This window comes from Metopolophium dirhodum, chromosome 3 (assembly GCF_019925205.1).
Source record: "Metopolophium dirhodum isolate CAU chromosome 3, ASM1992520v1, whole genome shotgun sequence".
NCBI classification, from domain to species: domain Eukaryota; kingdom Metazoa; phylum Arthropoda; class Insecta; order Hemiptera; family Aphididae; genus Metopolophium; species Metopolophium dirhodum.
The window spans coordinates 21986550-22058638 of record NC_083562.1 but is presented as its reverse complement, the minus strand read 5'-3'; the positions used below and the strand labels follow the sequence as shown (position 1 = coordinate 22058638).

The 72089-nt window shown below is 26.9% G+C and overlaps 1 protein-coding gene across 2 annotated transcripts; it reads right to left on the bottom strand.

Moving 5' to 3' along the window:
• Window positions 1–14952: 14952 nt before the first annotated feature.
• LOC132941889 (diuretic hormone receptor-like) lies at window positions 14953–67461 on the bottom strand. 2 transcript variants are annotated; one of them, XM_061010115.1, is made up of 12 exons: window positions 67283–67461; window positions 36709–36814; window positions 36368–36530; window positions 31901–32099; window positions 31730–31817; window positions 29803–29896; window positions 29495–29575; window positions 19322–19386; window positions 19109–19243; window positions 18775–18963; window positions 16970–17127; window positions 14953–15513 (listed from the first exon to the last, which is right to left on the bottom strand). In XM_061010115.1, the coding sequence occupies exons 2-12, from the start codon at window positions 36745–36747 to the stop codon at window positions 15315–15317; spliced, it is 1410 nt and encodes a 469-aa protein (XP_060866098.1). In that variant the 5' UTR covers window positions 36748–36814; window positions 67283–67461; the 3' UTR covers window positions 14953–15314. The 2 variants fall into 2 exon arrangements, with proteins under 2 accessions (XP_060866098.1, XP_060866097.1); XM_061010114.1 differs by having other exon boundaries at window positions 67287–67461.
• Between the last annotated feature and the right edge of the window lie 4628 nt (window positions 67462–72089).

Genomic DNA, 72089 nt, shown 5'->3' with positions numbered 1-72089 from the left:
AATAAACACTATAGTATAGTAACAACGTAGGTAGGTATTGGGAATTTTAAATGATGGCCTCTTAAAAGCACTAACTATAGATCCAATTTACTATTAGATAAATCAATTTTCAAAATCAAATAATTTTTTCTACTCTTTTTCATGTACACAGAAATAAAACAATAAAAAAATGAATAAAAAACACATATAGTTGTAAAATCAATAAATTCATCGCTCTGCTCAGAATCTAAGCCACGTTCTTTCAATACATTCATCGCTGCGATCAGAGTCTAAAAAATGTTTGTTCGTTTTGTAACAATTGTTATCAATTATTATTAATTTTAACACCTTTCCGAGTCCTAAAAAAATCAAAATAGATATGTTTTGTTAAATATTTTATCTCTAGTTAATCAATACAACTAGGAAATAATATTAAATACTGTTTGGTTGAAAATATTCGAGTAGGCAGTGAATTCGTATATTACTTTTAGTCGAGGTAAACCAACTAAAATTACAGTTTTACAATATGAATATGGAATATAGTAGGGGAGTCATTCGAGTCTTGCCTTCAAACTTCTTCGAGTATGCACAGCACTCGTATTGTATAATATCTACTGTACAAAATTATAAGCTATATATATTTATATTTTAACAGTTTTATTCCACAAAGTTCTAGAACAGCCAGTTGTTTAGCATATTTTTATTTCTGCATCTAAAATTGGTATTTTATGGAAAAATAAAAGGAAAAACTTAATTATTGGCCTAGTTGTGTTGTATTTTCCAGAGTTATTTACAAAAGTTTAACTAAACTATGATTTATTCTATAAATCTATGTATATAGGCGTCAATATTGACTGTTTTAACAAAAGTCAGTGTGACATAATAACCGAAATCCGGAACCTTTAAAAACTAAATTGAAATGTATTATATTATTTTTGGTGTATCACACGACGTATTATTTTGTAAATATTTTATAATTGCAGTAGGTACGACCTACCTATACTAGCATGTAAAATTTTTTTTAACAAAACATGTAATTAAAAATGTATTAAGTGCTTTTTAATAACTGCTCGATATTAGGCTTGTTTCAGATTACGAGTGCACTAGTATTAATGATACTTTCTAGCTTCTAATTGTTTTTACATTTTAGTTATTGAATGTTCACCTAGAATATTCGTGCATTTCGTAATACATTTTGTACATAGTATTAAATGGTTAAAATTAGTCAGTGTATTTTTGAAAATGTTAGTGAATTTGAATTTTATATTTTTATCTGAAAGTCTTTTGAAATTTCTCCCAAAAATATTTTATTTTTCAAAGCTTATATTTATATAAGATCATTCAAAAACAATTTAACTTAAAACAAATTTTAATTGTCTTTTATTTAACTATGATTCAGTGTTTTTATATGTCTAACTATTATAATTTAAACTGTATTAAAATACTAAATAGTGAAAATTTCTCACGAAAAATGTATTGAATTATATTAAATAAAACATATTTATGTTATTATAGAACCGAATTATGGTAACAATACAAATTGTACGAATATTTGCATCATTAAGTTGACGATCTGTATGGGCGTATTTACTATTTACAATATTTACATATTAAATAGAAAGCGATTGTTATCGCGTTCGAAATATGTTTTAAGCGGACAACTGAAGATCGTTTTAGCAGCATTTTTAAGAATATTTAAATGTTGTCACTTCAAAATCAAATGCAAATTTAGGTACTTGAATTGTGTAATAAATGTACAGGACGTATTTTATTAGTATTAATGTATTATATCGAAGAAGTTTTTATACCTTAAACGGATTAAACAGTGTTTCCTTAAACACTTATTTTTGAATCGTTTAATATTTGTGTCTTTATTGAAATGTACTTAATTTAAATGGAATTGTAATTCATAAAAGTTGCTTAAGTCTATAAAACATAGTACCTAATATCCTTTTTTATTCTATGAAAAAAATAATTACTTACTTAATACACATTTAAAGTAAGTATACATATCAAAAAGTTTTAAATAAACAGACATTATTTTCAGTATAGGTAATACGTAAAAATTGTTATGATGAATAGCAATCAATTACAATTATTAAGTTTTCGTTTTTATCAAATCTACCCATTACAAGTGGAAACAGAATAGTTTTCTAACTTTGTCTAAACCGCTTAAAGTTGAGATCTTTTAATTAACTTAACGTACACTTGGAAACATTATAAGTATTTAGGGACTAAAATATAGAGAGCCCAGGTCTCTTATTGTTTAGCAAACAACCAAACACAGTTAACTCAATACAGTTTTATAAACAGAATTGAATCATTTCGGCTTTATTTAGAACACACAATAACTTAATGGATGTAATTCTCTATCGTATTAATTCATACATTGTTAGACTCTAAAGACAGTATCAGTTGTACAACAAATCTATGTTTTTAAATTCTGATCGGAGTGATGAATATTTTTTTGTGTCTAAATACAAGATATTATACAGAAGAAAAAATGCAATACCATAATACTACCCATATAATATAATGTGGTCTATAGTCTCAATTACTTGTTTTTCTAACAATAAAATAATGCAAATTTCTAAATCCATCCATGAGGTGTTGTATTCGTTTCTTTTAAGTTTTTAAAAGTGGGAAAAAGAGCACCTATAGGCCTAAAACCCTCATTTATTTTTCATTACAGCTGTATAATACACACATATAATATATTATATAATTAATATCAACTGTTTACAATTTCATTATTAATTACTACAACCACAATCCAATAGTTAGTTAAGCACCCCCTAGCACCCCCGTAGTTACGCCATTGTTGTATACAACGATTTATAATTTCACATTTTCTGAAACAATTAATAATAATAAATAATTAACATAGTAATAACTGTGTACATCTATGAAATATTTGTTCAACCATAGTTACGTTAATTTGTCTGACTTTACATTTAAGTTGAACTCTTTTACAGTATATAAAGAAATTTTAGAATTATAAAATAATAATGACTCAATTCTTAACGTGCCTATTATTCAAAAATTTAGTTGTGTTTAAATAATTTAAATGGTTGTAGTTAATATTGTAAATAATATTTAAATTTGTTTTGTAAGATTTATATAATGCTTGATTTTGATGTAAACAGCATAACATAATATCACCTGCAGGTGATGCCAGAGAGTAGATACTAGAGAACACTATTAAATATTAGTTTAAAAAACCATTTTAAATAATACCTTTTGGCTTAGAACTTATGAACTGCCAACATAATTTACATAAAAGGTACACTTTTTTTTGATGGACGCAGTTGAACTTCTTAAATGAATCATTTAAAACATATAGCTTAGCCGGTTAGGTATCAAATATCAATATTTATAAGGTAGGTTTTAAAAAGTTAATCACAAAAAAAGAAACAACAAAACGTTGAACTAATTTTAGAAATTAATTTAATTATAAATAGTAATTGCATATTTAAAATCGAAGTTGGCGTTTGTGACAAGTTATATTATAATTTTGTAATGAATAAAATATTAACTGTTACACTCTGTATACATTTTTTTTTATTATTATATAAATGTCGATAAAAAATCGTTTACTTTGAAAAAAAACATAACAATTTAATACACTGTTTCTCATAAGTTAATATTATAATAGCAAATTAAAAATATTAAAAATACAAAGACACAATTTTTTTATAAACATTCGAAAAGCAAATTTTGACAAATTTCGTTAAAATTAAGAAGTGTTGAGAATTATTTCGTTGTAAAAAATCTATAAAATGTTCAATTTTCATATGTTGGACTTGATTATTTAACACAGGGTTCCTCATAAATAGCTCATACTAAAAACAAAAAAATTAAAAATATATTGGCAAGCACTTTATTTATTGAAATTTGAAACTTTTAACGTTTATTATTATATTTTATACCTACTCACAATGAGATTTGAAAATGCAATGATTTTTGAAAAATGTAATTCAATTTACCGTATTATTATAAGTAAAATAAAGTACCTACCTACATAGCAATATACATATATCATAAAATATATTATTTAGTAATATAGGTATTGACAGACCACAGACCGCTTTCGTTCAGTAGTTTTTCATATGGAATATTGCAATAATTTATCATTGAATTTAAATTTAACACAGCGACTGAATGTGAGGTACACTCGACGCCTACAGCTACTGTACAATAGAGTGGGTACTTACTTCCTCATTTTTTTGTCTTGTGTAGTGGTCCAATAACATAATAATGCCCTATGTAGATAAATCCACCTGCCAGGCATCTACATGTATATAAATAAAATCAAAATCAATTTTTTGTAGATAGCTAAATATTGTTAGTTAATGTTGATACGCAGGCCAACTTATCAGCTGTCGCCTTTCAATTATTAATTTTTGTGATAAAACGGGAATCCACATTCGCTTGTATGCACCAATCCTTAAAATCTTAGATAATCATTATAGTGAAATCAATTCACGAATATGAATTGTTTTTTTATTTGTTAAGTAAAAATTTGAGTATTTAAGTTCAAATTCAAGCCTTGCTAATTATGCGGTTATCACATAATCGTATACCTATCTAGTAGGTACCTATAGTAATCAACTATATCCCAAAATACAAAAAGATTGTTAAAAAACGTTGAGAATAGATTTTTTGTTTTACATCATGTTAAATACATCATGAATTATAATACCTAATATATATTATATAGTTATCTTCACTCGGGAAAGTTTTTGATGTGTACACCACTATCATCACTGCCCCACACCCTGTCGACGAAGCGAGACGAGTACACGCGCGTTGTAACTTTACATCGTCAGGTCTGACTTAAGTTATTTTTATTAAAAATGTCATGTTCTCGCTTTGTTATACATAACTGCAGTTTTATACAACTATTATCTATTGTTACAACCACAAAATAATAATTGCCGGTCGTAATTCTGTCACCCGGACGTTCGGATGAAAGTACTTTCAAACAGAAAATACATAGTTACTCCATATTATGCTAAAATAATTGTAACTGTAAATGTTAATTTGACTAAAATTGCTACTTGTGTACTTTTTTATCCGTGGTCTGAAAAGGAATATTGCGTTTTCCCCTATTCAGCTTCCTGAATAATGTCCGTTTAATAGTATACGATTGATCTCTATAAGTTTATGTCCTTTCAAAACTTAAATTTATACTCATTTATACTTCTTCAGAAATGCCAATGTTAATATGGTTGTGACGATTTGTCATAATAATATAATGGTTTAAAATACATTATGAACGAATATAATGATCTATAGGTATTTAGCAGTTTTTTATTATACTCAAATCATGTATTCCGGTTTGTGTTATACCAATATTTTAGTATACCTAGTATGTATATCACAGAACACCACCTACTTAATAGTGTTCAATAATAATACCAATATTAAAAAAAAACCACTGAAGCCACTCTAATTTATTGTAGATTTAAAGTGTACCTACCTACCTCGGCATTGAATAGGTCAATCGTCACTTCAATGGATTATGGATGTGTTCGAATAAATAATAAACCGTATGAAAAACAATTCAGAGTGGAAATGGTTTGTCAATTTCTATAATTTCTAAGGATATTTTATGATTTGTTTATTTTACTATTACTAATTTACCTATTTTTCTATTAGCAATACGTGTGTTGAGCTATTTTTGTCAAAAGCATCGAATATGTAGATATCATATAATAATATAATATTATAACATTATATAATAATAATTATTATAATATTATACCATCATAATAATATATTACTGTTATAATATTATTATATCATATACCTATTATAATGTCGCTAATTTATAATTTATACGTAAATACCGTACCAAGGATTGATGTGAAAAGGTCAAGAAGGTGATTATCAAATATCTTAAAGTTAGTCAACATATTTTGGAAATTTAATCTGTAAGTATAGAAAATAATAATTCAAGCAATGGTGAAAAGTTTCAAGTCCCTAAGAGGCTAAGAATAATGTATTTTAAATTACAACAAAGTAACTAAAATCTTTAGAGAAATAGTTTTTGTTTTTCGTTTAAATAGGTATCAAATTTCTTCAAAAAGACCTTCAAATGCATATAATAACAAATTCTGACTTAAAGTATATCAACAAAATCAAAATATTTGTTACCAGGAATTATCCTCTAAGTTGAAGATAGAAGTATTTTTACTTCTCAAATAGTTATAAGCAAAAACATTTTTTTTATACACATATTATTTTATAGCCAATATATTTCTCGCTCAACTGTAAACTCAGTGTTCTGTGTATTGTAGAATGTGCGCAAATTCGGTACGACATTGCCAATATTTATTTTCGTAACAGGAATATTAGAAAAAATAAAACATTATTTTAAATGAAATGGTATAATTGTATTAGCCAAAGAAACAGCTTATACATTTGAAAATAATATTAATTTGGCAGTACTCACTACTCATGTAAGTATTTCGTATCGTTAAACTGGATAATCAAATATTTTATTTTTTTTTAATTAATTAAAATATAAATGTCTTACGGCCTACGGGTTAAATTTTAGAAAGCGGAACTTAAAGATTTATAATTAATAAATCATTGAAATATAAGTTTCTGAAACAAAAAGAAGAAGAAAAAATCAAATTTTTATTTTAGATAAGATTTATTATAAATTTATAATGTTATCTAAAATCTAATACATAATAATACTATATTTTTGTTTTTTTCAATATCTAAATCATAATATTCTACTTTAAAAAGAATATATTAGACGTCTTGAGAATATAATATAATGCTTATTATATAAAACTGTTTATGTTACTATTTTTGGTTTTTCAATTTTTAAGACTATAAAACTAAAAACTGTAACTTTAAATCTAATTAGGTAGATGTTTTATATATTTTCTATTACTATTTTTGATGAAAACAAATAATAATTATGTGAACATTGTTCAACTTTAAACAATTATCTATTTGTATGTCTTTCTCAAACCAATATGCTAACCAGCTTGCAATTATTTTCAATTTCCGTACGAAAGATACGATAATAGGTATATTATCATTTAGAAAGAGAAATAAATTTAATTATTAACTATCTATTATTAAATTTGTGATTACATCTTTTATAATTATGTACTTATACTATAAACACATCATCTTCTTTTATTATCGAGTTAAATTTTTGATTGTAGACTAAAACTATGGAAGCCAAAAGGTAACCAAAGAGGAAATTGGTAAAAATTATGATCAGGCAAAAAAATATTTTAATGAATATAATTTTTTTTAAGAGCTTCACGCTAATTATAATTGATTATACCCTGACACTTCTATCTAAATGTAATAAAGAATATTTTCATACTAGTTATTATCTTAAATACTACGAATAGGGCAATATTAAAATCTTGTCTGGGTATAACGAGGATCCCACTTTAAGGCTGACGGTATTGAAAATAATTTTCGGTACTACGGTATTGATTTCAATACCGGTTTGAAACGGTATACCGAAAAACCGAACTGTTTTGGTATACCTAAATACCGATATGGTACGGTTAGGGCTGACGGTATTTTCGGTATACCGGTATTTTTAAACTATTTTGGTTATCGGTATACCGTAAAAAACCGAATGAAAGGTTTTAGTGCTGTTTTCTAGTATCAATGGCAATATTATAGATTATAATATTATATATTATAGTTTATAATAAAGTATATAATGTGAAACAATAAAAGTAAAAAATATCGATACTAGTTAGATTTTATTTATTATTTCGGTATACCGTACCATATCGGAATTTAGGTATACCGAATCATTTCGGTATACTTTGTACCCCACTTTATTCTTTTACTGAATTTTAATATTAAATCGTAGTAATTTGTTTTTGTATCATTATGTTATTTTGCATTTTATATGTAGTTAAGTTTATATTGTGATCTCTATTATAATAAAATTATCATATTTTTCTATGTCCTACTGTAATTATTATTTATTATATCGTGTGAGAGTTATTGTATTATTGGGCTTTCACCCAATTGATACCCATTTGATATATTTATCAAATGAATCAAATATATTTTTAAAATTCTATATCCACGTTTTTTATTTGTAGGTATACAGATTAATCTAGTGATGCGTTTTGAAATCAGATAACAAATTTGAATTTATCACTGTGCTAATTTGCTAAGACTTCCACGACTTCAGAAAAAAATAAAAATCACAAGTAAACTTAATTTCTGAAGAATTCATTTCAGAAGTCCTCTCTTTGAAGTACTACATTTCAAAAGTCAATGTTTAAGAAAAAAAATATAGGTACCTCAGAATTTAAATAAAATCTTTATTAAATAAAGAGTTTGATTTTCTAAAATATTATATTATATATACACAATCTGTACCAGCAGGCACAATAAGAGTATGAGCTATACACAAAAGAAAACATGAATAATTTGATTGAAGAATCAACCTAACCCGTTGATGACACTTTCGTCTTTTATTTATTTATTTTTTTTTAATTAATTAATTTTTTTTTTGTTAAGGATTGTTATCTGCACCGTTTGTACCTAAGGCGACAAGGAGGGTTTCCTGGGATGGCTAATGTAGCTAAGTTTTTAATAAGTGGATTTATGTGAGTGTAAGGCGTAGGTGGAACCGTTATAATAGTAATTCTTTGCTTTTTTATGTAGGGTGTGATTAGATACATATGGCGGCGAATTGCTAATATTCCTCAGTGTAATATTTTGGAACCTCTGTATTTATTTAGACAGGAGATTTTTGCATTGCCCCATAACTGTCAGCCGTAGGTCCAAATTAGCTTTAGGAGAGATTTATAGAGGAGTAATTTAATGTTTAATTTTGAGTGTTTTTTGTTGACGATTAGAGTTTTTAGCATTCCGTAAACGGGAGTTTAATTGTAGTCTTCAATATTTGTCTTCGATATGGTGAGCCCAAGTAAAATACGGCGGTCGAGAGTCAACCCAAGATATTTTACAGTAGGGAATGGAGGAATTTAAGTACCATAAAGTGTTACTTCTGGATAAGGTGCTAGTTTAAGTGTCAATGTAGTATGAACTGATTTAGTTTGATTTATTTTAAAACGCCATATTTTGTACCAGTCTTCCATTAATGAAAGATGGGTTATGTGTATATATATAATGCCCGTTAATTTAATTATTTTTATATGGGTAAGTATTTAACTTTGGAATTACTTGGATTAATAATTATTCAACTTTTATGTGTATATATTTTTTTTATATTAATTCTACATTCAAAAGTTGAAGAATTCTTACAAAGAGTTTTGAAACTATATCTATTACAATGTTATTGTTTAAAAGTGGATGTAATAATAATTTGATATGCAACATTATGATTCGGATAAAGTATAACTTTAAGAACGATATAAAACAATAATGACAATTAAATAAAATTATATACGGGTCTATTTAATTGTTTTTGAGCTTGACCACAAATTCTAAGAATAGGTCAGTCGATAAATTAATTTTAAACGCTTAAATATAAATAAAGGTTAGATCATGATAAAGTATTTACATTTATGTGGGTACACAATGCACAGGGTTCACTGCAGTGTAAATACTACAAATAAACACTAAATAAATACTACGAAACGAAATAATTCAGGTCCAGACTTGCTGAAAGCAGTGGTGTATTTTGGGGGAATGGATGGATCTTCAACTCCCCAAAGGGAGTTGAGACTTTGTTTTTTTCAATGATTTATATTACCTTTATATTAAGTCATAAAATAAATTGTCCTAATATTAGCGTAGAATAAAATAATAATGAAAAAAAATGAAAATTATTGTTAAAAAAAACCATGAAATCGTGGGGCTTCGAGGGGAGCCGTTCGTACCAAGAGCTGCATTAAAACATTTTTATCGCTTCCCTCCAACCTGGTTGAGCTTCAAATGCACCACAGGCCGATAGGGTACTTATAATTAGAGACCCGAGTATAGTATTATAGGTGAGTGTCATATTCATAATTTTTACCAGCTCTCTTTTTCCTGGATACGCGACAAAGTAGTGAATAATGCCATATTATGCCTCTATACACTAGTTATTACACTTAAATGTATACGAACAATATTATCACAACATTAACATTAGCAATGTATCAATCGTATAATAAAAGTACCTATATACCATCTATTATTATATTCTATTTAAAATATTCTTTGATCTTGCCAGTATCATACTATCATATTGATTGATGATGGTTGTTTATTTCGTTTCGGTTAAATTAATTAATTCGTTCTATTAGTATCGTTTGACGAAACTGAGCATTTCAATTTTAAATACCTATTCTTCGCAAAACTCACTACGGGTTTTCTGATGAACAGAATGACTATATATTACGCTGTAATGCTATATTATGATCACTATGATCATTATAATAGACTTCAGGATAACAAACAAACATTATTGATACACAAAACGTATAATATTATTATTATAACTATTATTTACGGCGAGGTGTAAACACAAAACCATATTTAAGTATACGGATATAATATTGTTTGCGCTCTCTTGGTACCTATGTTTTTCTCTTTAATAATAAATATTGTAATTTATCAGTTGAACGTTAATTTATTATTATAAAAACATTGCTCTTTTGTTGGTTATAAGGAATAAATTATAATGTAATACAGTACTTGTTACAAAAATATAGTTCTGTTACATTAAAGCGTTTCTTTCCGTTAGTACTACGAAGACAGATAATAATAATTTTTTGAAATGTTGGATAAACTAGTTAGATAAGTTTGTCAAGTTAGATTCGATAAAAAGAAAATTAAGATATTTAGTCGTTTTTGAAGAAAAAATAACGTTAGCTAAAGGTTTTAATTATGAACAATAAAGCAATAGTATTAAAACTCAGAAAATAATTGAAATAATATTATATTTATGTTATTTAATATAACATAATATAAGAGTTGAAACCTAAGGTAAAAAAAAACTATTATTTACAATCAAACGACAAAAAAATCCCTTAAATTAGCTAAATGACATGTTTCCTGTAAGGCATAAAATAAGACAATCTCGTGTATTCTAGTATCAAAGAATCTTTCCATAATAACATAAAAACTTATTTGTGCAACTTAAATGTTGCTTAACAAGCACATAACCTAATATATAGTTACTTATAAAGTTATATAGGTATATACATTATTATCTAGTATTTATTTTCATGTATTCAGGTTTTCAAAAAAGTCATATATTAACAAAAACAAAAAAAAATCCAACATTGTAAAATGTTAATATATCATAATATACATATTATAAAGAGCCGTAGACATTTAAAATACGAACCCTTATTACTATAGTCCTTAAAATATTATTAATAATACGAATGCATGCCGAATCCCGCCGGAACACGGAAAAATAACGATTTTCGGCTACTCGGGCAACTCGCTATTTTCCTATGTATTATTTATTATACCTATTATTATACTCGAATAATAAGTTGGTCACAGCAGTCAAAAAAAATTATTAATTTTTTTTAAACACTTATATTCATTCGTTATTTGTATACAATGATTTGCCGTAGACGCGATCACTGCAGTTTGTGAATAATAATAATAATAATAACAACAACAATATGTATATTATATTATAGACGACGACGACGCCGTGTGTATATTATAGTAATAATAATATGATAATAAACGACCCGTGCGGTCGCCGTGCACGTAATGGAGCGTACCGCGCGAAATACAAGGCGCTCAAACTGTGTACAAAATAATAATAATAATAATAATAATAACAATAATATATTGCGATAATATCATTTTAATCCTGTCGTGAAAACGGACACCACCGCGAATTTTATAGTCTGCTGAACAACAATAAAGCTCCGGTGGCGATTATTATTATGTACGCAAGCAAAAAACGATATAATAATAATATACGTACAACATAAATGCGTTGTGCGAGATCCGTCGCGGACGACGACACGTCGTCGTGCTATATTATTACGACCATATTATACGCTTTTTATTAAAATAATGTAAAATTATGTCGTTCAAAATTTATCGGTTAGGTTTTTTTCTCCTATCCGTCGAACTCCACTCGCGACCCTCCACGTGATAATTAACGTAATCGCTTAACAACGTACACACACGCGCACTATTGGACTAGATTTCCACCGTTCAAAAAACCGATTTAAATCAATAATATAGATATTTTGTTAATATTGCTATTGTCCGTGTAATATATTAATGCGAAAAACGAACTATACTAGTATAGTTGTATATGATGCCGTTTTATTATGCGTGCAGTTGATAGGTTTAGCCCGAAACGCCACAAATAATTATATTCAACATCCTTGTTTTCGAGCTGTTTGATATTGATATTATGTTATATTTAATGGATGAAAAAAAATGATTCTCTTTCTAAACGCACACTCGGGAGTTCATATTATAATTAAAACATGAATATAAATGCTGCAGCCAAGAGTTTTCGGTTTCAGTGCTCGTTAATAATTTACTTAACGTATGTTCTCTTAGTATTCGTGAGAAATTTAACAAGATATACAAATGAATTCATAAAAGATCATAATATGCCCTTTATAATATCAAAATATAATATGTTTAAAAGTTTAAACATAGTTAAGAGAATATTATAACTCGATGATATTATGAATTTGATATAATAAAATAAAGTATTAATATGTTTGTATAACTTTTGAGTTGAAAACAATTTTTAAAATGTTATTAAAAGATTTATTTTAGCATTTTAGTAAAAATATTTAGAAATTGAAAAGAATCAAATAGAAGGTATAGTACCTATAATAAATAAAAAAAATCACAAACAAGTATATTATTACTATTCCATCAAATTGGTGAGTGGTCACTGTAGTTTCATTTGACAATAAATAGGATGGCGTTCTACTGAGAATTACTTGTATTCCTAGAAACTTCTTCTAAGCCAATATTATTGTCTCTCAAGTTTAATTATTTGACAAAAAAATATAATTTGATATAATGAAAAAATATTTGACTTGTTAATTAATAACGTATTCATAGAACTGGCAAAGTAGATAAGTTGATGTTACGCTTTAACTGTCCTTTTACTAATGTTTGGAATACCACAGAAAAAATAATGGTAAGTACCAACTAACTCTTATTTTCATGCAGTTCTCCACTTCTCCAATTAATTAAATCGAACAATTTTACGTTTAAAAAATTATATTTTTTAAATTGTCGATAAACTAAAATTATATTGATACAACGTTATAGTAATTCAAGCCCATGAGAGATCAAACAGATGTTAAATAAATTATAGCTTTTAAGTTTATAACACAGCTTATAACGTTGCATAAAAATCACCGATGTCAATTCAACATTATTATTTCTCTCTAAATCGATTCCTAAAATATATGAGATAACCAATCATCGATTTCTAAGCATTTCGCCCGAGATTGCGTATTCGAAAATGAGTACCTAATATAATATTCAGTAATATTATAAATTAATAACTCTATAGTTTTATATTGAACATTTTATCCACTAGCTATACTGACTATTATTTTACAAAACCTAATAGCTATTTTAAAGTATTTCAATTGGCTTGTTTCATTCAAACTGAAAACATTTTTAGATAATTAGTCTAAGAACATTTTTTATATTTACTTGCCGATCACATTAAACGATAAAATTTGAATAAAAAATTATACATATCATCCTCCGGAGGCAAAATAAACAACCAATCACGGGCGAAGCTGTGACGGGTCGGCTAGTTACTTATATTACTTATTATTTTATTTTGTAAACGGATTGAATATATTTAAATAATAATAAAAAAAAAAAATACCAACAAGATCTAACTTTTTAACAGAATTCACCATGCAAGTTGAAGATCGAAACATTTTTCTACTTCATATCGTATCGTATACAGACAAAAAATAAAGCATATATAATATTGTAAAATCAATACACTGCATTCCATTACTTTGTCATAAAATAAATAATAATATACGGAGTGGTCGAGCGGACTAAGGCGTCGGTTGTGACGTACACCGGCGTTGGTTTAAACCTCGGTTCACGGGCGGCATTTTCCTTCAGGCAAGTCACGGTGTCCACAGAACAAGTGCCGCCATCCCCCCACCCGGGCATGGCAGATACCTACAGGTGCCCACTTGAAAATCTGCCAAAACTACACACACGTGTTTTACCAACCAACAGTATCCTCCCCTACAAACAAACAAAAACAGCTAATGGCCATAGTTGCCGGGCTTAATGGTCAATTAAAAAAAAAAATAAAAATAATAATAATACCAATATATAATGAAATACATAATATTATATAGTGTTCAGATGATTGAATATGTTATATTAGATACAGTTGTTATTGTTGTTGGTGGATGCTTTTACATAATACCATTGACCTTTGGTACACATCGTCATCGACAGTTAGTGAGTGTTATTACTTGGGTACTAAGGTACAAAAAAATATAACATTATATAGGCGTTTTCAATAAATATTGTTATACACGTATATACTCGTACACTCCATTTATAAATGAACATGATATATGTTTTAATATAAAAATGGTTATGCAGCTTTAAACTTTTTTAATTAATTAAAAATTACTATGAAAATATGTATAGGTACTTATCCAAAACAGAGGACCATATGGAAATGCATGGTGTATTAATAAATTATTATCGTAATAAAAATAATAAGAATGTTACAAAAACACATTTATACAATAGTAATAGGAGGACGGAGTGGCCGACCCGAGTTCGATACCTCGGTCGCGGGCGGCATTTTTCTTCGGGCAAGTCACGGTGTCCGGAGAACAAGTGCCGCCATCCCCCACCCGGGCATGGCAGATACCTACAGGTGCCCAAATTAAAAATTCTGCCAAAACAAATCACGTGTAAGACCAATCTACAGTACCCTCCCCTACAGTACCACAGGCTAATGACCTAGTAGTCGAAGCCTTAACCCTAATAAAAAAAAAAAAAACAATAGTAATAAAATTAGTATTTTATATTTCACAGAAATAGGATATCGACATTTTATTGAAACAAAATATCAGTCAAAATCAAAAAATATCGAATAAAATACCGTCTTGAATATTATAATTTTTCTGACGGGTAAAAAAAAATACATAATTATTATATATTATATTTCACTATATAGCAATAGTAATAATAATAATAATAATAACAATAATAAAAGCTCACTACAACAATATTATATTTTACGTATTACTCGTATTATAATCACAGATAATATACTATGAATATTATACGTATAATATTGATGTATTCTATGCGTTTATCATGTTATACAATTAAACCCTATATAACGACTATAATATGATTATGGTTCACGGTTCGGCTCCAACACATTTTGAATCCTCAAGTGGTTGTTGTTCTGGATCCGGTGGTATTTCTATAGTCGTATCCGGGGGCAGTCTCATGTTTGACAACGCTGAGGTAGTCGTTCCATTGCTGACGCAAGAAGGGGATCTAACGTTGTTTGCTGGTATCCATGGCATAAGTTCCTTTGGGTCCAGCTGATGATCACTGTGTATTAAATTCAATTTAATTACTACACAAATTATTATTTAGGATTGGTTTTTAATAAATATTCTGCTCGAAACCAGAAGTTGCAACATATAAGCGCCGTAGCTTCATAACATAATATTGTATAATTTATTATTTTATAGGACAAGCTACCTTTTTTATTTTTTTTTTTATTTACAATTTATACTACTATTAATAGTATATAGGTACAATGAGTAAATTTGATAAAAAAAAATATATGAGGTTCACTTGCTTGGAGAAAATATTATCCATTGGTATCATTGGTAGTCTTGAAAATATTTTTAACTTAATTTGATCTTATTTAAAAACAACATTTTTGAAAACAATATTATTTTTTATCGTTATTAAGTTTTTGAAACACAGCAAACATTTTACTCCAAAGAAGCAGAATATTTGTCCAAAAATGTTGATATATAAACTTCAAGATTTGAATTTTGAACGTAGTTATCAAATATATTTAAAATAAAAATGATCGAAGTACTTAGAAAATTAAAATTTTTCTGTACACCCCTATGCCACACTACACTATTATCAAAACATTAAATAGGTACCTACTTACAAGTCATAACTTATAACTATAACTAACTACTCGTTTAAAATTTGATTTTAATATGTTTGAATTTTCATAAAAATATTCTTCTTTAGAATATGAAAATAAAAATATACGTCATTCAAAAAGTGAAAAAAAAACATTACTATAGGTCTTCATAGCTTATACATATCGTTTTTTTTTAAGTCAGTATTTGAATAAGTCTTGATCCCTATTGGAATAGTCTTAGTGTATATATCAGATCTACTTACCCTAAATGTTGACTATTGTACACTATCGTACCTACAAGTTAGTTTACGGGTTTGTTGCTAAATAATATTACGTTAGTTAAATTTTTTAATAAGGAGTGAAATTATGGCAAATATATAAACAAGTTTTTAACCATAAAATGTATAACCATATATGACTACCTATATATTATTTTAATTAAATATAATTTTTTTCACATGTTTAAAACTTTTTACTGCAGAATCTTTATGCATTTAGAATTATTACTGGAACATTGTTTTAATTAAAACAACATCTCCCTTCTGCTTGAAGGTAATATGAATTGTTGCCTCTTGTTATGTTAAAGGCAATTAGTTGACTAGTAAAGGTTAATAGCAATGACAATGGTATTTATATATTATTATGATGTAGTATAAGGTTTTAAATTTAAATAAATACTAAACAAAAATATTTTTATAGTTTTCAGTTAATGCTGGAAATATTGTTATGGTATTACAAATAATATATATTTAATGAAGCAGTAATAAGGTAAGTAAGAGTAGTAAGGTATCTACATGCAATTATATCGACAATACATAAGAATCTTGTAATTATATAATTATACAAAAGGTATATGACAGATAGTTATTTAGTTAAATAATGTATTAATGTCCGTACCATATAATATTGTTTTGTTTTACCGACAACCAGGACCGGCCATATTTTTTTCTTGAAGCAAGGAATTTCCTTTTTGTCTGCCATCTAGTAATGTGGTATTTCAATGTGTTTTGAACTTCATTGTTAAAAAAACAATACAATAATGAGACGGTGAACCCCTAACAGATAAATTGATACACAATAATCAATAGATTGTACAGTGATGTTCAAATATGATTATTATAATTGTGTAAATATAGTAACAGATTCAAACATGATGTAGGGTAAAATACTATCACGTACAGCATAAGCGGGCATATCATTATACAATGTAAAGTGGCTATTACTATTTACATGGATATACACACAATTCGATATTGAGGGGCTATTGAAGTTTCTGGGGCATTAACCTCCAGAAGCCAATGTCCGCCATGGCGTACGGTGACCATAGATATTAAATAATGGACAGGTCATGGCTATATTAATGAAATAGAGGAAAATGTTCCGGAATGGGGAAGAGAGAAAGACTGATTTTTATCATTGGCGCTCATTCTGGCAGAGTTCATATCATACATTTTACATAATAATTATGTGATATTATAGACATATTTAACAAAAACATTTTTATTAATATGTCTATGTATAATACATATATAGTGTTAAGACCTCTATATCCTCAAAATATTTTCATGTTCGTTCCCGTATGATAAGCACAAATGGCCAATTTATTCTTTAATATGTATCTATGATGGTGACGGTGCTAATGGGTGGAACTTTTTGCATAACATATTTCCGTACGTTAAGTTAATTATATTTTAGTTCGATATTCGAAAATGTTACTATTTTAATACTAAGATAATAAAATAAATATATAGAAGAACACACCGGTCAGTTAGTTTCCAAAAAAGTGTAGGTACAGTAGCTAATTTCACAGTACTTACTTCCAAATATCCAACATAATAAGTACCTAATGAATTTTAATGAAGTTTAAATAATGACAAAAAACATGTTAAATTACAATATTTTACATTGTAAATATTTTGGTCTATCAAATGTAAAACGTATTCAAACAATCAAACGTAATTTGAAATACATAATAAATACAAATTTCACAAATTATTAGTACGAATTTGTTGATGAATGTTCCAATGAAAATATTTAACTCACCATAGTACATATTATACTTAATACTTAATCATTTACAATATTTTTTAAAAAAGATTAAATAAGATGTTAAATTATGGTATTATGGTTATAAAAATCAAAATTGTATTAAAAATCTTTAGGTATCCATTCCGTTGTTATAATTTATTTAAAACTGATAAGCATAAGTCACATTTACTTTGAATATCTTTTAATATTGTAATTATATTGTACAATAATTATAAATGTTACAATGTTGTATCCTAAAATCTAAATAGTATGCAATCGTGTTGTATTGAAGGGATTACTTTGATATTCGAGCTATGGCATATTGGCATCCATCCTCCCCCCACTCCCACCCCATAAAATCTCATCTGAATACTCGTTAAAAATATCTTTCATTATTGCTATTTAGACATATCGTTGCCATATGGGAGCGCATACAAAAATCCGAAAATATTGTGTCCAAATCATATTTCAGCCGAAAAACCCTCTGCCATATTATGCGTGATAATATAAAGTAAACACAAAATACTCAGTGTAAAAAAAAGTCCAGGGGACCCATGTTCTCATTGTCACCCCCCCCCCCCTCTCCCGTGATTTTTCTTGTCCAATATTGTGTTATATAAATATTACACGTATTGCAAATGCATGATTAAAATAGTAGTGACTTGTTAGCTTACCTGCGTACTGATAATTACAACTTTGCTGAATTTGTAAATATTAACCAGTAGTCCCGTGGAACTAGGATTGATCATATCCAAGCAAAAAGTGATGCCTAGTAACGGTATCAACACTAAAAGAGCTTTGGTGGCCTTTTTGTAGTTGTGCGTTTCTGCGGATTTGGTGGACCTTATTTTTGTTATCAGCACCTTACGAAAACAGGTGATAAAAATGAACGTCATAATAATTAATATGTTTGACTATTGCATAGCTTATACTATTATAACTTATAAGTATAAGGTCTATAATACTACTCTATAGACTACTGTTGTTTTCTGCAGCGAAATTACTTACCCGCATAATTTTTACAAGGAATATAGAGTTGATGAGCAAAACAATAACTATCGGTGACTGGTATATCCAATCGTCTACGTATGATGCCATTAAGGGACAGTATCTTTCGTATGTGATCTGGTTGTACAAATCTAACTGGATAAAAAATTTGCATAAATTATTATTTTTATCATTATTATCTGTTCTACGTGCGCGTATCCAATGATTACTTACGTCGTTTTTAGTCGGCACCAAAAGTCTTGTGACGCACCAAGTGGGAATAATGATTAACGGTATTCCTAAAATGTAAATCCATTAATATTAGGTATGTAAGATATTGAGACAATACACTGTGGTAAATGTCTGTCGACAGTATCATCTGATGGGTAGCTGATTGGGGATTTAGCTCAATAATATTATTAATATCAAATTCGACGAACTTATTATTAGGTATTTATTATTAAAACGGACCAATTTCAACGTATGTATGTATATATGACGTATGCATAATGTATGTATGTATGTATGTATGTATGTATGCATCATGTATGTATGAATGTATGTATATGTAATGTAAAAAGGTGGGTACCACCGTACTGTAGGTGTTGTGTGGCCATGTGGGTCACTGTAATGAATGTGTTAAATAATTTGAATCAATAATATAAAATATCATTGTATATGAAAAACGATTTTTAGCAAATATGGCCTGTCAGCATATATTATTATAACATTTTTAAATTACAAAAAATAAATAAAATCGTTATCCTCTGTTTAATTATATAATTTCGTTCAAATTTGAAGTTCAAATATCTAGCAACACCCCCCCCCCCACAAAAAAAAATAATAATAACTCTCTAAGCCACTAGTTGCCCCTATTGCTACGATCCATATTTTAGTAGTTAAATTTAATTCTCACTATGGTGTCTGCGTACAGTAATGCGTCGCGTGTCATAAACCACTGTAATTCAGGTAGCGATAAATCGACTGCAGAGAGTATTCTACGCAAGCAGATGTCATGCACCGGTAACGGTACGCGCTTTGGGACTCATTAATGAGTGTTCAAACAATATTACAATATACCAAGAGAAGCCAAACGGTTGTTCGTTGACGATTTAAATGTTGACTACCCCTTTGCAAGAATGTATTATTATACATTTAGTTTATGAGTCAAAATTATATTAGGTAAGTACCAACATAATATATACTTATATGTTTTTATGTAAGTCGATTCCGAACAGAAAAACATATTCTCAGTAAGTATTTCGATCTATATTAAAAAAAAGTTTAACCACTCCTAACTTATTTACAACAAGGTAAATAAATGTCTTTGGAAACCCAGAAGCAAACACGCACGGACATTTCAAAAAGGTTTTCGTGTTTTATCATTTTTTTTAACATTTTATTTGCATCGTATATTACATCCTCTGTAGGTTATTACATTATAAGGTGGAATAACCGATCGAGTACGCTATATTGCTATTTCGCTGAATATAACATTACGCATGTTACTCTGTTACCCGAGACTCCAATGTACCTAATGCACGCGTCAGTGTGACAGTGTCCTATACACCGTCGTGGGTACTGTTAGGGAATGTTTTGTCGACGGAAATTCTATTTTTTATGAGTATTGAACTACATACCAGTTAACGAAATCATCGCAAATAGATATATCGTGAAATCTGATAAGGACAATAATGTATTATATTATGTATATATGTATAATAATACATCGATGAAAATAGCTATTCAGTGCGCGTTGTAATTACAGCTTGAAAATTTGATGGCTCAAGTATGATAACCATTTAATATTGCATAATAAGGGCACTACAGACGAGAAAAATGTATAAACTAAAGTATTATACCATATATAGAACGACAAATATTATTTATTACATATTAGTTACATATTATGGACGTGTTGAACTTTACAATATACGTTTTTATCATATTATATTATAATAATATATGCATGTACGTGATCTATACTAATGAAAGGCAAAATGTTTGGGTATTGTGTGTGTAAACGATCCAAAGTCAATAGTCAATCGCACTATTATAGCTCTGAAATTTGGTACATACGCAATTAAATACCCGCGAGGGTGTGCACATTGAAGTCAATTTTTAAAATTTTACATTTTGAAGACAGGAATTTGATGACTCTAAAAAAAACGAACATTTATTTATTTGTATAGTATAATGATCGCCATTGGTTAAACAAAATAAAATAGATATTATGAATATTTATGATTGTATATAATTTTAGATCTGTATTTTATATTTGGTCAAAACCGCCCAAATTACTTAGTTAAAAATATATGTAGTTTATATTTAATATTTTAACGGAGTTATGACAGGGTAAATCCACTAGTATTAATGTATTATTTAATTTGTCACGGGCAACGCCATCCAGGATCAGCCAGTATTTTATAAAAACAAATTGCACCAAATTGTTTCTATAAGATATTAATATTTAATTAAGCACTTAAAAATATCCTGCCAGCTACAATAACACGATGACTCAGCCAAACCACTACAAATGATTTTTATATAAAAAAACAATACTGTTATTTATTGTTATTAATTTACCATCGTGTCTTACTCTTACAAGTCACAGGTGTATAATAATAAACTAATTATACTTATACAAGGTGTTTTACATTTTATGATTGGATCACTAATTAAATGTTGGTTTTACAATATAAAAAGTAACTAATAAAATATGCAGGCTTTATGCGAACCGACAAATATTTATTTTACTAATAGGTAGGTAATTTGTTGTCATTTATTACAAAAATTGAATATTAATTTTAAAGTTTAATGGATTTAATAACCCTACGACAAATATCAATACACACCCACGCCCGAAAATAAGTTAATTTTTTAAATAAAATTAAATGTACTTATTTATATATGTATATTATATTAATTTCTTTGTTCTCACAAAACCAGCTGTAAAACATTTTAAACTACAATAGTCTTTGACGCCACGGGTCACAATAAAAAATAAAATAGTAATAATAGTCTCTCGACAGAAATAAAATACAAGATAGTTTTTTTATAAATAACCCCTTTATATTTTAGAATATTAATTAAGTAGAAAGAAATTGTTTATGCTTAGAAATACAATTACATTAAAATATATTATGAATTAATTAAATAAATTAGTTTTACCCTGAATATTAGGACAATTTCAAATAGTGTTATTAAATTCTTATTATAATATATTATATTACGAACAAACTACAAAATAGAAAATGTTAAAGTTTTTCTTCATTTTACATACATATAATCTATCTATAGATATATGTATAAAGTGTAACCGCTGGATTACTACTTTTTCCGTGTAACTCATGTCATGTTTATTTTAGCACATAATATTTTTCCTGTAAATTAAGTTTTCCAGATTGTATAATGGGTTACAAAAAAATAAAATTATAATAATATTTATATATTATATAGATACCATTTACAATGTGTATCAGTTGCTTACTTAGACCAAAACTCAAATTTTGAGGTAGATTTTAAATCTAGAAATAGGGTGATAAAACTGACCTTTTTTTGGTTAGATTCCACGAACGAAAATAGAGGCGAAATTCAAGAGGGGGATAACCAAAAATGTTAGAACGCCCAAGGGTTAAAGTGGGGTCAGTGGCATACCTGCGGAGGGGGCGAAGGGGGCATTAATAAAGTACCACAAAATCAATTTTTGCATGTGAATCAAAAAGCTGAAATATGTAAAGAACGCTTTAGCCTAGAGATAATATAATATCTTATAGATATAGTTTGATAAAATCTTGGAATAATTATTAATAAAAATATATGTGATTCATTATTGAAATTTAATTGTTATTTATTTATTCTGAAAGAAATAGTTAACAAATATGTAACAATCTCTGAAGCTGCAAAATATAAATGCCACATTAAAAATAAGACAAAAATATTATACTTTATAAGTTTCAAAAGTATATAAAATAGTGAAATATTAATAAAACACACCTTAACTATTGTCTTTAGAAGCGATTCTCAAACTTTTTAGATCCCAAAGACCTTAAGTTTTTAAAAAAAAATATGGAGCCCTAAAAACTAAGAATGTTAATTTAAAGCCAAAAAATGATAAATTATGATTTAATTTGGATGTGTTTGTGTAGCTCTAGGGTTTTGAGAATCGTTGGTCTATAGTATTTAAATATGTTTTTTAATCAATAATTTCGATTATACTTAACTATTTTTCAAAACTGTTAATTATGATTTATGTCCATATTTAAAACATTAAAAAGCGTATTTAGTTTGTTCAGTACAATTTAAATATCCAAAGTTAAACACGATTAATTCACAATGTTCCACAGAGATCAGCTATAATTAGTGTGTAAATACAAAAGTGTATTTTCTATTACCTAATTATTTAGAAAAATCAAATTTTCCAAGAAAAAACAAAATCTACTGCAACCTTTTAGTTTTTGCTATAAGTACAGTCCTCAAGTACAAATATTGATTTTAGTCTTAGAAGAAAGAGCACTTTAAATTATAATATCGTTTTGTCATTGTATGAAATAATGATACATAAAAGGTTTTCAAGAGATTTTTGTCGAAAATTTGCGATAGTGAAAGACATTGCAGAATGATGAACATTTATTTTGTCTACCTTTGTTTATTGTCAGTTATATACTGACAATAAACAACGGGACATATGGACAATGCATTTATGGGGTCATGAGCATATTTGACATAAAATATTGGATAACACATTATTGGTGCAAAATCAAACTACCTTTAACTTTATGTTTCGTTCAATTTCTTAAATCAGAGCACAGAGCTTATAAGTTATGTTGTATTATAATTAATAAAATGTAATATTTTAGTCTTCAGATTGTTTAAAAAAAAAAAAAAATGTAATTAATTAGGTACCTTTTAAATACTAATAACGTTGTAGTTTTAATTCAATATTAAGCACATCGTATAAATACATTTAAATATTTTGTTTTAAAATGTGTACCACACAACGATTAACCTTTTCATGTTATGAAATGGTAAAATAAATACATTGAAAACATATTCAAATTTAATTATTAAATAATGTATTAAGTTTAATTTCGATCATTTAATGTAGTTATAAATAACTAAATTAAAATGTCACTTAGAGTAAGCGATTTTTCATAAAAGGTTAGGTAATATTAACACATTATATTTATATTTTATATAGGAAGTGATTGTGGCTAATTGTATTGACCTTAAAGTACTAATAGAGTATTTATTATTAACTAAAAATAAACACAATTAAATTATTATTCATTAATATTGAATAATTAATTAAGTTCAGATTCCAGGGGTATAAGGCAGACAAGGTATAATATAAGTTAAATTAACCACCCCAAGCAGTTTTTTTTTATAAAATACTTACCTTAGGTAATTTTTAAAGTTATAAATAATAATCTAGTATCAGCATATTGTATAATAATTTTACCAATAATTTCTGTAGTATGTACAATTTATTCTTGAGTGAAATAAATACAATTTATTACTATAGGTGATAAGCTCAATTTTTCAGGCTTAAATGTTTACTTTTGTAATATTATATCGATAGGTAGTAAATAAAATAATGTTCTGATTATACAATTATATAAATTCACCCGCTTCATAGCAATTACTTAAATGTCACATAGAAATTAACATATTTAGTGAAAATAATTTTGTATTTGTTTATTATTTTAATGTAGATAAATATATCTTTACAAAATGTAAAATTTTTTCATAATTTGATCTAAAAAACTTTCAAGTCTACTAACGTCTAACATGAATGGTTTTAAAACATCCGCGAATAATGTTGAAGTGGTTACGCATTAAAACTTTACTAACGAGACTATCATTTTTCTCTTCGTACATTTCCATATGGCATCATTTTATCGCTTCATAATACCACACATAGATTTTTTATTAATTATTAAGATTTTTTTCCATAGAGGCAATTTGAGTAACTTTAGTTTTTGTGCCGGTCGACAAATGTAAAGATTACACGTTTTATAGTAGGAAAAATAGTCCGATCTCTAACTTTGAGAGTGGATTCAGGTAGTAAATTGGATATAGTTGGTACATTTGGGATGTAAAAATTACCAGCATCTTTAAAATAATCAGGAGAAAAATCATAATTATTACAAAAAACCAGTTTTTGACAAAATCAATTTTGATTTTTTGTTGTAGCTCAAAAATTGATAACTGTTAAAACTTAAAATATTTATATAAGAATTTAAGAATTTACTAAACGAAATATAATTTTAAAAATATTTTCATTACATTGGTTTTTTTTTTGTGTTTGTTAAAATATTTGTTTTAAAGTAAAAATGTTTGAGAATATAATACAAAGTACCTCATTAGTTTTTCTTTTTCATACTTTATTAAAAAATAATTTAGAAAAATACCTACTTAGGTACAGTTTTTTTTTACAAGCGTTTAGAAAGTTCAAATTTTAACAAAATCATGAACATTTTCAAATTATTTTATAGATAAAAATACATGAAAATGTTATAGCAACAGTTCAAATTTAACACACCCATTACAGTAACCTACTCAATGACGAAGTCCAATTGACACTTACTGTACAGTAGAGCAACTTCCACGGATTTTTTTTTCAAGTTTATAAAGAAATTTAATTTTTGTTATACAATTCTATTAGTAACATTTACTACTAAGAGTAACAAAGGCTTTTCTGAATCCTTATAAATAATACTAAACTTATTGAGAGTACATAAATCTTTCAGTATGGCAGTATCACTATCGTTAAGTTTCCAATGTTTAACAATTGTTGTAGGTGTGTATGAAATGTAGCTATGTAGGTAGGTATATGTTACACATTTATTTTAACGTTTAACATGTCAAGTCACTGTGTGAATGTTTTTGTTATTATTTTTAATTTAATACAATTGATTGTCCTAAATATAAAACAGTAATTCAAATCATAAAATGCAAAAATATACCTATGTAATAAACACATAAATACATTTGGTTCCGTTTCATTATCAATATTTTCTATTAGATATGTTTGTTTGTGTTAATTAGAATGGAAAATAATGAATTCATATTAAACAAAAGAAAATATTTTAATAAGCTATTCTAACTAATTGGTCATTACGATTTTTCCCTTGACAATTTGGAAAGTAAAAGTGTATAGTAAAATACATGATTTGGTTTTGGTCTGTATAAAAAAAAAACCATATTATGTAAATAATTATTACAATAATAATAATTTCCTCTCGTATAAAAATTAAAAACACTTATTGTGGTGAGACTAATTGATAAGTGACAACTGACAAAAACCACGATGAAACACAATATAATATTGATTGATTTATATAGTAATTTATACACTTAAGTTAATATAAGTATGGATAAAATGCGAGTTACCTAAATGCTTTAGTAAATTGCTATCTTATGTTTCATGCGTTTCAAAACATATAGATATTTTTTCTCCCGATCGGTTAATACTTCAGTGGCGTGTAACATGGGGTCCAAGTGTTGCTCGAGCCACACCTTAAATATGGGTGGGTGGGTATTGATAGATGAAAAAATAGGTCATTTTATAGGTCGGTATGACAGTATTATGAGGGGTAGGTCTCCTAAAATTATTTGAGCAACACCAATTTGTTTTATGATACACGCCACTGGTTAATAGTTCATCGAATAATCGAATTATATAATAATTAAAACTAACGATTACACTTAATACTTAATATATTTAATGATCGTGTTTGTTTCACTTTGTAATATCATATCCTAACTCATAGTAGATACCCACAATTCTTATTTTTTTTCCATATAATTAACAATAAAAAAAAAAAAAAAACGTGATGCAGAAAATATGGCCTACCTATTATAATATTACATTGGTTAAAGTATACCTATAAGATAGCGTTGAAAATACCTAAATTATATATTAAGTATTTGGTTTTTTTCCAAGTTAATCTTTTTCACATATTCCCCCATCTAGATATATTATTTTACCAAATAATATTGGTAGGTAAATCTAATAATATAGTTAAACTTAAACTTAAATTCAACTTTTAAACCGGCTTACTAAGGCTTTGCACCCGAATTAATTAGAACTCTTAATACCCATAGTAACCCCAACAGTCTCGAGTGACACACTAATATAAACAGCAACAAACCTAAATCAAATACCACGGTCAACGCAAACTTGAAAATATTAGTATCTAATAGTCTCTGAAACTCTTCGTAGCATAGTTCATCATCATACTTCGCTATTATTCAGTATTTCCAAAATATACCATCTACTCTACTAATCAGAACATTTTTTAAACACCCAAAACATAAAAACCAATATTGAATTTGTACGGATACGTTTTACATAATGGATAGTTCTCGGTTTATAATAATAATTTGTTGCATACAATGCCATAATAGAGATATTTCGACAGAAATTGGAGTATGTACATCGTACTCAATAAATTATTATTAATAAATTGGTCAAAAAGTTCACATTTACGTCTTATATAACATAATATAGTGTGTGTCAGGTGCAGTGGCGTCGAAGTTTTTAAAACGTGGTCGGGAAATTTCAAAACTTTGGGGCCTTGATATCTTAATTATTTAATATAGAGGCGCCCTAATATACATTTAGTTACAATCATGGCTTAGAATAAAGTTATTTTCAAAAAAGAGGTCGGGCCATGGCCACTCACGCCATACACAATGTTATATTTACAATTTATTAGTGTAACTTAAGTAATCACCAAATAATTTTATCATTTATCGTTTATATTTTAAATCAGAAAACATATTATATAATGGTCTAGAATCTATTTAGATAATTTTTTTTTTAATCGAATAAAACATTATATTACTGTAATAAAATAAAATACACGATTGTGAGTTAAATCGATACAATATATAATATATATACACAATAAAATATTAAACTTAAGTCATTAATAGTAAATGTAAGATTTCAATAGATGCTCACTAGATATTATATTATATACCTATGTAGTTGTCTGAGCCCACTCTGAGGTATACCTAAGTGAATTTATTCCGAGTACATAATTTTAAAGAGTCCGTAAAGTAATAAAATCAATAAAACCATATTTTGAATAAATTTAGTTCAAGTACTGGGGAATATAATTTGAGTGGCACAGGTAGAATGTGGTATGAAACTGAAGTCTGCGAAAACACAAATTTAAAAAATATTATACCAAAAATAATTTCCTGTTTTTCCGTTTATAAAAATCTATATCGAAACTTACGATATTTTTTGTAAAATCGATGAACGACCATTACCGGTGTTGTTACATCGACAGAATTAACCGATTTATGTGACTATGAATATTATCGTAAGCAGAAGAGGTTAAATATGAGTAATTTAAAAAGTTGTTTTTATCGTTTTGGCTGAAATTTGTAAACAGGTATATGGTAAACGTTCAAATATTGTAAAATATCATAAAAAAAATGCATGACAAAAAACGTAAGTTTTTCCTAAAGTTGACAGGAAGAAATGTATGTAAAATTGTATCGGTGAGAAAAATGTAACAGGGCGACATTATCAAGTAAACAATTTGATTTTCTAGTGTCTTTAAGTATTTATATACCATTTTCCATAATTTGTTTACTCACATAAAGATATCCGTGTCAGGCATGTAAATCATGGGGAATTTTAAATACCTAGCTGGTTGTTCTAAGTGCAGAAAAAAGGTAGTGAATTGTTATGGGATTTTACTACCTGTTGCAATTTATAAGAACCAAGGACCCTACATAAATTACAAAATCAGTTTTATACAACGTTAACATTATAAAATATGTATAAAATGAACCAAATTCAAATTGTGTAATCGTTTATATTTAAGTATTAAAATATAATATTTTAAAGAATACAATGATTTATTAGTATATGTTTTGAATTTATGCATAAGAATTTAATTTTTATTTATTATTACCAATCGTATTTTGCATCTTAGTGTTATTCCATCATTCGTGTATCTTGTCGATTGTATGAATATAAAAAAAAATTATATCTAAAAATTAATCTTTAAAAGTGACCTATTATTATATTAATTAGGTCGTCAATTTGTTTTGGAAATTTAATTCATACATTTTTGTCAAGGAAAATTCGTCGGCCTCAAATATTTGATTTAATATTTTAAATAGTAGGTATATAGTACCTATTGTTTTGTGCATATAGGTGTTTATTGTAAGTTAAATATGCCTTTATATTTGAATATAGTTACCTACTCTGAACAGTGTAAACACATTTAAGCGATATTGTAGATAGAACTCATTAAATAATAAAAACAATTTATATTTTTTGGATTATTAATTGTATGACCTTCAACTTATACTAAATTATGATAAGGCATTTTAATCGTACTTAATAATGATTAATGGCACATAAAGTACAAAACTTACCCCATCCGATAGCCATATATGTTCGCAATCGCACTCTGTCTGTAAAAAATGTATCTACGACCAATATAAATAAATACATCCCTGAAAACCGATTCATTAGGTATTAAAATCGTGTAAATATTTTACGCATACATTTAATTTATGAGTTTTGAAGTTAATTTTGACCATGGTAGTCATTTAATCAACAAAAACAAAATGCACACATAAATAAATAAAACAAATAACAACACACGGTTGTGTCTCTTGAGTGAGAACGTGTGTTATTTTAGGATTAGTGATAATAATTTAATTTATATTACGATGTTTACCTTCGATAAACGCCCAAAAATAATTTGTCATGGTGAAATAGTAAAGTGGCAACACCAACAAAGCACATTTAAATGTTCCCGTGTCGGTCAAATTCTGTAAAATAAACGTTTTTCTGATTAAAACAATTAAAATATTAACATTTTTTATACAGAAATTTAAATATTTACTCTAATTAAAATTGTTTCGTAATTTTATTTAACTTTGTCGAATATATTATATATTATGATCATATAATATTTTATAGTTATAACTTATAAACTTATAATTATATATAGAAGGATACAATTTTAATCTTAGCGCAGAAATGAGGATATTGATTTATCTATTATTACCATTCCAGATAGGTATAAAAAATAATCTTTAGCCTTAAAAATTAATAATAAATACCCAGTTATCAATATTATAGACTATAAGTATGGGTTTGGTATATTTAATATGTAATATTCATACTTATCACATATGTATGTATAAACACCTAACTGTGAATAGTTAGTACTAAATACTAATACCTACATATATTTAATCATGCTTGAGTAATACTTTTTAAAAAAATGGTTGAAATAGCAAATATATCTGAAGCGATAAATTTGGAATATCGCGTTAAAGAAAAAATAAGAATATTATTAATTAAACATGATATCAAACGTACGATTAAGAAAACCATTTAAAATTAAATAAAATCTAATTATAACAGAAAAATTTTTAATTTTTTTCCCAAATGAAGATAATAATTAGAAGATACATAATAATATGTAAATAGTATTTAAAAATTGGCTTCTGAAAAACAGTGCCAATAATCAACATTAATTATTTTCAAATTCCAAACATATTTAAGTAACCTAATCATCATAATTATTATAAATTAATATTATTCTGTATATACAATGTGTTTGCTATAAAATAAAATATGAATAAAAATATTTCTTTTTTTCGTTTGTCAGACCTAGTGTTTATATTATTTTTAAATCGGCCCGCCCACTACAAAAGAATTGACACCTGCATTATATGATGTATCAGAACGATTATATTTTCGATCATGGAATGAAACACAATTTTGATTAGTATTAATATTGTTTCATGAATTAGTTTGAAAAACCTACTCTATAGTCTGTTAAGTCTCACGGATATACTAATTTCTGTAGGTACTAATAAATTATTTCGTGGTAGGTAATTTTCGTCGGATAAAAATATATTTCTTTCACAATGACACGTCACATTGAACTAGTATAATATCATAATCAAGTTTAAGTCTATAGGTATGTAATATGTATATAATATCATATACCAACATAAACTTAGCGCAGCGACAAACAAAGTGGTATCCGGAGTCCGGACATATGATAATATATTACGACCGGTTGTTCTCACTATTATCATGAATTTTTGCTATTTTAATTATGGTAATATTCAAGAAATGCTTATAATTTTATTCGTGTCGATATAGGCTCTAATCAGGTATTCATATCATAGTGTTTATTATCATACAAATTTAGTTATTATTTTTAAAAAAGGTATTATAAATTACGTCTGTTTGATCACAGCACATTTTCAAAAATGTTAAACATTTAGGTAGGTATAACTTAAATTATCATAATTATTTATTATTGAACAAAATAGTTTTTATTTTGTATACTATTAGTACCTATTAATATTAATATTTTAAATATATATTTTTATTTTAATTATACAAATTGAGCTTAATTCAATGAATATAATAATTTATTATAAACCTCAAAAATGTATTGTCTTTAATAAGTACAATTTGTTTGAAAAGTAATTATTACATTTTTGAATACATTTTCGTTTCACGACATTATCAAATTAAAGTGTAATTATTTTAAACAACTTTACGAGTATTCTGGACTTTGATCTAGAAAACTAAATAGGTTATATCATGAAATACAGATTAATTAATTGTCTACATACAGTGTAGTTAAGTATCCACATGATGCCTGCTAATAAGTACGATGCCATCAAATTCGAGTGGATTTTGTTGCGCAAACATTTCAGTTCTCTATGGAATAATAATATACAAAAGACACAGATTATAAATATTATTGCTCGATAAAAGTAGCTCGTTTGTATTGTACTTCTCACTTAAATCGGCAGAATACAAAAATGGCCAGAGATGTCATTATCAATGACAAACAATGACCAGCTATATACAAATAAATGATTGTATCAACAGTGCCCTCTTCATCGTATGTCACTGCTTTTGGTTCACCAAGAATCGTGCACTCGTTAAAATCGGTTAGGCCCCAAGTATTGTTCTCGTAGCATATCCGACTTGCATTTTCTAAATAATAATTAAAAATAAAAATAATAATTATATAATATATTGTCCACACAAGATTTGTCTATATGTATAGCTATAGTTAGTTTATATTGACTCTCTTTATTAGTTATAAATTACTTTGAATTTTAATACAAAAAGTATAAAATTTTCCCTGCATGCTAAACATTTTTAATTGTGTTTGTTGGCCAACACTAAGAACCCACTTTACAATATAAAAGTCCCAACACAAATTCCCAGACAAGACAGTTGTCAAGGGTATTAAATATTAACAGAAAAGTAAGACACTTTAAGTTATAAGCAGAACTAAAAACTATATACCTACCCAAACCGATTTGATGTCACTTAAAATCAATCCAAAAATGAAATAAATTAAAAATTCCGGAGAAAATAGCATAAATTATGTATTACCATAACTACCTTTTGTATGTACAAGGAATACCAACAGATGAATCTTAGATGAACACCAGAACAAAGGTTCTCCCATAGATAGGAATAGGTCCATAGAACATTCGTGACGTCGTCCAAGAAAAATATTGTTTTAGTTGTAGATTCTATAGATCAGATATCGAGTATAAAATATGGTATTTTGAATTTCGAAGAAAAATTTCACAATGTAATCAATTCCTCTAATCTACTCCAAGCATAAAACAACTGTCGGTTCAATTAGAAAATAATTTTAGGAAAACAAAATCGATGTTGCTTTCTAAATGTAATATCAATACCCCTACTGTCTCAGTGAAGCAAGACGAGTGATTAACATGACAATATCTTGTTTCGTTTATATTATTACTCTCAACAGTTTACCAAAAACTGTGTCCAAAATAAGGATATATTTGTCGGAAACATACGTTTCTAATTTGCCCTCATGAGCAATAACATAATCAAACAAATCCTGGTCTGAACGTGGTCTTAGAAATTTGTTGTAAATTGATAATAAAATTCAATTTCTGAATACCTAGACATTATTTATTCAAAAAAAAAAAAAAACGCCTATAAAATAGTTTTTGTGAGAAATAAATGGTATAATTATTATGTTATTATAAAATATAATTTAAATGGATGTATCATTTTGTAGGTAACTGTTTTGAGTTTGTGCCAAATAGTATATAATTTTGACGTATACCAGAAACAATTCCTTTTTACTGTGTAATAATAATTAAATCCTTTTATTAAACATTTTTTATGTTACCCATAAAATCTAAATGCTCTTTTGCATAGTTTTGAAAGTTTCTGAAGCGCTGGTACATAATATGAAACTTTCATAAAAAGTTCTGAGAATACGTACCCATTTATATTGTATAATTTTAACCTACGTTGTCACTGATTAATAGACGTACCTAAGTTTTGTTACCTTGATTTTAGCATTTACACTACACTATTTAGAAATGTGTCCAATTTATAAAAATAGTTGAATCTACTCTACGAAGAGATACATGCCGTATGTTTTAGTAATTGGTTTTCTAAATCTATGAGTTTGAATGAGAGATACATACAATTGAAAATAGTTGTAATATTTTTGCATAAGTATTGCAAACATATAATATTATATTGGTATGTATAATTTGTTGAACTAATTTATATTAATATATATTATTTATTATTTCAGCTACTCAAAGACATCGCTATTTTTTATGATGACTATATTAATGACTATGAATACGTACGAAATTATTTTGACAAACACACAGCATTTTTAATTACCGTATCCGGTTCATTCGTCTCAGTGTCAGAAGTAGGAATACCCAATAGATACTGAATGCGCAGTATACAAATACAAGTATCACGTCACATAGTTAGATAATGTAACAACGTCATAAAAGTAGTTTTCGAACAAAAAAAAAAACTCACTCATGATGACGTCGAATAAATTCTTACATAAAGTTTTATTAATATAATTATATATAATAAAATATAACGTGGTTTGGTGTACCACGGTGGTTCCATTCAGTCACGAAACGTGTTTTGAGTGTAAACACCAGTCGGTGTCACTAGTTTGTTAGTGACCACCCGAATTTTTGGTGGCAAATCCTCGCCACACATACCCTTCGCCCCACGAAAATCTAATGACCATAGTTTCTGGGCTTAAGATCAATAAACAAAAAAATAGTATGCTCTTACTATTGATAAATAGTCTCAAACAATCCTTTATGGTTAATTAGCCAAAATAGGTATTTAAAGATCATAATATAAAAGTATTCTTTTGTAGGACAATCAAAATTTAATAAAACAAAAATACTCCACAAATTGTTCAGTATAATCAGACTATTATATACTGTTTTAATATAATTAATACCTATAAACGTAAATACTTGGAAACAAATTATAAGTACCAATGTAAAATTTTCAGCAAATATTTAAAAAAAAAATTAATCTAGACAATATAATATTACAGTTTAATTTTTCTTATTTTAGATTCTGAGTGGAACGATGAATGTATTGATTTTACAATGATGTTTGTTTTTTCATTTTTTTTTGTGTCTGTCATCACCTTTTAGGACAGTTAAAGTGCTTGGATTTTCTTCAACAGTATCTTTTCTGATAGGAAAGTGAATCTAGTTGGTACTTTGGGAGGTCAAAAGTAAAAATTTCCCAGTAGTTTTTAAAAGCGACATGAAAAATAAAATAAAAGTTAAGGAAAAACGGGAATTTTTACGCAAAATCTGTTTTCGAGAAAATTGATTTTGGTTTTTGGTGCAACTCTAAAACAAATGATCGTAGGTTCATGAAATTTTGACTGAATGTTTAATACTTTGACTTATTTTGAGCTGTTTACGGACATTGTCAGTTTTCAATTTTTTTAGTTTTTTTTTTCTTTAAATAGCAAAAAAATTATATTTGTTGGGTAAAAAAGCATGAAAATGTAATATAAGGCTCCTGATGTATCGTTCTAATAGCACTTGAAAAATATTACAAATGCATAGGCACAATTTTTTTTTATAAGCATTTAAAGTTCAAATTTTGACAACATTTATCAAATTTATAATTTAATAATTATTTTGTAGTTAAAAATTTATAAAATGTTTAACTTTTATAGCTGAGGATTGAAAATTGAAAATAAGGCTCTTAGGCTCCACGTAAACAGGTTATATATAAATTACTTTATTCACAATAATATCATCAAATATACTTGGTAATATCATAGGCTGACTGACCGTTTTCGCTCAGAATCGTTTTTATTATACAATGATATTATATCATTAAATTCAAATTTAACACCGTCTATTACAGTAACTCACTTGTAATCTACTGTACAGCAGAGCGACATTCACTCACCCACCTTTTTTAAATATTATTTGTTTTTGAATCCATAAATAATAACCGTTTATTAGTGCATACCAAGAAATACATTTATTGCTATTTAACATTAATATTATTATGAGTGTGACGTACTTATTTTTAATATACTGGTTCGGTGAGAAATAATTTATACAATGATATACCTTATTGCATTTATGAGGTGTATACTATATATATTATGTATCGTGAATCAAAATACAATATAAGTACCGGGGGACGGAGTGGCTGAGTGGACTAAGGCGTCGGTTCTAACCCGGCCACGGGTGGCATTTTTGTTCGGACAGTCACGGTGTCCCATTCGGGCATGGCAGAAACCTACGGGTGCTCAACTTGAAATTCTGCCAAACGTAAAAACGTGTTTCAGCCAACCGTTCCTACCCCCCCCCCCCCCCCCCCCCCCATCACCCCCACCATAAAAAACAACAAAACAGCTAATGACCATAGTTGTCGGGCTTAAGTTCAATAATAAAAAAAAAAAAATATAAGTACTTACCCAATATAGCATAACATCACTTATAGGTATTAAGTAATAAATTATAAATAAGCCTTACCTACTGCCTTAGCTTCAAATATTTAATAATAAAATGTGAACATTTCACAGTGGAAATATTTAAAACCTGTTAATATGTATGTTAGGTAAAATTTAAAAGTATAAACCAGAAAAAAAATTTAAGTTATTTCTGAACAGAAAGTTAATACAAAAATTGATGTTTGCTTATGTTTGAAAAAAAAAATGAAGACGAATAGTTTTTTTGGATTTTATATTTGTTGCACGTTGGTAAAAGTTAATTATTGTATTCTTTTATTTTGAGGAATAAGTCTTTTTAACACGATTAATTGAGTAATCTGTATTAATTGTATGTTATTCTAAGTTTATCGGGTCCAGCGAAAATATTTTAGTGGTTATATTATTATAATATGTTAATAAATATTTAATTGATATTGTTTAATTAGGTTCGTTATTTACTTACTAGATGTATCATATAATATTCCTCTGAGCTCTTGAAAACATGGCTGATATACGATTACACCAGCCGGTGTAGGAGGCCAACATATCAGTGAATCTGATGATGCATTACACCCATTTATCCAACGATCATCCCATTCGTACCAAGACCTGCATTTCAGAGCAGCCTAGAAATTACTCATCAATGCAAATTATTACATTTTATATTGAATTAACACACTATAATCACCTTACTATCTAGAATTTGTATGATGAAGTAGACATTTTATTAAATGTCAGCAACCCACTTATAATAAACCTAATATCGTTTAATTATTGGATAATGGAAAATATAAAAATTCTTACTTCTTCGTTCGGTGACCAAGTTTCATCGAAATAATCCATACTGATTTCTCATGCTGAAATTGATTATGGATATCAAAAATAAATATTATCTTTGCGTTTTCATTTTCTGAAAAAAAACCCATTTATTCTGTTAAATTAATTGTAGTTTGACAAGGTTGTTACAATATATACAAAACGTCGAAACCCGATAATTAATGGAAGGTATATAAATATTATTTTTTAAATCTACTATAATAATATATAAATCCAATTTATTATACATACGTATATTGAGTACATAAAATATACCATACTGAATATTTAAGAGGCGAACCGTTTAATCAACAAAGATAATCTACAGTGACTTTATCACGGTGCACGGTGCACCTGAAAAACTAAATGTACAGAAGGCAGTGAATCCTTCTCATAAATCAACGTCATAAATTTAATTTACTTATCGCTTAGCCATAATAATATTATTTCTAAGGTTTTGATTTTACTTCTATGGCCTAACTTGCAACTGGTGTCATAGTTTAACTTATTTAATATTTTAATTTTAATTTCATTAAGTCATAATGTTTATATATATATAAAGACAAATTACATTACAATATTAATTACAACATTATATTATACATAATTTTAATATGAATATACTTTGGTAATTAAAAGTTTGAATTTAGTTAGGTAAGTATAAAATACTACTTTACAGGATATTCTTAAGAGTTAAGATATAAACTCGATAGTAAATAATTCATTTAGCAACTGAATATACCTATAGCACGAGCTCGTTGACAATATACCTATAGGCTATATACTAGTTGCATATACCTATATTATAATGTGTGTCTCGGCCAAGCTCATAAACATGGGAATAACGTATAATATTATGATTCGTAATAGGTAACTTATAAGTTTAATAACAATGTACATAGTAATTATACTGACTTCGACATGATGAAAATAGTATTACGATTTAATTTGTACCTTACACTATTTTATATAATGATCTCGTTCACAACTTTAAAAGAAAGTTATCTACAGCCAATATGTATCTTTGTATATTTAAAGATACAGATATTGAAGAAAAAATTCATATTGTATAAATGCATCTCTCGCCAATAATCATAACCATAATAGAATAACAATAGAACTCGCAATGCCACCGTTCTGATTGTTAAATTCACTGTTATGGGAGTAAAACAATATTATAACATGTAATTTTTAATGTAAATAATTTTAATATTGTTAAAAATGTATCTATTTTTATATCGCTAATTGGATAGTAACACAAAACTGTCTATTTTCTAGAAAATATATCACTGAAGATTTAGTTGTTACGAGCGGTGTATTCAGAAATGTCTTATGAGGTGGGGGAGGGAAACATAAACAAAAAATTTAAATTAAACATTGTTATAACTTATAAGTTATAACTCATATTTTCCATCTTAAAAAAGAATTCAATAAAAAAGAATAAAATACAGGGAATGGGCCCCATGTACCCCCCTTAAATACGCAACTGATTGTTACGTTACCTACAAAGAACTATTACAGCTTTTATAACGTGTAGTAAATTATACTACACAATATTTTAAAGTAAGTGCCAGCAACGATAATTTACTGCCTGTAACTAATTTAGTTTATGACAAAAGTGTTAATTAAATACGTGGAACATAGATATAGTGAGGTTGGAAATTTGTAATATAAAAATGATAGGGATGTGATATTAGTGCAAAACAAAGTGCAACTTGAGCCACGTTTCTATAGTTGCAAATCAATTTTTTTTTTAAATTACATCTAGAAAATTTAATACTGAAGTTGGTAAATCATTTTTGAGGATATTATAAACTCTGAAAACATACGACAGTAGTTACCAAATAGTTAGAAAATAATAGTAAATCTATTTTTCAAGTTAGCAAAATAAAATTTAATTTTTGACGCAACTTGAAGCGTACCTAGAAACGTTACTTGAAGTGCAACTAGAAACGCAACTGAAAGGTGCAACTAGAACCGTCATTCAAAGTGCAACCAAAAACGTAGCTCGAGTTGCATCTTGAAGTGTCAAATGGCATCTTATAACAAATTTATTGGCCTACTTTAGAAACATAATTTTAATATTTGGTGGTGTTCTATCAACATTACCAACGCTATTATAGATATAGTGGTAATTACACTTAACTTTTTTTTTATTTACACTTTTAACAACCTATGACTAATGAGGGACCTTGTATTACATTTTCTAGTTTTTTGACCAAAGCGTAAAATTATTTATCGACAATAATTTAAAGAAAAATTAAAAAATCTTAAATATCATCTCTATAAATAGATTAAAAAAAATCAAACTTGGCATGGGAAATGATCATATAAACATTTAGTGAAAATTCAAAGTATCGTTATTCGTTTTTGTGACGATTGTTGTCATCGAGGAACTAAAAAAAAAACCTTGCGTAAAATGTCTATTTTTTCCTATTTTTTTTTGTTGTGCCCTCCATTTTTGAATAGTACTAAATAGTAGACAATACTTCGAAGCTACTGATAAGTGATATTATGCAAAATAATGACCGGAATAATCATTTAGCATATATTTCTGCCAATTGTTGTTTCTTGGTTAAAGTAAAAAAAAAAATTAGAAACATCAAATCTAACAATAATTGAATATCTTGCGATAGTGAGAAATGCAGCAAACAAATTAAATGAAGTTCAAGGAGAATTCGGAGCTATAAGAAAAAATAAAATTACATATTCGATAAAAACATTGCTTTAAAAAAATTAAAACTATTAGAGATATTCTTATGAATAAAAATGAAAATACGTCTATAGATATTTAATTCAGAACATATAATGTATTATAAGTATGAAATATGCCCAATTATCCTCGGTCGACGCTCCTTTAGTTGCTACGAGTCAATTTTGTGACCTAACCGTCGAAAATTTATAGTTGAAAATCTCCATAATATATGTACGTTGTATCCAATTGTTTCCAAGAAGACAACAATGAAGATGATTAGATGAATAATTATTAATTAATAATTTAAATTTAAAAAAAAAATTATATAATAGGTACACTTATAATATGGCTATATCTACAACAGGTACCTTTTACCTTTTGTACATGATCATTGATAAATAATTAAAAATTTAATTTAATTAATTAATCGATTTTTTTGTAAAATATTTCATGTTTTTTAATAAGTAGGTACAAATTTTGTCAAAAATAAGAACATACATATTTACATAATTTAACTTTTTATTACATAAAAATCCGCGCCCTATTGATAAACAAGTAGGTACATGTAGTTCAGAATTCCCGGGGGGGAGGGGGGGGGGGGCAATGACCCCCTTCCCCCACCTGCGGGCGCCTATGCGTTTGGCGGAGCCACATATCTGTATTTCATAGAGCCAAACATTGCCCATTTTTGCCAAAAAACTTGATTTTTATTGGGTATAACCCCTCTGTGGCTAAACAGAAAAAGTTATGTATTTAATAACTGCAGTTTTGCATCAAATTTACTTGTATGTAAAATTTGCAGTAATAATAAATTGTTTGATAATATTAACAATGTTGGGAAATTATCACGTGTATGTACTATAAAATAAAAATGAATTCAATCAAATATATATTTATTAAATAAGGGAATTCAATTTTACACGATATTAATAAATAATCAATTTTTTAATTTTATATCTATAAAATAGTTATAGTATACTTTTTTCTCCCATTATTATAGTTAATAATACACCTATGTTTTATGTGTATCGGAATCATGAAATAAATTTAAACTGAAAGTACTTACTTGAAAATTAGAGCATTTCGTTCACAATAAATGTATATAGAAATGGGTTGTACTCATTAAACTTTAGTAATTGAGTACTCTTGAGAATCGAAAATCTAACAGTACATTAAATAATAATTCTTAGGAGATCTACAACAGACGTACACTCGAAGTTAATTTTTCACTTGATGTAGTAAGTAATGTTCAAAATTAAGCAATGTAGTGAATTATAGTGAGTTTATAAAGCAAATGTATTCGGTGGAATGGTTATTCGTACATGCATTTAGTAACGATGAAATGTTAAGACTTAAAAAGGACTTTATGGTTAAAATGGAACCGAAAATGACAAACAAGTTGAGACTGTCATCACGATTTGTCAAAAGTTGAATCTAAAAAGTAATGGTTGTTTGGTTAAGTTTGCTGGGAATCGTTTACGCAACAAGTTATTTTTATGTTATGGGCTGGTAGTTATGTCTAATGGTTATCATAAAAACCCTTTAATAAATTAAACCCGTATTTATTTTTAACAAAGCTTATTTTCGACAGAATAGTTTATTCAGATTTTGTGTTTGGTTGTTTAGTATAATATCAACCTTTGCATCTGCTCACTGCATGCTTTTACACATTCACATATAGTAAAATATAATTGTATTATTTGTGTACCCAAAATTATATATTGTTTACGTGGTTTTGGGAAATGTTTAAAATAAACAATTTAAAAATGTGAAAGTTATGTCAGATACTATTATATGATGATTTATGACAATAAAAAACAGCTGAAACATGCTATTTCCAAAACTAAAAACACGGTCAATATCATTGGTACACGTCATACACAATTCACAAACAATTTGAAACAACAAATATTAATAATAGTAATAATATAATATTGGTCCATATAGAGAAGTGAGGACCAAGGAAATGTATTTTATTTGATTAGAACTGACGAATTGACACTTGTCGTCTTAAAGCCGTCAATAGGTTATTCTATTTGGTGTACATCAGAAGTTAACGTTAATTTAATTAATCAATACGGCCTAAAGCGTTGAACGTATAGTCACGGCAAGAATATACAGATGTGATGTGAAAATGCGGCTTGGTGCTTGTTTTAAAATAATGGGATTATGGCACATGCGAAATAATAATGAGTATAATTTATAATATAATACCACAATTGTGGCGAAATGTGTAAAAAGGCTGTTAAATGAAAAATTATTAAGAAAAAAACACTTACAATGAGTAAATAAAATAGGCATTTAAGTATGTTTTTTTTTATTAAAACAATTTTGAATTACGTTGATATTTTATTCTTTGAAAAGTTTTATTGATATACATTATTATTTATCAATACCTATACTTTATGGTATCGAATGTTTCACCAAATAATTTAAATTCTATAAGTTGTTAGATATAATTGTACAGCTATCAAACAGATATTTTTGTGTTTAAATACAATTTAGCATTAAAAAGGGTGATAATTTATTTATTAATTATATTAAGCCTGCAAAAATCATAAAATAATTTCATAACTCATACAATACATATTTTCAGCATTAAATCAGTTTGTTTAATCTTATTTTGTAATGTTTAACAAAATAAAAACTTTTCAATTAAATACGAAATATCTCACACCTGTGATGTTTTATATTTTCATACGGCTATAGGTTGACATTCAAATAAAATGAAAATAACAATGTATATTCGAGGATATTTTTTCGTTAAAAATAAGGAATCACTGTATCGCAAAAATATCTAGGTATATGGTAAAAACACTAAAAAGTGAATTGAATTAGTATACCTAGTCACATTAGTCATACAACATATAATATTATCCATATATAACCTACATGTTTCTTAAACAACAAAATCTCTGCTATGTAAAAATCAGTATTATAGGTTATTTAATGATTTACACATGTATACACAGCTCTATCACATATCAAGGTTAAATTATTAAAAACTGGAACTATAATTATATTATACCTCATATCATTTATATCAAATCATGATGGTGGTTGATGGAGATTACCATGTATAATATAATATAGTAATTACATAATCATAGAATTATAACTGTGGGTGTACTAATTATAAGAAAATAAAGGTTTGTATGAACAACCACATAAAACATAATACATTTAGTTAACTTTCAGTGTAATGGTTAAAAAATATGGTTTTGTACTCGGTATATATTATGGGGCTAATCACGAAACCAAGTAAGGATGGTATACAACCACATTATATTAAAAAAGGGAGTGAGTGTGAACAAGGGAGAAAATAAATGGAGGAGATGGAATTTTAGCTGAATAGTAATATTATATTGGTGTTGCGTTAAGTTAAGCCAAAAACTTTCAGGTTTCTACCAACAGTGATATTAATATTATGATCAAAAGAATGAGGCAAATAGACGAGATACTTGACGCGGGTACACGCTCGAGTGAAAAGCCAATAGCCATTACGGTAAAACGTAATAGAGTAGAGCAGTAGAGTTGAACTACTCCAGCAGAAAGACATTACGTGACGTTTCTCAAGACCAATCTACAGAAAAAGACAGTCAGTAGGGTAGCTGATTCTCATGTAGATTTTAGTATCGATGGAAAATAAAGCAACTATAGAATTATAAAGATAGCTATCAAGATTAGACTACTGAGAGAATTGAGAAGAGGGTAAGATGAGAGGACTTGATGGTCCACTTGATGGAGAGATTTGAAGTCGTTAAAGAATAATTAATGTTACCTTATGTTTCTATATTAATATAATATAACATGTAACTATACTGATGTTTAGTTATAAGTAGTGGCTTTAAGATAAATAACTAAATAAGTACTCTGAAATTCAATATTTAAGGAAACTAATTTTAATGGGTATACTGCACTTATACTGTTTCCCATAGTTCGTTCTAAATTAATGTTTCTAATATTTTCTACGAACAAAGTAACAATAATCCACAGTATTCCATGTATAATATTTCGGATAAAATTTGTTAAATGTTTTTTAATATACATATTATTAAATAATTTAACTATCAATATTGTCATAATATTATGTACTTAAATTTAAAGATGTTGAAAGCTTGGTTTTAATCGAGCCTCAATCAGAGCCAATTTTTTTTTTGATGGCCATAATTTTTTGTCATAATGAGCAAAATAAAACGAGATGGTTTCATAATAACCGTATAATATATGTTAACAAAATTCAAAAGATGTCGTGGAAAATAAACTGATCAATATTCGTATATCTTTCTTGTAATTGCATACTAAGTTTACAAATTATAATCAATTCATAATTGTATAATCGTGTCGTTCGTTTGTTGATCTAATAAATTAAATCGCTAAATTTGCCGTATTTTATTACATATTATGTTGTAATTTGTAATAACTGTTAAACAAAAATGAATGACATTTATGATGTTGCAATTAATATTATAAAATATCATTCCATGCCATACGTTGTTTGAATACATTTAATATTCACATTTTACAATCAGAACATATATTTTTATATTGTTATAGATATATTATTATAAATATGACAATTTATTTTGTTTTCGATGAAAGCTTAAAATAAAGGATAAAATATTTCACTTTAAGGTTCAAGGGTTAAGAGGTATATTGAAACAATAATTCTTGAACAAAAGTAATATGTATAATTCATGTTTTGGTTTACTTTGATATTGTAAATGACGATGGCACTAAATATTGATAGATTCATATCGTTTTTTTTTTTTTGTTTAATTATTCATAATACCATTTAGCATTTTAATTTACTTTTATATACATGCCGAAAATCACTATTTAACGTGCGATACGTTTTTGTTTTCAATCCTATCTTGATAAACCAACTGTAAACGTAGGTACCCATACTTTTTTATCGTAAAATATTTCCAATTGTTTGTTTACATTTCACATGATATATTATGAAACTTATTTTTCAACCTTCATCACATTTACGTACAATTGTGCACCTTTAAGTCATTGGCCTCGCACTAGGATAACCTGATCGAGAAAAAAAGTTGCATAATATTCGGTACCTACTTATTAATCACGTATACATAAACAAAGACTTATGTTCCATGTATTATAGACCTTACTGAAGAATGCAATGTGACTCGAATTCAACCGATTGCGAGCGACTGAACTTCTCGATCCTAACAATTAACAAGGTTGAATAATCTTATACAATTGTCAATTATAATTATATAATATATATTATAGTTTATTTTATAAGTTTTTGAACACAAATACCATACTTATTTAGTACATTATCTATATAAAAATATATATACATACTATACATCTTAAAATAATAGCCAATGGATAATTGTATACATGAAATAATATTAAAATTTACAACATTAATTATTAGTCTTATTATAATGTTATTTAGTTATTATTTCTTTGGTTAAAACTGTTGAGACAACTTGTTATTAAACAGTCATTTAAAGAAAACTTACAAGCATAATTTTTTATAGTGATATTTCAGATAAGGTTTTCAACAAATTACAGAAAATGTAAAGGTTATTAAACTCTTGTTCCCTAATTATTGCTATTTTGTAGGAACAGCGTTCAGTTTTTTACTCCAGAGGTCTAATCACAAAACGATCTTTTCATATTTAATATTTTAGAAACTAGTTTCAGTAATCGGTAGTATTAAACTGGGTGACCTTCATTAGCACATAGTAATTCAAGTTCGCGATACGTTGTCATTTTATGATGTACTGCGTGTTATATAATATTAATGAATATTATAAATTGTGGTATAGTTAACTGAAAGTTAAAAGTTGAAAATGCACATTTTTTTATTCAGTATAAACTATAAATCATACATCGTTTATAAAAAACTAATAATATTGTTCAAGATAATTTTAAATAAGACAAATCTATGGTAATTTATTCAACTATTAAAATATGAACAACACTGCATTTATACACTTATATAAAAAATATTATAATTATTAATATTATTTTTCCACTAACGATTAAAAAAATATAACAGTAGCTCACCGAAGAGGGTGAGTTATTTGGTGCTACCCCTTAGACTATGTCAAGCGTAAATTGATCAAAAACCAAAATCAATATTTTGATTTTTTCAACCACACTTTTTCTGATTTTGAATACTGTAGATATAATTTAGTTTTGCACTATTATGTATAGAATTGTTTTTATATTATGATAATAATAGCATTTTAGTTATTGGACCACCCCTCACCCCTTCATTTAATCTTGGTAAAAACACTGTGATATAATGATGTAATAATGTATAATAATTTAAATTATCTAAAATATACAATGAAGATAAATTTAATAAATATTGCAAAACTCATATAAATAATATTATTTTAATGATATATTATATCAATGAAGTTAAGTTATATTGCATTTAAAAGTATAAATATAAATACTACTTAAATATTGATAAAGTTTTTGTGATTATGAAATACATTTTTATGAATAAATAAATTTCTTTGTGATGCAATGGAAATAATCATTTATAAACTTTATACACAACGACCATTATATTAAAGTCCCGCTAATTCCCTGTATTTTCTTAATACCTACATTGTAAAATGTTTGTTAATACTTTTTGAAATAAAACAACATACCGACTTATCTAACACTATTTGATCAATTTTATTGATTTTTACAATAATATTTTTGTGATATTATATATTATTTTGTATTGGTTTTATAACAAACTTATATAAACTAGGAACGTTACTTTTGTTTTTTTAATTAAATTGAAAATAACATTTAAGTATGTATTTTTAACAACCTGGACCACATAATGAAATAAACTAAGTTTTATAAATAATAATTTATAAAAATAACAACTTTATTAATAAGTTAAATACTTACATACTTAGATTAATAATTTAAATTAACTATGTATTTTTAACAACTGAATTTTTCCTTTATTTAATTTGTATTTCAAACAAATTGGTTAACATTATTATTTGTAATACATTCCAAGGTCATTGTAGACGGGTTCTATAGTGTTTTGTCAATTAAATACATTTTTAAAAATTACCATTAATTGTTACACTACGATATATGTAAAAAAAATTGGGCGAGATACATAATAACAGTTTCATTATTATAATCTGCAACTGAAATTAAAATAAAATAACTAATTCTATAATAATAATAAATTGACTAGGCATAGTGTGAAATGTATACCGGTACTCTATTCGAATCGATAACTGTAATTGACGATGTTAGAACGGCATTACGTTATGTGGGAAAAGCTCGCTGGTATTTGTATGGATGGAGCTCCAACTATGTTAGGATCACGCTCGGGTCTAGCAACGTTGGCGAAAGAAAAAAACCGTTCAGTATTGTAGTCTACATTATAGATAATACGAAAATAAATGAATATATTATATTAATTAATTATGAAGTTTGAAATACGAGGTTGTATTAACATATTAAATATTATTTAATATAATATCCAAGCTAAGTCAGTGGCATATTTTTGATACATAATTCACGTGATAACACTATAATATCACTAACGTGTCAAAAATATTCATTGGATAAAATTGATTTGTAGAAGTATAAATGAAGTGTGAACATTTTCCACGTATATAGTATATATATATACGATATACCTAGTACTATGATATACATTATACATATTCATACAATTTACATAGTTTATTAATATCTGATAGGTCTACGTGTTACTTAGCAGCTCATAATATTATTTCTAACTAAATTATTTTGTTAGTAGGAAAACCAGAAGTAATGTGCATTAATTTTCATTCTTTCTTTTTGACTCACCACTCACTAAAATAGTTATTTTTAGGTAACTCAGTGATAAGTTGTGTACATTTTTGGAGTACGGATTTGACATTCTACAAGACGTTTATTACGTTTATTAGGAATGAAGCACTTAAAAGTCACGTTGCGTATGCAAAAACGGATGGTCTCTTTGTCGCGTATCATATAACAATAATTAAAAAAATAGTTATTTTGTCCAAAATTCATACGTAACGCATATTACGCATAGAATCTGACATGCCGTCAACCGATCGATGTTAACATTTTAAAATGTTCACTGAATGATGCAGTAGGTACCGTATACCGTATACCTACCTAGTACCTACTCATTGTCTATGCACTGTCCTATAATAGGTGCGAGTTATCCATTCTTAGTTTGTATGGAAATGGGTTGGGGAAGTTTATCAGAGTCAAAAACGTCTCTTGAACACGTTATATTAAATTGTATTTGTATCGCGGAAACCGGGAAACGATATACATGCCAAATACAAAATTATAGAGCACCAGCACCTTCCGTTTTGTATATAGTTTAACAAGCGTAGTACACATCGAGATTTGATATTATAATATTGAGCGGAAACCAGATGTGTTCGATCAGGAAAGGTAAACGCACACAATACCTATATAATACTGTAGCCATGGCTTTGTCAATACTTATTATATAATGTCTACGTAGTACGTCCCGTCAAATATACTTCAAATTGTACACGATGAATCGAACAATAACACTATTTATTATGATGATAATATTATTTAATAATGTGTTTACGACCGTATTATGAACTATGATCACACCGGCCGATGAGTTGACGCACCACATCATACAATACTCATACACCGATTCAAATACTGAAACTGGTGCCATTTTTTTTTTAATGGAACTAAAATGGACGAGTTTGTGAATTTCATACTTCAGCCATAATTATTATAAGTAAGTCTCTTTGTCGTTTAGTCCTGTGCATTTTGTTGACGGTTACAATTTAGTAATAGGTACCTTCGTATAATATCACATTATTACTTTAGTGATTAGTGCTTACGTTTAATGGGACGTGCAATATAAGATATACCAGTATAAAATACTGCGTGACTCGTGTGATACTTATTTTTAAAACTTTAACTAAATAATATCACATTTACTGCAAAGATGGAAATTAATCCGGTAGTTTCCATTTTATTTTACAATAGTTACACATACCGTATAATTATTTATTATACTTTTCGACCGCGGTTTGTTTTTAATGTTAGTAAAAAATATAATATAGGTACGTACTCCGTATTGAGCAATATTCAAAGTAATCTTATTTGATATTGAGTTTTATTGATTCTCAGCAAAACACTGAAACTTCATTTCCTACGTCTTATAATTATTTAAAAAATATTCGGATTGTCTACTACCAATAGTATTATAGGATTACAGTTGACATTAGTGTTCAACTTTAATTACGTTACATAGATCATCCTTAATTAATATCAATTCCATTGTCATCAATGGAACTAAATATATAATTTTTACTATGGAATTCAAAATAATATATATATAAAACAATGGGTGCTGCAGCAATACATTTTTATTAAATATTATTTTTATTCATTCGTACCATTATTTCTACAATCATACGCGTGCATTTAAACTTTTAAAATTGTAATTGAATCGACGATAACTTCGGGTATAAAAGTTATCAGTTATTTTAATAAATCATCCTAAAGTTATCCATTTCCTTGATAATCTTATGTTGTCCGACTAAAAAAAAAGTTATATCACCTGTTAGTAAAATCAAGTCGTACAACTCACAAACCAAATTCAATTGACCATGAAATCTAGACATCAAATAATTGTTCCGGATATGGTTGGCGGTTGCAAGATTATATTGAAATTCCATTCCAATATAATATAAATAGGTATGTGTATATGTGTATTCATGGCAATTTTCTTTTATCGTATAGCATTCGTTTCTTGAAACTTGTTTTGGATTTTTTTACAAAAATATATTAGTATAACTTGAAGTAGTTATAATGTTTAAAAAAATGTTTTGTTTTTTTTTATATTAAATGTACCTATGTATTTGTATTAAGTTATAATAGGAAGTGACTTCTTCGAAAAAGCAATTTACCGTCTTATTCAATTATCAAATATGTTTTATAGTGCATATATGTATTGTGCTCTTGGGTACACATTATATAAGTACATCATTTTTGAAAAATAGTTATATATTAGTTTTTTTACACTACTATAATAATACTCCTATATTTTTAATTTCATATTTTTGTGCTTTTAAACGTTACAAAATATAATATTTTTCTGAACATTTTGACTGACAAATTTCGATCATTGAACAAATATTATCAAGTTTATTATTTAAAGTTTAAATAAAAGGTATAAAAATGCTACAGATTCTTCGACCGGAGATATCCCAGGAATTTTCACTGCATTATTCTGCTCTCTCTTTCACACGAACACTCCGTCCTTTTTACTCGGCTTTCTCGTCTTGGTTATACCTCTCTTTTATACATATTTTTTAATTATTCACGTTCACCTCCACTGTCATATTAACTGGTACTATTAATTTAATCGCCGTAAACGCTAGCTTATTTATTTTATCTTTTAATAACATTTTGTATCTTATCTCATTTCATAGTTTTTAAATTGTTCGAATAATTTTAGAGTTAATTTATCAATAGAAGTGATATTTGCACATTGTACATATACCTATATAAAAATGACATAAATTATCTTATTTTTTAATATTTATAATTAATCATAATAAAATGTATTAGTGTAGAAACCTACATAAAGAGCTTCAAAAAATTATTCCTTTCCAGAATTTGAAATTTAAAACATAAGTAGCTTTTGTATAAAAAAAATTAGTTTAAATCTAATAACAATAAAATTTATGAAAAATAAAGTATAGGTACCTACGTATTTATATTTTTCTCTTATATAAGGAAAATTAATTTATCGATACATAAAAATAAAATTTCAAATGAGTATAATTTATTAGTTATAATTTTATGAGTACATATTTAAATTTGAATGTGTGTATTAATTGACTAGGTACATTTGGCGTGGTATTATAGTACCACTCTATTACACTTATTTGATATGTGAAAACTAATAATATAACACTACTTGTTTAAAATTCGATATGTCTAAAAATATTACAAAAAACATTCTGTCTTGAAATATAAAATTAAAAATATGTCATCATTCAAAAAAGTAGTTAAGTTAAAAACTGTAAACAAGTTTACAAGTTGTAAAAATATATCTGTATTCTTTACATATAAAAAAGATGTCCTAACTAACTAATCAACGGACAGACAAGACAAGTATTGACACTTACATGGTACATGTATCACCATGTAAACCATGTGCACTAACAAAGGATTCGAATTTTGAAGAGAGGCTCAGCCATTGATATGTTGGCTCACGAAAAACGAATATTTTCTTTGTTTTGTAGGGTTGCCATTCGTTACAGAAAATAAAATAGTTATTATAATTTGTTATAATTTTAAACCTGTATTTTATATTTAGTAAAAACCACCCAAATTAGTGCGTTGAAAATATGTGTAGTTTACATTTAACGGAGTTTAAGGCAGGGTTAAACCACTGTTATTATTTAATTTGTCACGGGCAACGCCATAAAAGATCAGTTAGTTTGGATACATTTTTTTCAAAAATGCTGTTTTGAAATGACATTAAATCATGTGAAAAAAAATAATTTAAAAATTTAAATTATCACTGCTTGTACAAGTCAATTATTGAACACACTCTTATGAGAAAAATCACATTATGCAATATTAATATTAATTATTACAGATAAGTAGTGCTTGTCCATCTTGGCAATTATTAGTTTATTCATTTTTGTTTATAAATTAAATGGTTCGATTATTTTGACTCGCGTTTGTCGCGTGAACTTGAATATGTGCCATTATGAAAATAATAATAATATAACGACAACTACAATCATTGTAACATAGTACCATACATAAATAATTTTACTATAGTATTGTACATAATATACTTACACAGTTAAACTCGATTAGAACGTGTAATTACGAGTCTATTCATGTAAACACCAAAATGTGGGTAAACAACTCGTCAATTATATAATATTATAATAATTAATAATTAATATACTAATTAAATTATCATTATTATTATAAGCATTATCATTTATCTTTATGGATTGCAAAGGACCACAATAGTTTTTTTTCATTATTTAAAGTTCTTCCTGTTCGAAATAATAATCTGTTCGAACTTCAAACTGAGATGTCGCTACGGATTAGAATTCTTAAATAAGTACTCAATCCCGTAAGTACAGGCATCATAATATCGTATAATAACATTAAATTCTACACGAAACACTGATATATAAGTCACAGCAAGGTTAAAGATTTATGTCCATCAGTGAGTTTCACGTGATGTGGTGCATATGATTATATGTTATAATAATTATATATATCGTATTACTGGTGGCTATTGGCAAACATACCAGAGGGTTCAGATATTCACTACAGCTAACAAAAAATGGGAGGCTCCGCCAACTCCCACCCACGAGTATACTTTATTAATCATTTTATTTCACTTGTTCGATAATTAGAAAAACGAATCATAATATTATCAGGATACCACAAATAATAATAATTACTATCAAGTTTTATGGATAACGTAATATAACATAGTGCCATGATTTTATTTTTATATTTTTATATTTCATTTTTTATCACACTCTTGTTTGAACATTTAAAATACAAATCAAAATAATAAATATATTAAAAATGAGAATACAGATTTAAAAAACTGACATCGATAAATCAAAATAGCATTTAAGTATAGGAACACTCCTGATACATGATAGTCCTGATTCCCTGAACTATTATTTTTTCTTTTGTCACTTAACAACCTGTTTTTTGGTGTTAGATACAAAAGTATATCGTTCTGTTCGGCTTTTGAATCAACACTTTTTACAGCAATAAAAAAGTTTTACGTGGCCACGCAAGAGTATATATAATATGCTATTGATCGGAAAATACAGCCACGCCATAATATAAATGTTCATGTACAAATTGGAAAATTCTCATTATTTTCAAAGAAAAATAATGGAAACGGTAAAAACCCATTAGACCTACTCTTCAGAGCTCGACGATTAATAGCACTAAAAAAGACAACACGCTCACTCAAATCTCCTAACCTCTATCAATTTCTCTACGAAACAAAACACTAAATTCATTCGAACGGAGCGAGGTGACTGAATATGTTACATACTATCTGGTTCGATCTTCAATGTTTGGTCAAATCAAATACGTGACATCTATTATAGAATTGTAGTTTTTAAATTACACATTGAGGGCCAGTAGTTTTACTATAAAATCAAAAACAATATTTAAATTTAATTATTTAAATGTCAGTTCAACTATTTCTAAATATAGGTAAAATTATAAATTTTAAGTTTGAATAAAGTAAATATACTATATAGACACATTTTGTAGAATTTTATTATCGTTGTTACTTAGCTCTCAGATCTGAGTGAAGTGAATCAACGCAATGTCCAGAGTTTATACACGATGTCTTACCAGTTACCAAGTATATTATTTTTATACATTGAAATATTTTTATGGGAAAATGAATTTGGACCTTACTATATTTGGCCAAATGTTGAGAGTTCTTCAGTAACTCGTTTGAAATGAAATAAACAGTAATCTCTTTTCGTATTTTGTATTAAATTCCTTCAGAATTGTTCAAAAAAATATTTTATTGTATTGTATTTTTTATTTTCAATTTGAAACACACAATAAATTGGACGGTGCGTGGGTAAAAGGGAATAAGTCAAAAACATTACTTTCGTGAAACTAAAAACAATTCAGAACATACAAAAGTTAAAATATAGTGTTAACTATTATTTATTCATGCATTTATTCAGTAGTGCGCAACCTTTTTTTGATCCACGACTCCCAAATATATTTGTTTCGATGAGGTGACCCTACAATGCTTTATATTATGATCCTTTAATCAAAAATGTATATTAAATAATACAAATTTAAATACATACATACTTTTAGAATTGTTTGACTTATTTCGTTTGGGGTAAATTTAATTTTACTTATTCTCCTTTAAATATGACAATATGTCATTATTATGGGGCTATACGTCAATGCATAGGTAGATGTTTTCTCTTGGTCACGATTTACTGATGAATTGTTGAAACAACTTGCAATTTAATGAATTGATCTTATTAATTGCCATAATTATAATTGCCTTTTCTTTTTTAAATAAGTAAATATACATTATTTGATAGTCTCATCAATTACTTTATATTTTGAACACAAGAGGTAACATTTTGATAAAAAATAATAAACATTAAATATAATAAAGTATTGATAATATAGTGTTGACAATAGGATATAAATAGCATAATCAATATTACTGTTTTTCTCTCCAGTGTAACATGATGAAATTCCAAATTCAAATAAATGTAGACCACTAAATCTACAGGAATCTGTGAAAAAATAAAGTCTCAATTGTTACTTAATCCCTTTTACCCGCACTCCATCCAATTGAAAAATTCTATTCAAATTAATTAAAATAAAATAGTAATGATTTACATCATCAAAATACAAACAATAATTATTTTTAATTTATAATGTAAACAGCTGTATTATTTTAGTATTCATCTAATATTCATACAAAGTGTTTGGGAGGATTTGAATTTATATGTTCCATTTTAAACACTTTAAGATAGGAATGTTTATCAAATGCGTATAATTTAATGTATCTGACATAAGATAAGTGCATTATTTCAAACCACGGAATAAAATTGTTCTTAATGAATTGATACAACATTAAATACAACAAAATTAAAAAAATATATTATTTAAAAACTGAATTCAAAAACTTATTAATATTGTGATACTATTTAATAGTAACTACCTATGTGATTGTCAAAAATTGTATTTATAATATTGAATATCAAAAAGCTTTTTCTAATATTATTTTAGTCACCAATTGTAGTTCATAATACTTTTAAATGTATTCTTGATTTTACTAAAATTTAATTTTGGTCTGTTATTTTGACAAAAAAATAATTATTATAAAATCAACTTTCAGCAACAGAACAGCTAAACTTTTGAACGAACAAATTATGCGAAAAATACTTGTTACAATAAACCGTAAAAGTATCTATAATGGAAGTAATAAACTGTAGTTGGCATATTATTTTCGACTAATGCATAATACTGCATAGTTTCTTAATTCACACGATTAATTTTTCAAAATATTTAAAAATTGCTATTTGCAAGAAACTGACATTTATGATTTACGGTACGATAAATGATATATTTTGAAAAAACAGTCATACTCTTTAGAAATAAAAATTAATTTTTTCTGCCTATGTGGTCTAAGGATCTTAGAATGTGGTATCATTAATCATTAAAATAATATGTTCTAAACAATTTTAAATTTGAGACTTTATGAAATATGCCCTTAAAACTAAAAACCTCAAATTATGTAAATATAATATTATACACTACCTACCTATAATACATTTTTAACATTTTTTTGGTAGCATCTTAAACCTAATTTCTAGCTTACTAAGCAATAAATCTTATAATCCACAAAAAATGTGCAAATGCAACAACTTCCAAACCCTAGAATGGTCATCATTAGAGTTCAATTCCCGTCTTTCCATAATTTGTATGTTGTTTTTCCCGGCGCTTTTTAAAACTATTGGGAATTTTGATCTCCCCAAGCACCAACGATATTCACTTTCTCATCGAACAAGATATTGAAGTTGAAAATCAAAGCATTATTTCGACTAGGTACTTATCGCGTAAAGAGACAAAATTAGAAAAAAAAACACACATCATTGTAAAATCAATACGTTCATCGTTCCACTCAGAATCTAAAATAAATAAAATTAAATGAAAATACTTCGGTGCTTTATGTATGAAGTTGTAAAATGAAAAATTAGGTTTATTATATTATACACTATAATCTAATTTAATGAGTTTAATAAGCAACATGAATCTAAATTTGAATTCAGATTAATGTAATATTTTATTAGAACTTTATTTATTATTATTTGTTTTCTAATTTTATTTTTAGTAGTAAATATTTTTTAATTGGGTATCTATGTATATGTATATTGAATGTTAAATAAGTTAGTAAAAATATATTTGTATGTACTTATTCTCTACATACAACCTTTCGTGTATGTGATTTCATTATTTGTTTGTACCTACGATTCAAACTATTTAATAAATGTTGCAATAGATTTTTACTTTAAAGATAATAATATATTATCAAGGTTAAGGTTATATATCATCACTCATCAGTTATCTTTTTTAAACATCATGAACTGGCCGGGAGTATATTTTCATAACATTTATCATATTGTTCCATATTTTTTTTTAAATTAAGATGATAAGATTAAGTTTAATTTGTGCACACAATTTTGATTCTTAATATTGAATTGGTGAAAATGAAATACTATAACTTACATGTACCTACTTTACGTATGTGAAACCAGTTTTGAGTATTATTTCAACAGTAGGTATGGTATTATAAATGTATGATTACAGGTAGTATAACTAAATTGAACATTAAACTTATAAGTTATAATAATAATTATAAAGTAAGTACCTATATAAACCATTCACGTTCTATTCAAAACTATTTGAAAATTTACCTCTTTAATATAATTTTTGAATTGTTATATTTTAGAGTTATTATTTTTAATTAATGTATAAACTTTGATGTATTATGATTTAAAATTATACTATTTTCAAGAAGAAAATAATTATTATATTGATCATTATTATTTATTATCTATATAATAAGAAGTATATAAACTAGTCAAGAAGTTTCGACAATTTGTAAGTGTTTGTGATCAGGTTATTACTTTGTTCATTATAATTGTGTAAAAAAAATATAATCTCTTACTGGTACAAGTATTATAAAATTATAAGTTATTTTACTAAGTAAATTACATTTTTCATATTAATATTATATTGTTTCTTTGTAAATAACTAAAAATATACGATTTGTGAATTTAAAAGTAAGGAAAAAATATCTAACGAAATAAATATTTTATTATGAGTTCGACTACATTTAAACTAAATGGCTTTAACAGGGGGGCATCTTATTAGTTCTAAAAAAGGCTTTTAATTCTTGTAAAGGAATGATTAGAAAAGTTTATATTTCAATAGATATTTTTAAACTGCCCAAAAAAGTATATAAGTACCTAACATATTTTTATAAAAATGGAAAGTAATACCTAATTTATTTCATAAAATATGCTGTATTAAAACTGTAAGATTTACGTATATACCTTTGAGTTTTGGTAAATATTCTTCTTTTGTAATTTGAAAAAAATTATATTAGGTACAAGGCACAAGAAATATTTTTAATCAAGTAACTAACTTATTTTAGAAAATAAATCACCAGTATGTATAGTATGGTAGTTTAAAATGGTGATGCATAATATACAAATCTGAATTACTATTGGAATATATCGATCAGAACCTTAGTAATTATTGTTATTATTATTTGTATTATTACTACCATGGTTACCGAACAATTATTTTAATAATAATCCTAACATTTTATCAAATAATCGTAATTGTTTTCATTAATCCTGATTATTTTGAAAATACTAAGAAATTTATATTCTTGAACCACCGAAGTACAAACTAGATACAATTTTCTATCAGTAAACCCTCTAAAAGTTAATGAATGGAGCATTTTCTTCACTAAAAAAGTGTCTTCATACACAAAAATAACACATTACTGTAAAAACAATACGTTCATATAGCTTTATCCAGAATTTAAAAATTTAAAATAGCCAGTTTAAAAATAATCATAATATTTTAGATAATTTTTTTTCATAATAATATCACACCTGAGTATGATTATGTTGATATTATGATATAAACAATATTATAAAAATAATAAATGAAATTATACTTAACATTTGAGTACCTATTTAAAAATCAATAGTATCTCTGTAATATAATATCAACCAATCAAATTATTAATGTTTTTAATATCATACTGCATCCGAATAATATTACATTAGCAAAAAAAAATTAATAAAAATATCAAAACTCTTGGCATATAAATTATAGTATATAGTATATAGCAACCATTATTTCTGAAAACCAATTCTAATTTCTAATAGGTCAATATTACAGACGGGATGTATGTACGGATGGTTTTAACTTTCAACGTGTAACCTAATTATGGAATATTTGTATAAACTTTTAGAACAAAATACATTGAATAATTTGATAACCCTGGTTATTCTATTGTTTTTGTAAGCATGTTTTTCATTGTTCAATCTAATCAATAACTTGTTAAAAATATTGAAATAAAAAACAAGAAGCGTAAAACATTTTTCGTAATTTAAATAACATAAAAATGTAGTGTCATCTCAATGAAATATTATAATAATAGAAACGAACATCATTACAAATGTACAATGTACATATAAAAAATAAATATGATAATACTAAGTTGACCAATTTGTTGTTGATGTTTTCACCCCAGTTTTACATTTGTAGGTGCATTGAATTTAATTTTAGTATTAAAAAGCGTGCTCATATTATATTCCGTCGTAGATTAAATATTAATATTGTAACTACCTACCTATTGATATTCCTTAACATTTATTTTTACTCACCACGAAACAATTATTGTTTGAAACCATAGTAAATATTTTCTTCGTTGGGCTGACCGTTACACATTTTGAGAGGATTGTAAATTTTTATTATTCAAAATGCAGTAGTCTAGTAAGTCATTGCTATCGACTTGAAAATTATAATAATTGTTTGGCACCGTAATACGAACGCCAAACTATATTTATGCGGAAATGGATGGAATGTGTTCCACGATTCCACGTTGATACCGAAATACCGATCGAATAATGTTAATGCTGCTACCACGGTGGTTATAAAGTATTGCTAAATGCTAATAGGAGGTGTACAATATACATTAATACATTTATACCAACATATTATACAATGTCAGCGAAGGAATTATATGTTGGTGTACAGTACACGTGTTCTTACACATAGCCGGGAACCCGTTGTCGATTTTTGTCGAAGAGTATTATTATGGCGCTTAAATCAAATTTGAATTCAAACGAATATTGTTAAATCGAAAGTATACATAATAAATTCCATTGGACACTCAATTTTTTTTCACGGTTCAAATGCTCGTAGCTTATAGTCTGAACGACTTAATAGTTTAAAATATATTTTATTGTAATAATATGTATACAATATACATACTATTATAATAATATATGTAATATGTATATATATACAACAGCACTATACGTCTAATTAGATAATTATTTATTTAAAAATAATACAACTCGTAACACGCGCATAATATTGTTGGGGTTTGTTTTTTCTAAACGAGTAGCGGAATAATATATAATGTATATTATAATATAAAACAAAGAACGCAGTTTGTAGTCGTATAAAATAATTGCGAATCGTAATAAAAAAAATGTCTGTGTTTGGATGTTCATCGGTACACGCGCACAATATTATGTAGGTAGATACAGGTATAGCTAATACTGTATAAATCGCCGACGATAACTTACCCCTAAAAGTCCGTAAGAAGCACGGTGTTTCCGACCCTTTCATTTAATTCGTTAATGCCATATAATATATTATTATAATATGTTACATACCTGCTCGCGCAATACGATTTGTTACGAGAGTTGATTTGTGTACGTACGACTGTGCCCAGCGCCCCAGCGCATCAGACTATATAATAATATGTAATAATATGATGCATATATAGTGTCTCGCTGTATTTATCCCCAGCAAAAGTTTTTTTTCTACTCAATATTTTTGAAATATGATTTTGGAAAGTTATTACCAGATAGAGAGAGGGCCACAATTTTATTATTAAAATATACAAAACATTTTGGTTTACCAAGCTGTACAAAAAAAAAAAATTAAAATCATGGTTTTGCATTTCCGAAAATTAATTAGAGATATTCAATGTGTATGAGAGTCAATTTACTTTTTTCCATTTTGAATATTGGCTTATAACAAACTAAATTACAACAAAATATGATTTTTCCATTATATTTACCTGTTGTTTGCCATATTATCTTTGAGCTCTTTATATAGAAAGTAACTCCCACGTTCTTTATGTTTGGCTGACTTACCTCGTCCAGGGTGTTCCTCTTGATCTTTTTCCCTCAACTATTTTTTGATTTATTAAGCTGTATAATTCGTCACCATGCCTTAGTATGCTCGAGATCAATTTCCATCTCCTTTTATATAAAGTTTCTGTTAATATTCGGTTTTCTTTCTTATTGCGATCAAGAAGAATTTTAATTTGTTCTTCGTCTCAGTCCTATCTTTCTCCCACACCACGGGTTTCTATATATGGTCTTTTATATTATATTTTATGTAAAGTTATTTATCCGTAAATAATTTAAAAAGTTAACAGTCACTCATTTCCATTGAGTATATTTAAATAGTTATGCGTATGTTTTAAAGTGTAAGCTGCACGAAACGGGTATAGTGGGTGCCAGATGTGTATACGAAGTTAAGTGTCAACACAACATGATTTAACACTGTGTATGTATTATAATGTGCGATGTACAATGTACATACGCGACAGACTTAATCGTCTCCACATCCCATGGCCTTTGCAGCGTACCCTCAGCAATATATTATTATTATTATTATTATTATTATTATATCATGTGTATTTGTTTTTATATCCGGGTTCAGAGTTTTACAGATCGTAGCAGATCGTAAGTCGTAACAAATTGAACACGTAGAACGCGGACTTAAATGATAGTACCGATCCCGATTGTTTGATATTTTTAAAATTTAAAATAATTTTTACCATACAAAATTAACAATATTTTAATATGACATGTTTTAATCAACTTTTTTATATCCGACACGTCGTATATATTTGTTATTTGTAGGTATGTAATTCTAATTTAAATTCTTAATTTATTATTTTATTAATAATAAATACAACACGTTATAGTTTTATCTTGATCATAATAATAGTCACCATCATCATCATCACTATAACCATCCCCATCATCATCATTATCGTTCGAGGCTTTATAGCCGTTGCAGCATAATATGCATAATTCTATGCGAACAGATTATTGCGAATTGGCGATTAGAATCATCGCTTCCCATAATTTCTGTGTATATGTTATATGCGCTTATAACTATAATATACGTTAAATCAAAATTCAAGTGCACGAGTGAGAATTTTGTAAGTAATAATGGTAAGTAATAATGAAGCTCATTATATCCATACATTAAGATCGTGGAACCATTGCGGCGTTTGATGATAATTTACTGCCATTGAAAGGAATACGAAACACGATAATTGATTTGGTTCGAGTAGGAACCTCTATGATATTTATTATTTGCGATCAATTCCAAAATCGTGTCGGGAAAACGAATACCTATAAAATTAATCTCGTCGAAACCCCATCATATAATATGATGGGTTGTAGCACCTTAATGTAATGATATCTATTATTTTCGTATTGTACTGGTTATATTTTAATGGTGTTTATATTATATTATAACTTTCAACTTTATATTTGGTGGACAACGTGCAACGCTGAAAATCATTATCATGGACTCGTGGTGTCTTGTGGTCTTAGGTATTTTTATAAAATATTCTAAAAAATATTAATCAGACTCTATGTAAAATTGTGTTTATCAACTAAACATTTTATTACATTATAATATTGAAGACAGATGCATCAGGAAATTAGTTGTTTAAATATGTTATACAAAATTATTAAAACCTAAAACATTATACGGTTAAACGAAAGTAGAAAATTTCAAAATGTGGCCACTGTGCCGGATATCCGGGCATAAGTACAATAGGTGCATCGCACCGGAGACCCCGACACGTTTTATATCAATATTGTATAATATTGTTGAATATTGTCACACAAATATAGTAAACTTATGACCTACACTTTATGATGTAATAGCAATTTTATCTACACATGTCTTACATGATAGACTGTAAGTTAGAAAATTATTCTTCGCAAGCAATAAGCTTCAACTTCTAAACGTCTTGCACGAATAGCTATAGTAAATTCTTGAATGCTTTGTGTTTTGGCATATTTTATATGAAAAAAGCCAAAAATATTCGGAAATTTATGGGCTTGACAATTTGTTTATCATTATAATATATATAAAGGATTCACAAACTGCTTGTATCTGCAAATGTATAATTTTAAGTCGACAATCAATACGACGCATGAGTGTATTAATTATTATACTCACAACTCACAAGATCCCAGAGCTCGATTTTTTTTTAAAGATCATCAAGAATTAACTAAAATCACTGTACATGATGATTGAAATAGTGAAAGAAATGTTAGTGAAAAATTGATATGAAACAAATTATAGACAATTTGTATAATGATAAAAGAACGAGAAATATTTTGTTCTAAATTAATTTTTTTTTAGGTTGGTACTTGCTTACAAATATTAAAACCAGTTTTGTGTCGATTAGAACATTGTTTGGTTTACCTATTGATCGACGTCATTTATTTTTTAGTGCTTATAATTTATTTTATAATATATTAGAATGTGTATAGAAGAAAATATATAGTTGTTTTAAGAACATAATTCCCAGAAAACCCATCATGATTCGAAAATTAACCTCTATGGTTGGTTTCTAGTCCTACAGTGTTAATCTGCAATGACCTAGTCACGATATTTTCAACCTTCTTAATTATTTTAAAGTTTTCTAATCATATTTTGATCCTATTTTATATCTACATTTATTTTGATTCTTTTGTAAACCATCTATCAAACAGTTTCTTTCATTATCTTACGAGCTCAAATGGCGTCGTCCACTACAACTTAATCGAAAGCCCACCAAAAATTCGCCGTCTCAAGAGAGGAAGACCCCACGACCGAATCAAATGTCCTACCACTAATCACTGACACATCGAATACATCAAGCCAGAAAAATTCTAGTTCTTAACTTAATTAATAATTAATACTTAGTATTTTTATATCGCACTTATATAAGTAAGAAAATTGTATGTATATATTATAAATAGGCCTAGATAGCTACTCTAGCTAGGAAAGCCTTAATATAAATTTAAAAAAAAAATTTTGATTCTTTGGACATCTTTAAGTATATATTTTAATATATTATAATTACGTTTAATTTGAAATTTATTGAAGTAATCATACTTATGTTATGAGTGAAAATTAAAAGAAATTAACGACAACTTAATTATCCGTAATTTCTATAACTTAGAGTAGATATGGTGTTCAAGAAAGTTCTCCCTCTTAACATTTATATTGTTTATTCATGTACTAGGCAAGATATTTGTCTAATTATGATAAAATGAAAAAAATAACAATTGAAATGTGTATTTTTATCAAAGTAAAATACAGTTACCTATATGGAATCCAGGTTGATATCCTTAATCAATTCACATAAATATTATGCATGTACTGTAAGTGTGTGGTCAATAATATAAGTATAACCAACCTAACTAATAAACTTCGTCGAAAACCACTTGCTAGTAATCATCGATAGAAAAATCGTAAATATCACAGTAGTCACAGAGATAACAATATACAAATAACAATTCCCAAATACTGAAATACATAGGTGGTTATTTTAAAATACCATGAATTCAGGTGTCAAACGCTAAAATCCAATTATTATATCCACATTCGTCATATTTTTTCGACAGATTTGATTTAGAATCCAATAGTGTAAACGACTTGGTGACATGATAAATACATGTAAAGTATTACTTTACCTAAAATATTGTATTGAATTATGTATACATAGTGATTTATCAAGCATGATCACTCCATGTTTACTCTTCAATAAAACATTTATTCAAATTCAAATGTTTTACATTTTTATTATTCCTATAAAGACTATATTATAGTTTTTAAATATTTAACTCTACCTTTCATACCATTTGAAGAATATTTATAATACAAATTATTTTAATATGTAAGTAGTCTATAGTTAATATAACGTTTTATTTATGTATATCGATGCGTGTACGCAAGTGAATGCAAATTTAATTTATTTTAACAAGTGTTAAAAATCTTAATAACTTTATTTTTTCGTATGACATCTTTATAACTACAAAATAATAACTACGCGATTCGGTGCTTAAGACTTAAATGTTTAAACAATTACACTAAATCGTGTTTCTATAATTAAATAATTATTAATCATATATAAACGATGGTAAGTATCCTGGATTATTCACGACCTCGAGTAAATTGGGCCACTAATGAATTTAAAATGTTTGGTAATTAAATCAAATACAACAGGTTATCTAATGTATGTTTTAAAGTAATTATAAGTATATTAAATTAATTGATGACAGTAAAATATTCAAAACCAGTAGGTAGCCCAATGGCCAATACAATACACCATACAGTCATAATGTATAATTCAGTATTTAATATGATAAACGTTGAAACATATTATTTACAACGAAAAATAAAATATGGTTGAAAACAAATTGTAATTTCATCACTTGTAAACATAAATAAAAATTATCTACTCGAAAACGATCACATAGTATAAAAATATGATTAATAAGTATGGATATATTACGTATATCATTATAGATTCTGAGCGGAGTGATGATTGAATATATTTTATTGTGTGTGAAGTTATTTTTTGTGTACATGTACAATATGATTTATAAGAGAAAATGCTTTGATATTCAATGTTGATGGTGATTTCAGATAAATAATTGGATTTAGTTTTAGATTTAGATTTGAGGTCAAAATTTGAAATTTCCACTAACTACATTTAAAATAATCAGAAAAAAAATTAGAAAAATCCTGAATTTTCAACGTTTTTATTAACATTTGGGTAACTTTAGGGTCCATCTATTTACAACAAATTATTATGTCTACTATTATAAATTACTATGTATCTATAAGCTATATATAATAAAATATTAACAAATTATACATGTGTTGACTACTATTTATAAAATATTCTGCTTTATTAACTGTTATTATTTTAATCCAATACTGGTTTTTGTTAAAATATTTTTGTAAGACTTCGATTATAATATAATATAATTTATTTATTTAATCTTTTTTCATAAACAATGTTGTACCTAATGGTAGTAACCAATAAAGTTAAATTGAGTTATTTACAGTTGTTGTAAATATGTATTTGTTACTATATTGGTGTATTGCGTATCACTTACGCATTTGCCTTAACATTTTAAAACTAGTTAAGACCCGAAATATGGATATTTTGTCCTCTTAATGTGCGTAGATAAGATATATTTGTTTCTAAATAAAAAATATTTATAACTTGTAATAATAATATAAAACAAATAAGCACAACTCTAGAGTATGGTTAATATTCTCCTCTTTACATTAGGCATATCCATCGTCAAGATCACTCTAAAATTAACTAAAACAAAACTGCAATATTACTAATTTGGTAAATAATTATTTAACTTGTTACACATGTGCGAGACAAAGACCCGAAATATGGATATTTTGTCCTCTTAATGTGTGTGTGGTCATAGAGTCTGTTTTAGTTGCTGTGTATGAAACCGTTAAATACGCAAGCTATGAAACATTTCTTATTAATAATAACAGTCGTTATGGCAACTTGTACAGTTGTACACCGTCAAATTGATTTGGGTTTTGTTTACTCGTGTCCTAACGCCTTAATAGTGGGTACGAGATGAAATACTCTATGAAGTACCTACGAGTAAGTATAGCCTGCAGTATATAATATAGGCACATAATTAATGTTTCATTCCTCCGGAGTCGTTGAGACTAGTTCTGTAATAATGAAGCTTTATTTACGTTAAGAATTCAATTTTTTTGTTTAATATTTTTTATTTTTTCATCAGGTAATTCACTGAGCCAGTCAAAATCTTAGTGGGGTAACATAACGTTTCTACTATACTGCATTTCACCCCTACCACTCGAACGTTAGCTCATAATATTTTAGATATACAATACCTAGTGAATATCACGTTGTATAGGAATTTTATTCTGTGAAATTTTTTTACTCATTTCGCTAGGTACCTACCTGTAAATATTATTATCTACCTTCTATATACTTAGTATTTAGTATAATAATAGTACAACCAGTTTCTATTATATTATTATACGCATTTTTTTTTTATGATTAAGCGCATCGCGCTTCTATAGTTAATACAATACATAATATTAAATGACAAATCATTAGCATCTCCCATGTATATTGAATTCAAATCTATAATTATTTTGAACACTGCTACATATCGTATCATGATCAAATTATTGTGTACAACAATAATATTATATTTATAATGTGAGATAAAATTTTAAGTCTCGTTTCGAACAATAATTAAAGAATGATAAGTATAACATTACCTACAAATTATATAGGATGACTCATCAAGTATGTCCACTCCCCTTTATTTCTTCAATAATTGTTTAAAATCTGATTATTGGAATTTTTTATTATACTTTAAGAACATATTTTTAAATTCTTTAGATTGGTTGTACTACTTAAGGAACATCATGTGGAAAAACAATGTTTTGTTTTTCAAATAAGAACACCCCTTATCAACTGCAAATTATACAGTGGATAATTTTCCTAAAAATGTTGATGCATCCGAGTTGAAATTCGTATTAGTATTATGTGTTATTTAACTTTGTGTTCTAATGATAAAAGGTCCACGATAATGGGTTTATAAGATATGGGGGCTAGGTTGATTTAAATATTTTAGTCTTTAATATTAATCTATCAACATTAATTATTTGTAAAAATGAGCCATGTATAATAAATACTATATTATCCAATTTTACGACTATTTCATATTTTTGTAAAACTATTTTGAAGGACTATAATATTATCCTTATTATAACCATTTTAATAACTAAGAAACTACTCAATCGAATTTTCAAAAAAATACCCACTAAGTAATTTACAGTAAAAAGGGGGATTTTTAATTTGAAAACAAAAGCTTGTATCGTCACAGGGCACTTCTTAAGTAGTACAAAAAATTCAAGAATTTGAAAATATGGTCTTTGAGTATATTTAAAAATACCAAAAATCAGAAATAGAATTAATTCATTATTAAAGAGAAAATTGTGTGTGAGCATTCTCGGCGAATCACCCTGTATGCGCTATACATAAAAAAAACAAAACACTTTTGTGTCTTAACGTACAATTGTATATTATGACGTGTATTATGTGTATGCCATGATATTAATATCACATTTTATTATCGTAGGTACCTATATTTTAGGTTACCACTCATGCTTGAGGTTTATATTTTGTATTTAACATAGTTATAATATTAATGTAACACAATAATTATTTAGTCAGACCATTTATAAAAAATATGAGATTTCCATGATCCGTAGTATTGCCTGGATTACTTAACACCCATATTAACCCAAAGAATAATAACGATTCAATAAATAAAACTTAATAACCCAATGACGTCAGTGATTACTATTACAACGTAATATAATTAAGCTAGTTATAAAGTTAATACCCATAATATGATATCTATCTACGTGTCCAGTGAAGTATTTTCGAGGGGTTGGTATAAGGTGTTCCCACTCACAGGTAATTTATTATAGTCCTACACATGTTCTTGAACTCTAATGAAATTAAAAAAATATATAATATATACCTAAATATAACTAAAATATTGTTAGTATAGTTTTATTATCAAGATGTAGAAAAAGTATATTATATCTACAGATTAAAAATTGTGATTTAGGTACTTATCTACATCATATTATTATTATAGTTTTAAAATCTATCATTTTTCATCTCTTTGGTACACATTGATGATTTTATTAGGGTGTAGTGTGATCAATTTTGTATTTATAATCAGGGTGAACATAAGTTTGTTTATCAACATTTTATAGTTGATTGTAAAATTATTCCTCATAATTACAATCCCTCCCCCACCCGAAAAATATTCATTATTACACTACTATACAAGCGCTGGGATTTCATTCAAATAATAATAATAATATTAATCGTCTTACTTACACTGCTCGTTGTATCGTTGTGTCTCGCATCCCAAACTTCAATAACACCACAAAGTCTTACTGGAAATATTTTTTGGATGGACTAAAGTGCGGCGATATGACTACAAAACGAACTTCATGAAAAATAAACACCCACACGGAACCAATGCGAAACCGCCTAGCTCGTGTACACACGATACGACTGATCAGCAATTCAAATTGAATTCAAAATTATTCTTTAACTTTAGACGAACGGGCTCTCCCTCCTGCCACCATTCGCAATAAAAACGCTATTTACTGGTATAACGTACTGCGACCGGTTTCACGTTCTCAAGTTCGACAGGATTCACGTTGTCGATTTGCCATTTTTCCGTATAATAAATCACTAAACATTAACGCCGTAGCTGGCCATTTCAAATTTGTAATATTTTTCACACGTTCAACTATTATAATAAATAGATAACGTGGAAAAATAAAACAAGTATTAAACAGCGAATTTCGTGAGATATTAAATGACAGTCGTAATACCTTATAACACTAGTATTAGTAGGCATACATCTATAATTTCTATTGTGTTTGTGTTCAGAATTTCAGTTTTTAATTATAGTTATTATTTATTAGTTATAAGCTACCTATTACAAATTTATTTGGATGCATAATATTTGAATAATCCTACCAAGTACCTATTATACCTATGTATATATTTTATACTATTATAATATACTATGTAGATATTATAATTTAATATATACGTTTAATTTGTGTAATTTAATTTATATTAAACAGGTACCTATACTGACTACTATACATGTATATTATAGAATATTGTAAGCACAAACTCTTAAAATAATATATTGGTAGACATTAAGAAAAGTTATTATAAAATAGTAATATCAAACCGGATGTAGGTACTATAATTGATAACGATTTAAATCATTTTCGTAAAACGAATAATATTCCAATTTAAGGGGGAAAATTCAATGTCAATATCAGTATCGTATGAAGTAGGTAATAACTAGTAATATATCGCTGGATGCCAATAGCTATAAACAAAACGATATAATACTTGTTTTGATTCAACGAAATTATAACTACGTTCGACTATAATACAATTGTATAGTATCTATGGCCTATAGATAATATGGATGGTTATAATATTTAATGTTGACCCACATTTAGTAAAATAATAACAATTTTTATTATTGCAATGATACACTTTTGGACTAGGTCATTAAAATCACTAAAGTAACTTCAACATATTCAATGTTGAACATCACGAAAAAAAAATTAAAGAGCAATACAATTATAAAACTTTTTACTGTCGATGACGCTATCTTAATAATAATTTTTTAAAAAGTAAACTGTTAAGCTTAAATGTGTAATACCAGGCAAAATACTTTTTAAAACATTTCTGGGATGTTGGTTGGCCACTGATTAAGAATTTAGATAGGTCAACTGAGTAGATTTTATACATATATAAGATGAGGTTTAATTAATAATAACTATATGAGTAGGTAATTTATTGTTATCTCTTTCAACGCGGTTTGTATGGTTTTATTCTAATGTACAGCGAGTAGATTTGAATGGAAAATTTGTCATATTTTGCGTATTGATAAAAAATAATATATTATATGGATAAATTCGTATGGATGAATTTGAAAACATTATGACTCGTATAAATGTGAGCACAATAACAAAATAATATATTCAATCAAAACAATTATTGTGGTATTTAAAGTAATACTGATAAAAATAATATGTATAATAACAAATTATTTCATGTATTCTGATAAAGTTAATACAATTATACCTATATCGGATATCTATTAAACGTGTTATCAACTGCTGATAACAAACTTTTTTTTATTATTTTAAAGTTAAGTGTTAAAAAAATAAAAACACAGTACCTATTAGATAGTTTGAAAAAAATAAACGAAGAATTTCTCTTATTATAAATTATGCACAGAAATATTAAATATGCAAAAACTTCTACGGTATATCCACACTGCGTTTACGATTCTCGTAAAAAAGCTTAACCACTGTTTAATTATCGCTCAATACATATATTATTTTGATATTATATTAAATATTATACCATATTCGTATATAATAGGTGTACCGTATACACGTAAAATACATTGGACAGACATATTTTATTAATCACTGTTTCGTCTGATGGGGGAAAATAACGCCAATGGTGCAACGAGAGTTCGATCTCGGTTGTAATGCAACTACAGCTTTATGTGGCTGATAGGGGACAAGGGTTAATTTGAACCTCTAGCCTGAAAGGGGTCAGGTTAAAAAGCATCGTTACTTTTTTTTCTTTATCTAAAATCAATATACATATATATATACGTTCCTGGTTAGGATTAAGCTTTATTTAACGGTCTGAACATATTTCATAAAAAAAACTACAAATCAACCATAAAATGTATTAAAATAATAGTTATTACATTATACTGATATGTAAGTATCGACGGGGATGCGTCCGAAATACGGCAAATAAATTAATAAAACGATCTGCGCACGATAACGTGCGACGCATAAACTCGAAACATGCAATGCTGAACGTGCGTTCTTCACAATATTAAGGGTGCAGCGGATATTAATTTCGCATCCACCGTTTGCCCGTGCATGATTTATTGATAAGGAATGATGTAGTTATTATTTCCTGCTATTAAAATATGATGTATTGAAGATAGGACTTATGGTTGATATCGCGTAAGTTGTAATATTTATATTTCATCGTAATTCATACATTTTAAATAATTTTAATTATGTATATATTACCTTGGTTACAGTATATTTTCACGATTTCTGTTTTTTTAAGTGGCTGCAGTAATATGCTAACAATAATATCTTGAAAAATGAAACATTTGTACATTCACCTGTATCATCTATAATCTATATGAATTGGTTATTATTTATTAAGCAAATATTATATTTGTCTTAGGTCTTTGACTTACACATGTCTTGTATTCAGCTAGGTAAGTGATAGTTGTTACTTTGTTAGCAGATTCAAATTTCGACTTTAGTGACTCGTAATTCGTTAGACGTAAATTTTAGATTTATAGATAATGAATATTGATTAAAAATTTAAATACTTGGACTTGGTAGGTAGTTCTGTGAATTCAGTTACTAAATAGAGTAAAAGAATAGGTTTTAAAATAATTAATAAAAATTACCTCATTCCTCAAATTTTGTTTTACATATTAATTGATAATAATATTTTAATTTAAAATATTTAAGTAGATCAATTAATATTCAAAACTTAAATATGTTTAAATTTATATTACACTATAATATAATGACTAAATACATACATTAAAAGCTTTACAAAAATAAATTATTATCTTATTGTGCACTATAATGTATTATTATTATGGAAATAGGTATAACGGTTATACTATAGAAATCTACTCGCCATAAAATCTGTCTTCAATATGACATTTTCTATAAAAAAAAATTTGAATTGAATAAATAATGAGGTTTTACATCACAAATTATATTTTTTTAATATATTATTTACACCCGTAAAGAATATACATAGTAATAACAGTAACCAGTATACATTACCTTTGATTTTAAAATAAATACGCCATTGCTTATACAAGTTTGTCACGCTCTTAATTCTTAATATATACCTATACATTTAAAATCAATGATGAACAACTAAGTACATAAATATTTTTATTCGTCATTATTATATAGAAAAGTTTATGATTTTCATTAAGTAAAGTGATTTGAGTAATATTTAAGTAATATTTAAAATTCAACATTTTAGAGTTATTTAAGTTGTTTGTTCTTATATTTCTTCGGAATATAAAGTTTTTAATACACATATTACTAATAATCAGAATGGTTTTAAAAAAAAAATATTGGATAATATAATTATCTGAATTAACAATGTATGTCGCAAGTGTTAAAAGTATTATTATATTTTTTAATCTTTTATTTAGAAATATTTTTAATTCAAAAAAAGGGAGATAAGTTTTACGTTTTTGCTAAAATTCCAACTGGGATATAGATATAGGTTTTAGTGTTTCAACATTTTAGTTAAATTTACTAACGTTAAAAATATAAATATGCCGTCAAAATCAATAATTACAATATGATAAAATATATGTACCTATATAAATTGAAAACATTTCAAAACATAACCTTTATTTTGGGCATACAATGACTTTAAGAAATCTCATTTCAAAATGTACCTATATTTAATATGCATTACCTGTAAAATACAATTTAATATTAGATTTATTTGTACGTAGAGTACTGTATTATATATTATTATTATTTATCATAAATTTAAAACAAAACTAATTTGTGTCAGAGTAAATTTTATTTTTAAAAATATGTGTAAAGCATAAACAAAATAGATTTTTTTTTCTTAACCAAGACTATATATTATTAACTATATTTACGGACAGCACGACGGTGAAACGTCTAGCCTTACCAAAATGAATTTATAAATTACAACAAATAAACAAACAGTATAGCTTACTATCTTAAATATATTTTTTTCTTTTATACCAAATTAAAATCATATCAGTTTTGACAGTTATAATTTTGATTTTTATACCGTTTATTTATTTTTAATATTGTCCTAGTTATAATACCACTTATACTATTCTATTATTATAGTATTATATTCAAAATATAATTAAGTTTGTTTTAGTAAGAAAGATTCATCCATCGTCATATACCCATTCAATTAAATTAATCATAACCTAAGAGATCACATAATTTTTTAATACAATATAACTTTTATGTAGGTAATTGCCAATCTGATTAACTTATCCCCCCGTAAACAATATTGGCCTTG

Coding starts and splice junctions, on each gene's coding strand:
- LOC132941889 (XM_061010115.1), bottom strand. CDS start 36,747: ATGGATTATTTCGATGAAACTTGGTCACCGAACGAAGAA. Junction 31,818..31,900: donor TTTGTATTCTGCCGATTTAA/GTGAGAAGTACA, acceptor ATTATTCCATAG/AGAACTGAAATGTTTGCGCA. Junction 15,514..16,969: donor AAACAAAACAATATTATATG/GTACGGACATTA, acceptor TTTAATACACAG/TGATCATCAGCTGGACCCAA.